This window comes from Lygodium microphyllum, chromosome 12, assembly GCF_053477565.2.
Source record: "Lygodium microphyllum isolate KBCC chromosome 12, Lygodium_microphyllum_v1.1.10, whole genome shotgun sequence".
NCBI classification, from domain to species: Eukaryota; Viridiplantae; Streptophyta; class Polypodiopsida; order Schizaeales; family Lygodiaceae; genus Lygodium; species Lygodium microphyllum.
The window spans coordinates 50,135,303-50,207,391 of NC_141146.1; the positions used below are offsets into that span (position 1 = coordinate 50,135,303).

The window sequence follows — 72,089 nt, forward strand, 5'->3', positions numbered from 1 at the left end:
GAATGAAGGAGGTCATGTGGTACAAGCGGCCACTAAAGGAGGTTGAGAAGGGGGGGACAGAGCAATGGGAATAATATTACATATAGGCGAAATACATTTGTGGGGTGGGGAGTGTGAAGGGAGAGGGGCAATGAGGGTGCTTGTCTCCTCTCTTACTTCATAGTAGTGACACCCCACATGTGGTTGTACACATATGCAAGGCACTGATAATTGGATGAAGCTGATTCAATGTTGCTATCTTGGAGTGGTCTGATTATAGGCATTTGTATATAAGTTGACTAGCATAAAAGTTACAACTAAATGACCAATATGCCATGAAAGCTCCACATATGATCGGAGTATATCTATCCTTTTAGTACTATCTAATTTAGCAAGTTTTCATTCAAATTCGATGCATTGCATCAAACCATTAAACAAATATGGTAAATTTTCAACTTTTTGTATTGTTCACAATGTCTAATTAAAATTATGAGAATAGTGAATCTATGTCTTTTGGTTTTGGTGCAATGCATTAAATAAAAAAGAATTGTATATAAAATGTAGCTTTTTAAATGATGCAATGTATCAATCTCACAATAAAATGTGCATAAATTTTAAGTTTTAACTTTACTTTTTTAGCACATCATCATGGGTTATTGGAACTTTCTTTGGTTAAAGGACTTGTATATAATATCAAAAATTAGAATTACATTCCAACTTTGATGCATTCTATCCATCATCAAAAGTAAATCGTGTCTAGGACAAACAATTATACATAAATTTGTGGCCATTAGGAAAAAAACAAGTAAAAATGTTTTGCTAGATCATTAATAGGTGCCTTGCCTATTTTGATTGAAGAAAATGCATTTGCATAGTTCAAAAAGCAATTCATTGTTTCTCATAAGAAGCTACGAGAGCACTCAAAAAATGCGGTGTTACACTTTTAATTTATAGAGATGGCTCAAAAAATGCAATTATGGAACAAAAAGTAGTACATGTAGACCATAATTGTCATTTAGATGTAGACTTGGAACCTAGAAATGGAAGCATATAATGTAGAGCCTAGTCCTGCATACAACCACATTGGTTGATCCAACATTATTTTGATAAAATGTTATATCTTCATTGTAGCAAACCCCTTTTGTATTGTAATCCTCAATTCCCCAAGGAGATTCTATACCTACTTGCTACTTATATATGCTTGCTTAAAGAATCATTTCCTAGATTTCACGCTTCAATAATTTTAATAATATTACATTTTTTAACTCTATTTTAAAGAACCATGGTTAGGGTTGGTTAAAGCTTTTCCAAACTTTGTTATTCTCACATATGATATTATCATTCCAACTTCATGAGAAACACCAACAAGAAAACTCATTATGTGTTACATCATTGAATTCTTAAGAAAGGGCTTTGCTAGAATAGAATATTTTCTGAAAGATTCTAAAGTCTCTAACAAAATAATTCAAGCAAGAATTATACATTATGATATTCTTGAAAGCATTTTTAGTCTTCACTATAATTAATTATGAGTTACTAAGATGCAATCCATAAATCTACATGTTTTTAGCATATAGGCTTTTAGAGATGTTCAATCATATGCTTATGACAATATAAATGGCTAAAGTTATAGGTTGCTTTTAAAAAGTACAATGTAAAAAAATATCAATCTTTTAAAAGAAACAATGAAGTAAATGTTTTTAAATAAAAATTGTGGTAGTTTTTGACATTTCTCTAAAAATTTGGTATTTTCCAATGACTTTTAGGGCAATCTTATTATGAGAAACATGCAATTTATCCAAAAAGTCTACAATGGTGTTTCACCTAAATATTATTTACACTCGATAATTCTTCAAAAATATTAATTTACCTAATATTTTCCAATAATCTATCCATTAGAGTAGTAAACATATTAGTTCCCTTCCATTTATCTACCAAGTGCAAAGTGATGAGTGTCAAACACACTGCTTTGCTTACCTGTAAACAAGTCACGATTATGTGGCAACTAGATAATGAAAATCCACAAATATATCAATATAAAATCATCTTACTTTCATAAAGTCTATTGCATAATCCCATTGTGTAAGTTGATCCCAATCATATTCTTAGCCTTACAAATTTACAAAAACCCCACAAAATGACAAGTAAAGTCAAATTTCCATAACATCATGGTATAATTCTAAGTTGCATACTAGAAATAAAAATGAGAAAAACTCAATTATTTTGTATGTCATGTAGCTAGAACAAATCATTTTCTCATAGCTTTTGGATAATGAAAAATTAACTCATAATGACCACTTTCTATGACACAAGCATCTAAGTATAGAATTAGTGTTAATTCAAGACTACTAGAAAATTGGAGGACGTAATTTATGAATTCTTTTGTATTTGATTGAAGTTAAATGTATCTAATTGAAGTTAATTTGTATGTTTATCCATTAAAGTTAATTGAAACATTACAAAATGTAATTGATCTCTTAAAATTGAATTATTAGTTCCAATATCTATGATTGAATGTTTTGTATTTAACAAAAATATGGATATATACATTATCAAGACCATACAATAGTTGGCTATAATGGCTTACATAACTTTAGATAGAAAATGGCTAATTACCTTGAATAAATAATTCTATCACTTGATTAACTAAAAACTTTTTGTGGCACCATTTAAATATCATTGTATTCATAATGAGTATCTTTCCTACTTCTTTGTACCAAAAATGACTAAATCCTTGAAAAGACATCCAACTCAAAATCACATATCTTATTATGGACTCTCTTGATTATGCCTTCCTTTATAGGCTCTTGACAATGGCTTCCTTGATCCCCCAAGTTGTTACCTCCTAATCATTATACTTATTCTTCATGCTTACTTTGTTGTGCACACACACAAACACTTTGTGTGTGTGTGTGTGTGTGTGTGTGTGTGTGTGTGTTCATGCTATCATTATGTTGCACGTCCACTTTTGAAAAACCTTTGAGGAAGGCTGTAAGTCAGATGTCAGTGTTGTCCAAGTTAGCATCATTAGCAGTATGGTTAGGAGTGTCATATATAGTAACTTGTGAATTTTTTCTTAGTTTTTCTTACTTTTCGTGAATTAAGAAAATAATGAAAGGAGATAGAAATCTCCCAATGCTATAGCAAGGGACATGAGGAGATTGCAATTCATGGTTCTTTTGAAATAAAAGATGACACTAGCTAAAGAGAAGGAGTGAGGTGACACTCTTCAGAGGAGGTGATATTTAGTGAGATCTTAAGGGGACTATCTTAATCATGGGAGAGCTGTCATTTTATGTAAGCATAGCATACAATATCATGGAGAAGATCCCAACATAGCACGTGACTTAAGGGAGCAAGACACTAAGCACGATTGTGAATGGGCCATATAATATTTGGAATTGATTGTGTTTAAAGTTGGAGGACTTGATGAGTAGAGTAATGATTATGATCAACGACTGGCTTGCAACATGTGAAGAGTATGACAGCTTCATGATTGCAATGGCTTTTCAGGAGATCACTGACCATAATGCATGCTTGAGGAGTACACCTACTAGTTTTACTGATTAGAGATGTCATGATTGTGAGACGATGATGGCCTAAGTTGTGATGAGTGTGATCATCTATGGCCTGCACTTGCAGTAAAGGCAATATAGCTGCAAGGCAAACTTCATCCCTTGGTATTTGTCTTGTTTGGGAGCTGGCTTGGAATCTAGAGACCACAATGATTTAAGCATTCTTTAGTGAGAGAAAGGATGTGATACCTCTAATATGTTCATCATCTATTGATCGTGGAGTGAGTAGCATCAGGCTAAGGGCTAGTTTAAATAGGGTGGCATTGCAATAACTTGATCTATAGGTTGGCTTTGATCTTGAGCTAAGATCATGATTGGCACTCTTAATCCTTATATCTATGGTAGCCAAATTAAGGATCTTTATCACAACAAGTGCCATAAGACATGCATCATCAACTTCAATGCTACTCAGGAGAAACTACAAGATGCCAAGGATTTACATACCATAGTCACATTGCAAAGTGTTCTCAATCGAATCGATGGCAACATGTTAAGAAAATTGAGAAGAAAATGAGGCTAGCATCATCTCAAGCATCCTTTCTATAGCATACATTCTTATGGCTAAAACTCCTTCAAAAACATATAACTCAAATAAATCAACTCAAAGCTCTTATGCAGGTTTAAAAGCTTTGTTTTGATAGGTCAAGGCATTGAAGAACACCTTGCATTCATTGTCTTGATGCTTGCTGATTGCAAGAGTGGTATTATGCTGATGTAGTTGATGTTGGTGATTCGATTAAAGAGTTGGAGTTGACTGCATGGCAAAAGATATAATTCAATATGTTGAACTAATTGTAGCGTTTAACTTATTGATGTTCACAATGTTGTCATGATGTCAACTCAAATGCGAAGTTTTCCATGAGTATTCTTTTGTTGCTAAACCTTTGATGACTTCTATCTAATGCCACATCATGGAATCAAGGTTACAAAGCGTATGCATATGCTCTAACTTGATGGAGCCTTATGGATGTCAAGCTTTGTCTAGTGGGTATCTCTGTTGGGCATCTCTTGAGCTTTCATAATACACAAGGACTCTTACTTGGTGTCAATTTCATTCCTTCTTCCATCTTGCTTTGCTTTGTCTTTTTATCCCTTTATGGATATTGTGACTTGCCATGATACTCCTTCAATATCTTTGGTAAACCTGATGTGAAAAGCCATATCAAAATTGCACGATGGGAAATTCTTTGGGATCTACATGATTGCATGAGTCAACTTTTGTAGGCTTCAAACATGTATATATAGCAAGAATAGCAATAGTAGCAAAAGGAATTGCAGCAACAATAGCTACATCAGCAAAACAAATAATGCAATATATACAATTGCATGCTAATGCACAATATGAGAATGCATCAATTAAAGCTTTTGAAGCTATAGTTAATAGAAAAAAATTGTTTAATGGGAGGAATATCTCTAGTTATTTGAAATGCTATGAGACACAAATATATTTTCTTTAGGGTCCCTACATGGTTGATGAGTCAATATTTTGTTTGTTTTATGATTTCTTCATTTGAAAATGCACATAAATGAGCTCTATGGATAGGATGCTTCATGATGAGATGGATGCATTTCACAACCTTTTATTTTTCCATGTGAACCTCCTCTTAGAATCATGCAAGGTGTACATAGCTTTTGGGTCCGTACCTCTATTCTCTTCGTCTCCTCCTTCACTACTCCCCCATCCATCTCCACTCTACCACCCTTCTTCCCCACTTCATCACACACACCAACTCCCTCTCCCTCACCCCCATCCATCTTCCAACTTCATCACCCTCCTTATCCCTCACTTCATCATGTCCTCACCCTCTCCTACTCTTGCCCTCATCCTCTCTTATTCTCCAACCCTCCATTATCCCCTTCCTTTCCATTCCACTATCCCAAACCCCTCTGCACCATTATCCTCTCCACCCTTCTTCCTCTTTCTCTTCCTATATCATTACCACTATTATCCTCTCCACCATTCTTCCTCTTTCTCTTCCTACATCGTCACCACCATTATCCCTCCACTTATGTGTGCATGTCTCCCCCACCATTTTGGGTTTGGATGCATTACTTGTAACCCTAAATATTAGCATTTTTAATCATTTACTTCATATTGTACCATACCTTCTCCTCTTTGCCTCTTTTACATCATCATCTCTCTACTCGTGTATAAAAGTACCCTAGTCCACTTCCAATTTGGCTAGGTGGTGCCCCTTTCTTGCATCCTCCCTTAATGTGTGAAGACTGATCCCATTTCTGTAGAGGCCACAAAAGCTCATTCTCTCCCTCATTACTTGGTGCCCCCACTGAGGACATTCTACAAGAAACCTTTAGTTTCTCTTTAAGAGGTGAGGTTATATTTGATTTCTAAGTTCTTTGTCAAAAATAGAAAATGATGGTACAAGGAATCAACCGTTTAGAGAGAGCACGCCATTTTGTGCCTTCTTGTTTTCAATCAATTTACATTATATTTAGTTAAGAAATCCATTTTCAATAGCATATAGCTCTCATTTTTGGGCCACAAATACTCGTTGAGATTAATGCCTCAGTGGAGCCATTTATCCTTTCCATCATCAACTATCAAATTTTGTTTGATGTCATTATCTTCATCTTACAATAGACCACATTGTTGAGATGTAATATTTATGTAACTTCTTCATTCTTTCTACTTTGAAAAATAATAATCTTGTAATCATGTCATTTCCAAGTTTTTTTGGTCACCCAAGGGAGAGTGCTATTGATTTCATGGATAGCTTGGATGATGAGACTACAAAGCTTTGTGGCCTACCATTGGTTCTTTTAAAAAAAGCAAGGGCTTGGTATCGTGGCGTAGGTGATGAAACTAATGCCACATGGAAGGCCCTCAAGAATGTATTTTTTGTCCAATATGGTGGAGGTGATGCTCCTAAAGATTTGTGGAGACAACTCTCAGAGTTATGCCAACGTTCTCTTGAAGATTATGCTAATTATGAATCTAAGTTTGTGAGCATCTGGGAATGATGGTTTGCTACCCTACCCAATAAAGAGAGAGCTCCTAATTTTCTTAAGAAAGAAAGATTTGCAACATGTCTCAGTGTGCCTTAGCAGGGGCATTGGGGATACTACAATATTTGAGGGGGACCTCCAACTTAGGGATTCATTATCCAATAGGTACATGTACTTCTGATCTTGTTCTTGCAGGTTGGAGTGATTCATATTGGGCTAGCAATGTGGATCATAGGCAGTCTAGTAGAGGTCATTGTTTTACCTTGGGTGCTGGTGCTATCTGTTGGAGTAGCAAGAAGTAGCCCACAGTAGCCATATCATCAACTGAGAGGTAGAGTATCAGGTTGCGACTTCTACCACGTGAGCCTCTGTGGCTTTGATAGTTGTTGGAGGAGCTTGGCTACCCTCTTGCGGTGTGACAATGAGAGTTGCATTGCCTTGGCATAGAATCCTGTATTCCATGCCCGGATGAAGCACATCAAGATCCAATATCACTTCATCAAGTAGAAACTTCTGGATGTGACCATTGATGTGGAGTACTATAACACTGAAGACAATCTTGCAGATTTGTTTACGAAGGCACTTCCCCATGCTTTGCTTCTTCGACATTCCAGATCCCTACATTTGTTGCCTTGTCCAGGATCTGAGAGGGGGTGTTAGCAGTCAGCTCCCTGCCACGTCAGCAACGCCATGTAGCAGCAGTCGGCGGGCCGCGGCTCAAGTGTGAAAGGTGGAACTTGCAATCACAACCCATACCTTCCCAATCCATGATTGTTTAACCACCACAACCACCTATTATTCCCATGAATTCTTGCATGGGGATCATAATCCAAAACTATTGGAAAGGGTAACTAGTCAACTAGAGAATCTTTCAATTAATTTGGTGTAGGGTATTAGGGTTCCACAACAATAGCCTCCAGTAGTAGTTGGTGGTGGAAACAGTCGAGCTCCAAGGAGACTAGCAATGAAATATTTTTGCTACAATTGTGGTAAAGAGGAGCATGGTTTATATTTTTTCCCTTATCTAAGAAGAACCATAGGAGATGCACGACCTAGACCATGCCAATAACAAGTTACACCTCCTAGAGAAAGGCTTTCCTCTCCCACTCCCGTTCCACCCCTTTTACAAACCTCAATAGAACCACAAACTCTAAGACCTCTAGCAACACCCCAACCACCAACTATAATCCCCCCTTGCCAGAAGATAGTACCGTGAACATGATTGGTTTGGATAAAATAGAATAAGGGAGAGGAAAAATGGTAGATATAGATACTCTGCCAATCAAGAAAGCTCGGGTTGATGAATCTTATCTAAGAAGAACCATAGGAGATGCACGACCTAGACCATGCTAATAACAAGTTACACCTCCTAGAGAAAGGCCTTCCTCTCCCTTATCTAAGAAGAACCATAGGAGATGCACGACCTAGAACATGCCAATAACAAGTTACACCTCCTAGAGAAAGGCCTTCCTCTCCCACTCCCGTTCCACCCCTTTTACAAACCTCAATAGAACCACAAACTCTAAGGCCTCTAGCAACACCCCAACCACCAGCTATAATCCCCCCTTGCCAGAAGATAGTACCGTGAACATGATTGGTTTGGAGAAAATAGAATAAGGGAGAGGGAAATGGTAGATATAGATACTATGCCAATCAAGAAAGCTCGGGTTGATGAATCTTAGAATCTACAACATGGCAAGATCGGAAATGGAGATGTGGAAGATACTTTAAAGGAGAGCAAGAAGAGGAAGAAGAGATCAGATCAACCTTGACACAAGATGGGGATCAAAGTTTATCCATTGGGAGAGAAAGTTGAGCCCTATAGTCTAATCGAGGATGAGAGTTCACAAGGACCAAGACTCACATGGCCACAACTATTGCATCTATCAACACAAGTGCGAGGACAATGGGTATGTATAGTAAGTACAAGAAGAGCAATGAAAAAGGTGGGCTTAATTAAAGCCCAAGGTATTGAGGATGTGCTACCAATAGTAGAGGCTTATATCAAAGGACAAAAAGTATCCAAGGTATATGTTGATGGGGGTTGCACAAATGTGTGTAATGAGTGATAACCTAATGCATCATTCGGATCTAGAGGTAAGTGGACCCTTTGCTTTTAAAGGAAAAATGGCAAAAAATATTTGAGTTAATTATGTTGGTGTTATAAAAGGTGTGAAGATTATAATATGTAGTATTCAAGCGGAAGTGGATATGTATGTGTTCCCATCTAAAGGGGAGGGCTATCCAATTATACTAGGAAGACCTTGGCTCATTGCTATGAAAGCAAGACAAGATTGGGCGTTTGGTACACTTGTGTTGTGACTACAAGGAAGAGCTGGAAGAGAAGGACAAGCCATTGTGTATAATCTTAGGGAAGGGAGACAAGAGAGTATAGAGTTGGAGATGTTAGAAGATGAGTGGAGCTCAGAGGAATGTGCCTCACCCAATGAAGAGACATTTGAAGAAGATGATAGCAGTTTTTTAGAAGTTATGGGAGTTTTCCTAAAGAAACTTGCTGATGGAGCCAAGTCAAGCACCTGGGAGGGACCAAGTGAAGAGGAGTTAGAAAAGATATTGACTAAGGATCTCAGTACAAAGGAGAATGAGGATTATATGGTAATGTTGAGAAAGCATGTCACTTTGTTTATCTCTAATTATGATCACGTTACAAGAGTAACTATTGTGGAGCACCACATTAACTTGAAGCAAAACAATAGACAAGTAGTACAAATGTTGCAACACTTAGGGATCATACAATAAAATGCTCTTCAATGGAAGTAAACAAAACTCTTAAAGGCATGTTTTATGTGGATGATTGTGGATGGGTTTTGTTGAGAGATAAGCATGTGAACCCTATGTCTGCAAGGGTGGATAAAAGTAACCAGGTGTGAATGAATTGGAGGGCAGGGGGAAACCTTAACCCTAGCCATCAAAGAGGCAATAGCGAGAAATTCTTTGACCTGGTGCAACCTGTTGAATGCACAATGTTGAGAACCTTCATGGGGTGTTGATGGCCCCCCTAGTAAGCTATCCTCCCACAAGCGGGCTCCTCAAATCTCTACCACAAAAAGAGATCTCTGTGAAACCCTAGTTGTGGGTTTTCTAATAGCCGTAGCCAGAAGCTTCAAGCTTTCTTCTTTCAATATTAATCACCCTAGTTGACACTAATAGTGATTCTAGTCACTGATTTAAGTCTAGTGGAGTCTCTTACAGGTCTGGAAGCTCCATCTTAGGTTCAAAGACACTTCGCGAATATTATTAAGCTCGTAAGAAAGCAGACTTGTAAACATATACTATGGGATGAGTGCTTGTAAGTACTAATGCTACATCTCATAGTCACGATCTTGTTTCGAATTAGTATGTGGAAGATGTTTTATCCTAAATCTCAATCTTGAGGAGATTAGTCTCTATCTTAAGCATATTTATTAAGTGTCTAATTGTCATTGTAAGGCTATGTGTAGGTTATAAACACATAGACCATTGTTCTCAGCCCTCATCTCATTTTGTAACATATCACATTTAAGCTTGTTACTTATTAATAATCTCTTTTTCTTCCACATGTCTTGGCCATTGTGTAAAGGACTAGAAACTACAATTGCCTAGAGCAATCGGTAAGACCTTCCTATCATGGCCATGGCCTATGCCAATGTTAGACCTCAAATCCATGGTATTAGTGAAGTACAAAATGATGGAACGAGGCTACTGGCCCTTGATCAAAGGGACTAAGGTTATTGATCCATCAAACCAACTTGATGTAGAAGATTATGAAAGAGCCCAAGACATAATCATGCTTCATCAAGATGAATCCTTGATTCATCATATTGACCAACTTTCCACTACCAAAGAGAAATGGGATGTGCTTCAAAAGATTTATTGTGCTAAAGGAAGAAACTCTAAAATTTTCCTCAAGATAGATTTTTTAAGCCTAGAGTATAAACAAGGAGAAGACCTAGGTAAGTTCATTTCTCACATGAAGGGGCTCATGGCACAATTATCCTCAATTCAAGCTCCAATTCATGATGAAGATGTCATTGCAATTCTCTTGAAAGTTGTAAAGAATGTATTCCCAACCCTTGTAACTACTCTTACAAATATCCCTAATCCAACCATAGAAAGCACTATCCAATCTTGTTTAGATGAGGAGAACAAAAATAAAAAAGAAGGCAACACCAGTCGTGCATCTACTTCAATAGCCCATGAGCAACTTTTGGTTCATATTATCTCCACTAAATATCCTTTTTGCAATAAGAATGGATATCTTGTTAGATACTCTTGGAAAAAATATCCTAACAAAATGAAATGCAACAAATGTAAGAAGACACGACATATTACTAGTAAATGTCCTACCATCCTTGAAGTACAATAAAATTGGAGCCTAACTTTGTCTCTAAAAAACTTGATGATTGATTTTTTTAAATCTATAAATCCTCTACTTATAAGCACTCTTGTAGCTTGATTCATAAAGGCATCCCGTTTTGTTTGGGGGGGGGGAGGGGGGCATTAATATATCTTATAGTCCAATGCTACTTTGGCATTAAGGGGGCATATTAAGAGATAAGCATGTGAACCCTATGTATGCAAGGGTGGATAAGGGTAGCTGGGTGTAAATGAACTAGAGAGCAGAGGGAAACCCTAACCCTAGCTATCAAAGGCTATTTAAAAAACCTAGAGGTCACTCTTAGTGTAGAGGAGAGTGTACCAATTGTACTTGTGAACAACTCATTAAGCAAGATCTTATTGTACTTAAGCTCTCTCTCTCTTCCTCTTGTGCACATTCTCTCTTATTCTCACTTTGATATTGCAACAGTTTCATCGATTGTGGTAATACATAAGAAAAATGGAAAATTGAGGGTTTGTGTGGACTACAAATCACTTAATGCAACAACAAAGAGGATTCGTTTTCCTCTTCCATTTCAAGATGAGATTCTCGACAAGATAGCTGATCATGAAAGATACACCATTTGTGATAGATACTCATGCTATTTTCAAATTCGAATTGCTAAAGAATATCAAAGAAAGGGAACACTCATTACTCCTTGGGAATTTCTTGCATATAGGGTCATGCCCTTCATTCTAACCAATGCCCCTTCTACCTTTTAGTGTTTCGTGAACTTTGTCTTCCATCTTTTTTTTGGTAAGTCAATCAGGGTGTTTATTGATAACCTTTATATCTACAGTTCTCATGATCTCCACTTGGCTAGAGTGGATGAAGGGATAAGTAGACTAGCACAAATGGATGAGTAACTAAATATTGATAAATGTCACATTGGGGAAAGAAAGGTGGTATTGCTAGGCCATGCGATATCACAAAATGAAATTGAAGCTGACTCAAAGAAGGTTCGTGCTCTCTTGACACTGTGGACTCCTACCTCAATTAAGGAGCTAACTTCTTTCATCTAGAAGGCCAGGTATCGGAGTTGATGTATTCATCTATTAGGACAATTGGTCTTGCCCATGCAATGACTTGCTAATGCATAAATCTTGCTTTCAATGAAGAGAGTGAACAAAAATTTCCATTATCCTACCACCATGTTGGGACCAAGATTTTTATGCGAGTCCTAGTGTGGGATTAGAGTCTCTAGGAGTAGTACTATTACAAAAGGATCCAAGGATCTCACGAAGTTCCACTCCTATCTTTTACCAAGGCACTTTGTTGTTATCACTGTAGAGGGAATCTTTCCCTATGTCCTATAATACATGGATGTTTCATCTAGGATTTCTAAGTGGGTGATCCAGTTGCAAGAATTTATCTTTATAATAATGGTGGAAGATTCAACCCGAGCATGCCTTACAAATGTGTCAACTCAAAGATACCATGAGAAAAATGTAAAAACCAACAACAAGCTCATGTTACAATCACAAATGGAGCTAGCCAAGGTACTAGATAAAGACTTTGCACTCTACTTTGATGAAGCATATAAGAGGAAGGAAAAAAAAGCAATAGTAGGTATAGTGGTCTTTAACTCTATGGGAGAGAATGTAATGGGAAGAGGTGAGATCAAACAATGAGGTATAGTATCCAGCTCTTTCTAAGGGACTAGAATAGTGTCTAGATAATGGAATTCATAGATTGAATGTTTTTGGTGATTCCATGCTATTGATCAAATAGATTCAAGGAACTTGGACTTGTAAGAGTGAAAAATTGGCCACTAGATTAAGGGAGGTGAGAAGTCTTATGAAGAACTTTAAAGATATAAAAGTATGCTTTGTTCCAAGAGACAAGAATTTGATTGCACATACCTTGGCTACTAGTAAAAAAAATGGAAGATTAGATGGTGGGAGTTATAAAGCTACAAGATCCTAAGTTCTAAGGTAGTAAACATCTACATGATATTATTTGTTTTTTATAGACAAGAGAGTATCCAAATAACTTAACTCAAGAAGGAGCAACGAAGATAGCTAACTTGAAATCCAGTTAGGTATTGACTCATCAACAATCAGCTCTATTGTTAAGGAAAAGATCAAGTTCTTCGCAAGGTCCCATCTTGCAATGAATTTAGTAACATTTTGGAAGCTTGCTATGATGGAGTATGTGGTGGCCATTTTACCCATAACATCGCTAGTAGAAAAATACTCTAAGTAGGGTATATTTGGCCAAGTCTACGTCGGGATGTGCAATTTTGGTGCAAGGCTTGTAACACGTGTCAAAGAATAGGGCCAAGGAAGCTCACTCATCATGAATCTCAAACCTTATTAAATCATAGGGGCCATTTGAAAAGTGAGAGATTGATGCAACTGGCCCTCTTTAATGTACTAATGCTCAAAAGGAATACATCATAGTGGGAGTGGACTACATGACTAGATGGACTGAAGCTATTACCACAAGTAGAATTAATGCCAAAGAAGTGAAAATTTTTATTTTTGAATACATTTGTTACATATTGAAACTCCACTAGAAATTATCTCAAATAGGGGACCAGACTTTCATGGAGACCTTGTAAAGGATCTCATGGGGAGGTTGGGCATCAAACATATACATTCTACTCCTTATTATCCCCAATCCAATGGGTTGGTAGAGAAGGTTAATGGAATGATTTGTTAAATCATCACTAAATAGGTTTATGATAAGCCTAAGACTTGGAATAAACATTTGAATGCAGTCTTATAGGCCTGCCGCACCACCTTGTTCAAGACATCTTTGGGATTCACTCCATTTCATTTGGTCTAGAGCCAAGCGACACTCTTGCTCATTGAGATAGAGCTAGCTAGATTGCGATGGGTGTGTTGGTGAGAAACAATCTTAGACATAAGAAAAAGATCGTATAACATATTCTAGAACTTGAAAGATTGCAATTAGATAAGGAAAAGGCAATCCAATATTATGTTATCCAAGAAGCAAAAATAAAAAATAAGTTTAATGACAAGCTCTCAAATAAGGAGATTATGAAAGGGTATCTGGTACTTAGATATGATAATAGGTTTGACAATAGGAAGGATGGTAAGTTTGAAGCCAAATGGGAATGATCTTTTATTGTACTAAAGAGGTACTCTAATGGCAACTATCAATTATAGGACATCTTGAGCAAGATTTATAAAACCCGAGTGAATGGTTGGAGGTTGAAACCATATCATTGTAGGGTCTTGCACCATGGTGTGCCTTCTCGGAAAGAAGACCCTATGAACCTATCAATATCAATATAAACATGAAGTCAAAGCTAGAGGCATGAATATCTCTAGCTTGAGGGGAGGGCTAAATATAATAAGTGTATTTCATAATCTTTTATTTTTCCATGTGAACTCCTCTTAGAATCAACAAGGTGTACATAGCTTTTGGGTGTGTAGTTAAGCCTTATATAGAAACCAAAGTTTATGAAGACTTGCATATTTCTACCAAATAAGAGTGATCCACTTTTCTCTTAAGAAATTTCTTTCGAGAAGTAATCCTCTTTGGAAATATTAATCTACAATAATTCTAGCACTAGGCTTGGATGGATTCGGAAGTAAGCCACATGACATTAAAAAAATCTTGAAGTGGTATAAGAGTCTCCTTACATTTAAGAAAATGGTGCCAAGCATACAAGAAAGTCAACATGAGAAAAATGGGATATAAAGACACATTCTATAAAAATTCAAAATTATCAATTACTTGAGAATGAAAGGAGGAGGTGGAACCAAGCTTGGATACACATATCTTTGAGTATTTTAAGAAACACTCCAATAACTCTCTCATGTGGTGCATATATCCATTTCTGTTTTTCTTATCTCTTATATTTTTCTCATTTTATACATCTCACATTTCCTAGCCTATTAACTATGATATTTTTCATTTTAATATTTAAAGCTTTATAAAGGGTGAATGAATGAAAAAAGATTTGACCAAAAGAAAAAAAGATAATAATATATCGGTACACGAAAGGATTCGTAACAAAGACCACATCTATAATGATGGAAATTTGAGACTCTTCTCAATTATTATGCAAAGACTTTTTCTCCATGAATCTCTCTTCAAAGCAAGCTTTATCTCCTTTTGGAGAATGGAACATATTGTAAGAACTATCTATCCCATATTATAAAGCATCACATTATATCAGTAATGCACATACACAACTCTCCCTCACATTTTTCAATCTTTGTAGTTTACTTTTCTTTTTCTTATTATTTTAGAAAGCTTGAATCTAAAGATTTATACGCATAAGATAGAAAAATATATTATGCACTATCTTACATCATCTAGCGTATCATTCAATTTGGAGCTCTAATCAATCAAGATTATACTTGATTGATTAGATTTAGTAAATAATATAATCTACTCAAATGCTTATAAAAGGAGACTCCTATTAGCGATTAGGGGAGACACACATACTCCACTCTACCATTATTCTCACCACCTCTATTCTCTTGCTCTCCGCTACTTTTCTATCTCTCTCACCCATCATCATTCTTCTTCACTTCATCATACACACCATCTACCTCTCTCTCACCCCCCATATATCTTCTGTTGAGATGGCAAGCTCAACACATACGGACATTGATGATGGACCGCCTGGCTAGATGAGTCCGCACGTCTACACTTAGCACGTTGTATCTTATCTATACTTTGTGTACATTTTACACTGTGTGGAAGAATAAAAAGAAACCAGCAAGAAAACGTTTTGGCCTCCATCTCTCTTATTGTTTTCTTGAGTGAGCTTCCTCTTGTGTATACAGTGTGTGTTTGGCGCAGCAGCTCAAGCAAGTCCCCCCACCACGCGATTCTTGACATGGTATCAGAGCCGCACCATTGAGAGAGGTTAATTTTGAAGGGTAAAGTGAAGGAGAACAAGCAAGGTTCGAGCAAGCAAGCAACGAGTAAAAAGCTCTCCCATTTTTCCACTCTCTCTCTCTTGGATAGTGCCAGTGGAGGCACTGGAAGCAGGGTCGAGTAAAAATCTCAGATTTTTGTGAGATTTGGTATGCGAGCAGATCACTATATATTCTGCAGATAAGCCTACAGTTATTTTGGGCGTCTGAGGCGGTTTCAGGCCCCGTTTTAGAGCCACAAGGTTGCGGACAGCAATTTCAGGGTACACTGTGATTTCGACTATATTGACCGAAAGTGGATGCACAGGTTACATATTGCGAATCTGTAATTTTTGAGGTGTTTGCAAGAAGCAAACATAAGGTTTATCTGCAAACAGGTTGTAGATTACATGTACTATTGAGCAATCAGTGAAAAAAGTTGCTTGGTGTATTGTTGTGCACGTGTTGTGAAAGATTACAGAAGATTAGCTTGATGTGTTGTATCCTTGTTTGTGATAATGGTAGAGAACAGTGGAAATCCCATTATTGAGAAGCTCGACAAGAACTACACTTCATGAAGTTTCGTGTGACGAACTTCCTCATTGGAAAGGGCCTTTATGAGTTTGTTTCAGGTGAAGAAAAGGAGCCAGAGCTGGGTATCCCTCCGACTCCAGATGAGTTAAAAGCATAGAAAGAGTGGAATGCGAAAGACAAAAAGGTGATGTACTGGTTATCTACAGTCATTGATAATACTATACTGGGGCATATTAAGAATGCAAAAACTTCACATGTAGCTTGGATAATTTTTGAGAGCATGTTTTCAGTAAATACAAAGGCACGAAAGATTCAACTCAAGCAAGAGTTGAATGCCTTGAAGAAAGGAAAAATGTCTGTCAATGAGTATGTATTGAAGGTGAGAAGCATTGCAGATGCTTTAGCAGCGATTGATGCAATTCCCGATGATAATGATTTGATTTCATCTACTCTGAGTGGCCTTAACAATGAGAAGGCATGGAAATCATTTGTTACTTCAGTATATGTATGGAAGTCATTTCCAGATTCTGATGAGCTGATCTCTCATAATTACTGAAGAGATCAATATGCAGTGTGACTCGTCTGAAAGAAATGGTAAACATGTCCAAGCATTTTACTCCAGTTCAAGAAGGGAACGTGGTAGATCCTCTTCAAGAGGCCATGGTATGAAACGTGCTGGCGATAACCAGCAAAATAGGTTCAATCAACAGTTTGGTAAAATGCAGGTTTCTAGAGGTAGAGGAAACTTTAGAGACAAGGGGAGCTCTAGAGGAAGAGATGGATGGCAGAATAGAGGTTTTGAAAATTCTGCTATTGTTTGTCATTATTGTGGCAAAACATGTCATATTGCAGTTCATTGCTATGCAAAGAATGATGATATTCGCAGTGGTAAATTGCAACAAGGAAACTATGCATCGTCTTCACGACAGAATGAAGACAACAATGAGCATCTGTTTGTTATGCAACATATGATGAATGCAGTTATAGGAAAGGAGACACATGATGATGTATGGTATATCGATTCAAGTGAATCTAATCATATGACCTATCATATTGAATGGCTTGGAGATGCAAGACTTACAAAACCCAGGTTTATGTGCAGAGGGGTGATGATTCATGCCACCCAATTTCACACATTGGAAAGGTTCCCTTGTCCTTGTGTATGATGGCCAGACAAAGAGTCTGACAGATGTATTACATGTGCCATCAATTACAAAGAATCTAGTATCTGTTGGTCAAATGGTAGAGTAGGAGTTGCAGGTTCGATTCAATGCAAAAGGTTGTTTTGTAGAAGACTTTAATAATAAGTGCAAGTTGGTCGCAAAAGGAAGTAGAGTTGGTCGAATATTCATCACTTTAAATGTTGGAATTCTTGCAATGGATGCTGCTATATATGCTAAAGGAAAATGAGTAGTTGCAGATATTGAAATATGGCATAAACATATTGGACATGCAAATGTGCAAAGGCTGAAATTAATGAAATCCAGAGGATTGGTTATAGGGTTGCCTTCTTTTAGAGTTGCATAAATGCATAAAGTCTGTGAAGCATGTCAGTTGTTTGGTAAGCAGGCAAGACAACCCTTCTCGCATGATAGAGAAGTGAGTAGAAAAATACTTGATGTAGTGCATACAAACATTTGGGGGCCTACACAGAATGTATCTCTTGGTGGCAGCAAAAACTGTCACATTTATTGATGATTGTTCAAGGAAGTTATGGGTATACTTCATGAAGGAAAAGAGTGATGTGTTTGAGCACTTCAAATCTTTTAATGCAGCTGTTGAAACAAAAATATGCTTAAAAGTAAAGTACTTTAGATTTGATGGAGGGGGAGAGTACCTCTCTAATGAGTTTGCTGGCTTCTTGAGGACTCATGAAATAAAGAGGCAATTTACTTGTAGGTATACCCCACAGCAAAATGGTGTTGCAGAAAGAAAAAACAAGCATATTGCAGAAGTTGCACGGGCATTAATGCCTGAAAAGAATATGCCCCAATATTTTTTGTCTGAGGCTGTCCATACTGTTGTTTACATTATGAACAGAACTCCCATAGCTGCAGTTTACATTTCCAAGAAGACTAGAGAGGGTGAGCCTATAACATTGCCTTCTTAAACAAGGCCTAATTAAAGTAATTCATGCCAGCATAAAGAGTTTTGGATTATTTGTATGCAGTCCAAAGAGAATAGGATTGATTCATTTTAGTCTATAGAGTTGGGTGTTGTTTATTTGCAGCAAAGTTAGGTTTACTAGGGAAAAAGAATAAAGCCAAGACTTGGACCAAGTACAAAACTATTGATAAGAAAGTGAAACTAGTTGTAAGGACGTTACCTTTGCTAGTGATGAGTAGATGAAGAGGGTTGCAAAGTAGCAAAATTTGAGGGATCTTGTGAATATTGGTCATAAGTGTTCAGTAGAGATATTGGGTGTGTGAATCCAAAGATTATGGTATTGCTTATAATATTCACTATTCCTCACATATCTTGGAATCTTTGTCCTATTCTAGTGCCTAGAACTTATCTACCAGTATTAATTAAGCAATTGAAGGATTAGAATGGGGATACTTGAGCCATCTTTTGCACCTTATTTGAATCAGTGGTTCATAGAGCCTTAAAAAAATGTGTCTCTTAGGTTTATACATGATTTGCAACTAGTGAACAGAGTGACTATCAAGAATGTAGGTATAGGACAAGTTGTGTGCAAGTTTCTTGAGGTATTTGAATGGCAAGCTATTTGTTCTCCTAGTGATCTTTATTTAGGGTATGATCAGTTTCAACTTTCCTTGGGAAGTAGAGATTTGAGCGCTATGAAAACTTTGTTGGGTCTTGTCTCAAGATGTGTACTTTGCCATAAGGGACTACAAATTCATTGGCATATATAATGAATGCTATGAATATGGTCATAATGATTATATTTCTTAGCTTACAATGCCATTCCTAGAGGATGTGTCTATTAATGACTGTGTAGAATAAGATTCTATTGATTATATTCCTTAGCTTACAATGCCATTCCTAGATGATGTGCATATTAAGGGCTATGTATAAAAAGAGAAGGATGAGACATTGGATGTTCATGATTGTAAACACTTTGTTGCAGATCAAATTATGAATTGTAAGAATATCTTGACTAGGCTGGAAGAGGTGAACTTAACTTTATCAGGCTAAAATCCGTATTTGGGGTGAAGGAAGTACTTATTGTTGGACATATATGTGGCTACTATGGCCAAAGGACTTTAGATATGTTAATAGTATTTTGAGAAGGCTATTGAAGCACAACTTCATATACTTTTTTTGTGGATATTTATTTTTCGGAGTCTCATTATATTATATTGATAGTTGTGTATTATGGACATCATCATATTATCATAGATACATTATTTTGTGAGAGTCGAACCGTACACATTGTATTTATCACATGCACTTGTACTTTGTTGCACCCAAGTGTTGTGTGGGTTGTGCATATGTATTTGTGATTAGATTAGCATAGACTTGGTCTATTTAGGCTAAGGTTCAAGCATGCAATAAGGATTGGCTGGCCTAGAATCCACCAAGGGGGTAGGATGCCTAAGAGAGAATGCAAACCCTAATTCATAGTCGTGAAAATCCTAAAACAGAAAGCGGGGTGCAAACCCTAACCCCAAAACGGTGCACTTTCCTAGAGAGGTGACCTAGCCTTAAACCTAATTTGTGTTTATATAAGGGTGGGAGGTCTATGTTGTATTTATCCTTTTGGATCATCCATGATGCAGAAGCTCTATCAATGCAACTATCAAAACTTTCTATTATCTTATTCTATTCTATCATCTTGCCTCCATTGTTGAGGGTGAATGAGGGAGAGTGAGTGAGTGAGTGAGAGGTGTGTTGAGTGAGGGATTGAGGAAAGGTGAAGCTCTTGTCCTCTTGCTTTTCTCTTCTTCTCTTCTAGCTTCTCAACTTGTTGGTGTGCTTGGTAGTGGATGTGAAGGAGCAACGGTATTGGATCATGTTGATCATAGTTGTGGAACCATCTTCAAGCCTTTAAGCTTTTGGGCTACAATGTGGAGAGGTAAGTTGGTAAGTTCACTACACCTTAAGTCTAGTCTTGTGTTTTTGCTTTCTTGGTTTGGAGAGAAGGATGCTTGGTTAGTTAGAGCGGAGTGTTGAGAGACAAGGTGAGAGATTGTTTGCCGAAGTGAGTTGCAACTTCTAAAACAATAGAAGTCCGTCCAAAGTCACAATTGTTGTGCATTTGGCTCAAAATTTTGGTTCCATTTCCATGACAAGGACAATGCAACCATCGAGGTTTTCGCACTTCTAGCATGTGGCAAAATAGAAGGCTTGTGCATGGGCATGGATCCAATTGATGGGGTGCCAATCATTCATGTTTATGGCTAGTATTCTGAAATCCATTTGGCTAGGTTAGAAAGGCTGAATCAGAAGGAACCAGCTTGTTGAATTAAGATTGAAGTAATAGAAATTATTAGGATTGGAACAAAATACAAAATCACAAAAAAAATGCAAAACTCGAAACTCAAACTTTTCTTACTTAAACAAACCATATGACATTTTTGTGGATTGAAGACATTGTGATTATCATGCTTGTTGGATTGTGTGTGAAAGTAATGCAAAAATGCAAAACACAAAACACAAAACATAAAACTCAAACTTTTCTTGCTTTATTAAACTATGTGACATTTTTGTGGATTGAAGATACATCGTGCTTGTCATGCTTGTTGGTGTTGAGATGGCAAGCTCAACACGTGTAGGCCTTGATGATGGACCGCCTGGCTAGATGGGTCGACACATCTACACTTAGCACGTCGATGGTCATTATGATATTCACATGGCCACTGACTTATCACTTATTATATTTAGTTTGTTACACTTACCTACAGATGACATAGATATAGTGCCAGTCAACTAGTGTAATCAATTATACACTGTTTAACTTAGTAGGCCACTTTTTTTAATGTCGTATCTTATCTATACTTTGTGCACATTGTATTGTGTGTAAAAGAAGGAGAAGAAACAAGCAAAAAAATGTTTTGGCCTCCATCTCTCTTTTTGTGTTCTTGAGTGAACTTCCTCTTGTGTATACAGAGTGTGCTTGGCGCAACAGCTCAAGCAAGTCCCCCCACCACGTGATTCTTGATAGTTCGGTTATGTGTGTATTGAAGTGAAAGCAACACAAAAATGAAAAATTTAAAATGCAAAACTCAAGACTCAAGACTCAAATCTTTTTACTTGACCAATTCGTGTATTAATGTTGTAGATGCAACTTTCTTATTATGGATGATTGACAATGTGAGCATTGAAGAAAGAAGAGTAAGCAAAACTCAAAAAACTCAAAACACACAATACAAGAATCAAATACACATCCATTGTTTCATTATCTGGTTAGTTATTGCTTGTTGTCATTTGATAGTTAGGATCCTCACACCTACATTTAGAGTTCCTTTTTGCACTAAAAGATCATCATCATCATAGTTCATACTCACAACATGATGTGCACTACCCACCTAGGACTTGTACATGCACCACTAGGCTAGCACTTGCACCACCTCACCCACTTGCACCACCTAGGTTACATTGCACTTGCACTACCTATTTGGACCACCTAGATCACTTTGTACTTGCACCACCTAGGTCACATTACACTTGTACCATCTACTTATACCACCCACCAACCTACGACTTGCACCACCCAGAAAACTAAAACTTGCACCATCCACCTAGGACTTGCACTTGCACCACCTCACCCACTTACACCACCTAGGTCGCATTGCACTTGCACCACCCACAAACCTATGACTTGAACCACTCACTTGCACCACCTAGGTCACTTTGCACTTCCACCACTTACACCACCTAGGCTTTCACATACACCGCCTACCTAGGTTTGTACCACTTGTACTACCCTTAAGACTTGCACCACCTGCCTACACTGAGAAACCTTCCTATCCATCTATCCATTGACAATATGATTGAGCTAGCAACTCAAGAGCCTAGGCCACAACTAGCAAACCTGATGGGGATAGACACATTCACAAAGATTGACCTAAGAGGCATTTAGTGTGGCATCACTCATATGTATCATGATTGTCCAACCCACAAGGTGCCCAGGAGTACCCTCACATGGTCTACAAAGCCTAGCATCCAAAAGCCAAAATACCTCCTACATATCTTAAGGTCAAACTAATTGCCAAGCAAGAGCTCATGTCATTGATCCTCTCATCGACAATAGTTTTGATTACAACATTTTGACTTATGATATATGGACTATGATTGGTCAACCTGAACTAGTCCTAACAAATACACTCATCAAACCTTATGGAGAATCACCTTTTTTCCTTCTAAGACGATGCACGATTTGTTAGACTAAATAGATTGAGAGCCTTCCCATTGTTTTTTATATGCTTCCAACTGGTAGAGAGGTTCTACTTGGAAGAACTTTCAAGCATGTGACCAAATGTATTATGGACTATGAAGCACACCGAATACACTTGAGCTTACGAACTGTCCAAACTGTCACTACTTTTAGCAAAAGGAACCTTGTCTCTTCTCGAAAAAGGGGCAACAGCCTGTCTTTAAGTCAGATTAAAAACCTAGTAAGAACAGCCCAGAGAGTTCTAAAGGATCTATTCAAGGCATATGTAGCCAAGAGAGAACCACTTAGTTTGAATCCTCTTGGCAGCAAAGTAAAGCCCAAGGTGGCTAGGACCATTGCAATAGCTTCTCAAGTTATTGGAAAGAGAAATTCATCTAGAAGGAATAGGAGACCTAGGGCATATAATTGGAAGCATCACTAGAGAGCTAGCACAGAGCCGTGATGGGTCCCCAAAGCGTTGCTACGTGCTTAAGGGTTTTATGCAAAAATTATTAGTTTTGATTGCCAAAAGTGCCTACAAATCCACCTCCACTGACCATAGTCCGAGGTCCATGAAAATCCAAGAGAAAGAGAGAGAGACCCAAATGCAAATGTAGGTCAATGACCAAGATTTCATGTGGAGATACAAACTAACAAGCTAGTGGTTGAACATCTAGTTCTTAAGACATCTGTATCCACAATTTGAGAAATACAATAGTCTGAAGTAGTTGCTAATCCACAAGAGGATCTGCCAATGATTAACCAATCACTGGGTCAAAAAGAGGACACAAAGCAGTCACTACTTGGTGTTGCTACTCATGCTAAAATAGAAAGTCCAAGGAAGCTAACTATAGATCCCTCCAGTGTTGACAAGCAACAACCCACGAAAGTTGATAGTCCTTCAAAACGACCATCATCTCCCAACAACCAAGAACCTTTGTCACACAAGCCAAATTAAAACATCCAATAGCAACATCCTAGTATAGTTACTCACTACACTAAAATAGATTTGCAAGGGATAGTTAAGAAAACATTACAAGATCAACAACCTCCCTTTGAGAGTGTTGTCAAGAATAGATCTTGAAATTTGAAGATCAAGACTATCTCCCATGAGTCTAAGGATCCTAGCTTTCCTTCATCTTTGACTGGCACGATTGATCAACCCAATGTCTTAGAAGTTACTACTTCCAATTTTGAGGAGGAACCCATGCAATCCCAACCCTTGGCTACAACCAAACTTGTCATTTCAAGTAAGGAACAAGCCTCTAGTACTTTAGTCTCACAATAGAATACTAACTCTAGCCCAAAGAGCACAATGAATCCCATGATTCACAAAATGTTCTTCTCATCCAGAAGCTCAAGTACATTTAAAGCTAGTTAAGAGATCCCGAACATTTGGCCCATGTACTATTGTTGTGAGATTGTTATCTTCCTCATGTTCTTCCCTATGTTTGTCCATTGCAAGGTAAATGATTGGCATGGAGGCTTTAGAAAATAGGGAGCAACAAAAGGATAATCCAAAGTAATGAGTTCTAGGAAACTACATGAAACACTATTGACTTCACTCACTCGTGCACATATTCAGCCAACTGTGGAATTCAAACTGTTGAGGATAAGACACTCTTAAAAAGGCCTTTGACATGCTTAGAGCAATCACAAATTTGTTGGTGTTATCCAATAGTCATGGGAGAAGTCATGAAGAAAATGGCCAAGACAAAGTAAGAGAAGCATCGCTTGATTTCTGTGTTCCACCCAGACTAGTGCATGGCAAGCAAGGAATACATTATACCATTAGTAATGAAAGACAAAGGTCAAAGTGGCTTTGAAAGGAAATGGTATTCTAGTCGAGGTTTACTTGCAAGTTATGATAGCTGTCTAATGACTATTGATGAGTAGAGAAAGGCATTTTGGACTTCCATGCATGATCCAACATATATAATACCTACATCTCTGAGAGTGCTTGCGACTGTCTGTGGTGTCAACATTTCTAAACTTATTGAAATAGATCCCTTATGTGACACACTCCTTTTAGAGAAAGATCTGCACATTGCAAGTCGATTAGGACAGAGCAACATGATGATTGATATCACTATATATATTTTCTACCCTACACATGACCCACAACTTCTTGATAGAGCCATGCTTTATTATAATACAATCCCAATTTCTTTGATTGGTTATCCCAAGTCTAAATGACACAATACACCATATTTACTTTGCTTCTAATACCACACACAATGACTATTTATACCATGATGTGAAGCAAAGTGATGTATATAAAACTTCTAATAACATTGACATAGTGGCTAAAAGTAGTGTGCTTGAAATTCCAAACCCTAAGGTTGCAGCTACTAGAATCCCTACTACCCCACACTACCAGTTTAACCAAGTTCAGTCAATTGAATCCCAAGATGCTCTAGAGGATGCTGCTCAAACTCACCTCTAGATCAACCCTACTAAACTTGCCCCTCCTTCTAGTCTCTAGCCTTTGCTTGGTTGTCAACCATTCAAATCAGGGCTATTCATTTGGCCAAGGAATTCAATTCCTCTAAAGCAAAATGGCTACTCCAATTTAATATCATATTCACTACTTATGCCAAGCTAGTTGCAATGATCAATTTTGGCCTTGCTGATGATGAGACGCCACAAGTTGCTTCTAAATGGCATCCCTCTTGAGAAGACAGTGAGTACCTCTACCACCAAAGCCTCTTGGTTCAAGATGAATATGCTAAAACCCTTCCTTAAAAGCAATTGCAATCATGCTGACTTATTTTCTCTTATGCTTCTTTGACCAAACTCCAAAACCGATCAGCACTTTGATGAACTTTAGCAAATTTGCAATTCCTCAAGTCCATTCTTACAAAAATGGTTTTCTCATTGGCTTGAGATTGCTTGTGATGGAAGTCAACTTATGACGATGATTAGCAACGTTGTATAGTTAGTACACTTTAATATTCTCCAACCTACTACGAGACTACTTTCTTACAGTCTATCATCTTGGCTCGATATCTAGACTTGCCACAAAAGTTGAAATACAACTGCTTGATAAGATTCTGACTAAAGAGGAGTTACACATTGCCAATCACTTTGCAAGAACATTTTTTCTTGATAATCTGATTACTTACATTTGTGGACTAGCTACAAAACCAACTGACTTGGATGCTTTTGTTGAGTTAGAGTATAATCCAAATTTCTATGACTAGTGGATCCCAAAAACTACAAAGTACTGACCCCTGCATATAACTAACCTTTTTTTCCTTGTATATATTTTTCTTTTGTTGCATTAACAAGAGCCAAAGGCCCTCTGACTTCTAAAACAACAATTAATCTTCTATGAGAGCAAGATCAAGGTATGAAATCACAACTTTTGCTCATGGTGTAGTGGTGAAATGCAAAAAAAAGGGGTTTTTAATAATTATTTATATATTTTGGCTTTGCATTCACTACATGGTATTCTCAAGATTTCACCAAGTGAATGCAAACAAATAGTAGGTGACACAACAATGCAATGCACATCATGTTTCAAGCCAACATCCTCGATAGTAGAATCTTTCTTTGAAGCTTCCAAGATATAGCAACATCATGGACACTAAATCATCTGAGAGACTCTTACAAAGATAAAGACATCTAAGTGCCATTAATATTGACATTCGAATTTCTTTATCTATCACATCCCATGACTACAACATACAATGGTCATCTACTTCTTGAGGGGAAGTCATGCTTGCTGCATCAATACTACAAGTCTTCATCACCTAGTATCAGTTCTTCTTTACCAACTTTATATCACCAATGAGACAAGCCACTTTCAAGGTTCAAGGCTCTATCTTCCATTCCCATGTGTACACTCTAGTGCATAACTCCATTCATTGAGTCAAATCTACTATTCTCAATCAGTCTTTCAATCTCTCATACTTCCACTTTGATTTTATAAGGTCACTAGCTCACTTATCTAACATTCTATTATTCTAGAAGGGTAGTAGAGAAAAAAAAGGACACAAAAAGAGAAACACAAGAAGAAAAACAAGGAAAGGAAAATGATACATGCACTACACTGCACCTAGGGGTCCTCAAGTTGGATGCATCCAACGGCTTTAGTTAGCTAGCTTTGTCTCTAACCCCCTAGCCCCTTTTCCATTTTCCCCCACATTTACGTAGGGCACATTAAGGTCAAGAAATACCTACAGAGCCTCGGCTTGCACTTTTTCCATTCCACTTCATTTATCCTAGAGCTACTTACTTTGCTTCAAAGCAAGAAGGCAAAGTTACTTCACGTAAAAATGGACTAGTTTTATCCACTCCCCCTTGTATTGGTTCTACAGAGAACCGTGTGCTTCAAGAGCTTATTCAATTGGACTCCACTTTTTGTCCATCTCTCCAATGGTATCTCTCCGATAACTTTATTTTCCCTCAGCAACAATGAGACTTTCTCCCACCTTCACTAGTGTAAGATTCCTTTGTTAGATCTTGTCAAGAGAAGAACCCATGGAGTAGTCTTCTAACTATGTATTAGACTATATATGCAAGTGCACTCGCATTACATCTGCACCATAACCTATTCACCATTTTGGGTCCTCAAGTGTGGGACAATACTTTAGGCTTGCTTGAAATTTGATCCATCTTCCAATTCCACCTACATGTGCACATGTCACCATACACGCAAGTAGACACATCCCTTAGGAAAACTCCTAATTGGCTCATAAGGCTTTCATAGACAAATCATTTAAAGGGCTGAATACCCATTAACATCAGTGGCCTCTCCATCCTCATCCTTCCATGCTTCATTTCTCTTCTTCTACTATGCCATCATTGATTCTTCATGCAGACATAATCTCCCCTCAATTACCATATCTTTTTTAACTTCATCTATAGCATCCTCTTCTTCAGTACTAGTTCCTTACATCAACGGTCATATCACTCTCATCATCCACAATTCTTCATTAGAAGCCTTTATTTATTCATCCATGAGGACTACTTCTTCATTGACTATTCTGAGCATTTCCCATTTACCTTTGATGTGAGTGCCATGGGACTGGCACTCGCCACCTAGGGAGAAAATAATGTTAATTGTATTTTGAGAAGGCTACTGAAGCATAAGTGCAGATACTATTTTTTTGGTGAATATTTATTTTTTGGGATCCTCATTATATTATTTTGGACACGTGTATTATAGACATCATTAGATTATCATGGATGTATTAAGTGCAACAAAGGTTATTTTATTGGTGCTTTCGGTGTGGTTGAGATTGATTGTTTGCTTGTATTGGGGATAATCACTAGTTTCTCCACACCTAACATTGATGTGCTTCAACGGATAGCATATATAAAGTCCATGAATCCAAAATTCAAGAATATTGCAAGGAAAGAAAATCAAGTTGTTGGCATACTATTTAGAGCCAAATTTGAGGACAAGGATATACTTATTGCAGATAGGTCAAGACTTGAGTACACTAACTAAGAAAGATGAATGATTGGATATAGAGTTCAAGAAGATTAGAGGGAAGGCATATGGATGTTTCTTGAGGGATGGGATGCTATGGAAGCATCCTAAAAAGAGAGGTGGGGTACCTTTGAGAGTAGTTTGTGATAGGACTACACAATTGCAAGTTATAAAAGAGTTCCATGAGAGCCTATGAGTTGGATACAAAGATGTGTGGGCTACATATGAGAAGATCAAAGAATGTTATTGGTGGAAGGGATATACAAGGATGTATCTCACTTTGTTGAGACATGCAGGGATTGCTAGTTATATTCTTCAATGCACCATAGAGATGAGCTTCATTCGACTTGCCTACTATATTTTCATTAGAAGTGGATGATTGATTTGGTTATTAGGCCAATTGGTCTTTGATAGATGAGGTACATTATTCTAGCAAGGAAAGATCTGACCAATCAAGTTGATGGTAGAGCATTGAGAACAAGACTATCAGTGTCATGTGCAAGTTTTTACTTGGGGAGATTTTTTGTAGGTATGGATGTATTGGAAAGATCACTACAGATGGAGGTGAGTCAGATACAGATGAGGCCAGGGAATTTTTCTTTAGGCATGATATTAAGCTCGCCTTGACTTATGCATACAATCTAGAAGATAATGGGAAAAGTGAAAGGGGTCATCCACCGATAGTGAAGGCTTTAGCCAAAGCTTGCAGTGGGAAGATCGGATTGGCCAAGGATGTTGCCTTATGCTTTATGGGTAGACCATACTAGACATAGTATTACCATTGAATTTATACACATACAGTTGATGTATGGGTAAAAGCCAATGATGCTCGTAGAGACTTGTACACTTACTTAGAGTGCTTTGCCTTTGCATGACGATACGCCTAGGGAGGAGCTCTTAGCTCTTTGCATTTGACATCTTAAACGAAGAGTGGAGGATGTATAGAGAGCATGTGCAAAAACTTAGGGAAGCTCGGCTATACAATAAGGACCTATTTGATAGCGGATGATATGGAAGATAAAGCAAAAACTTTAAATCTAGAGGAAGAGGAGTTTGAGCTCACCGTGGAGCTTGGAGGAGATGGAGATGGATATATGTGGCCAATTTGAGGGATGTGTAGGTTTAGAGGGGGTGGATGTTGTGACATTGCACATCCACTCATGAAAAACCTTGGAAAAAGGTTGTAAATTAGACATCATTGTTGTAGACTAAGTCTGTCATTAGTAGTATGTTTTGGAGTGTCATGTGCGGTAGCTTGTTTTGTAAATTTTCTTCATTCCTGTATGTTAGGAAAATAATGGAAGGAGATGGGAACCTCCTGTTGAGATATCGAGCTCCACTCGTGATACGCCAGGGTGACCGTTATGTATTTATGTCACCGACTTGTCAGTTGCAGACGCGGTTGATACACCGCCCATGAATAATAGCTACATGATAGCTATCCTTATCTACTCTAGTTCGTGGCTCAGTTAGTATGCCACCTTAGTTAGTTGAGTTTGGTTTGAGACCCATATAGAGGGTTCTTCTATTTCTTTGTACTTGAGCTCTTTTGGCTTACACAACTAAGAAGAGGAAAACTGTTTTCAGACTCCACCCTTATGTGTCTTCCCCCATTGTGCAAGCAAAAAAGCTTCAAGCGAGACTCCTTCCTTCTCTCCCACAATCTTGACATGGTATCAGAGCCTTGTTCGTGGTAAGGAGCTTAAGAAAGCAAGCCAAGCTCGCGGTGTTCTGGTAAGAGGAGCAGTGTTGCTTTCATTTTCTGTTTTGGGAGCAGATCTCTGCAGGTAGCACAGCCGGAAAGTGCAGGAGTGCATTGTCTCAGGTTGAGACGCCCTTCGCGGTGAGGCAAAAGGGCAGTATATGTTTTCTGCACGCACTCAGGAAAAGGCCCAGTTTTATACAGGGCAGCCACTGTTCTACAGGTCGGTGAAAAGTTACTGTAAAAATTGCATTGTATGCTTGTTCGCAGAGACATTGGGAGTTACAGAATCATCCATGTTGCCTATTGATGCAAAATTGTCACTAGGAAGTGACTATGTGGTCAAATATCACTTTCGCCAGTTTTGCAGATTTTTCCGTGTGAGGGTGAAGCTGTGGTTTTTGCAGTGACAGAATTTTTTCCAATCTTCTGTAATGGCATCTGATTCTCTTTCACAGATTGTCACTGAAAAGCTTGACAAGAACAACTTCCAAGCATGGAAGTTTAGAATGACAAATTTCCTTATGGGAAAAGGATATTGGGAATTTGTTGCAGGAAATGAAGAAGAACCAGTTCTTCCTGATGTTCCCAATCAACAGCAAATGCAGGCATTCAAAACATGGCATGAGAGAGCCAGGAAAGTTATGTATTGGCTGTCTATCAGTATTTCAGACTCTATGATTGTGCATATTCAGGATGCAAGTACGCCAAAGGAGACATGGGATACTTTGTCAAAAATGTATAGCACAAATACGCAAGCCAGGAAAATGCAGCTCAAGCAAGAGTTACATAATGTGCAAAGAGAAAGTATGAGCAAGAACGACTACCACATGAAGGTGAAGAAGATTGCAGATGCACTTGCTTCCATTGGGTCGCCAGTGGAAGATGATGATTTAGTTTCCGTGACCTTGAATGGTCTAGGAAAGGATTATGCACAGTTCCGAACATCCATTTCCGTCCGTAAAAGATTTCCTGCTTTGAGGAGTTGATTGCTCTTCTAATTTCTGAGGAGCAGAGAAATGGTGGTGCATCTTCTTTAGGAGGAACTTCAAAAGAAGCTGTCTTCTACTCAAATACTGGAAGAGGTAGAGGCAGAGGTAGAGAATGCCGATTTGGAGGCCGTGGCAGAAATCAGAATATGCAGCAAACTCAAGAAAACCAGTCCTATGGAGGAGGACGTGGTAACTCTAGAGGCAGGGGGAGCCAAAGAGGTCGTGGTGGATGGCAAAGAGGCCAAAATGCAAACAGTAATGTTGAATGCTACTACTGTGGTAAAATGGGTCATATGGCTAAAGACTGCTATAAAAAGCAGAATGACATCATGAATGGAAAACTGCAACAAGGGAATTATGCATCTTCTAGTAGACAGAGTGATGACAGAAATGAGCACTTGTTTATGGTGCAGCACATGAGCAATTCTGTGACAAGTGCAGAAGAAAGCAATGATGTATGGTATGTTGACTCAGGTGCATCAAACCACATGACAGGTCATGCAGAATGGATGGAGGATGCAAGGAAAACGGAAAAACCAGGATTTGTGGAGACTGGTGATGATACTGCACATCCTATTGTGCAGATTGGAAAAATTCCCTTGTCTATGCAGGATGGGAAAAAGAAATACATGTCCGATGTATTTCATGTCCCGAATATCACCAAGAATCTGGTTTCTGTTGGTCAAATGGTTGAACAGGGCTTGCAGGTCAGATTTAATCCTCATGGATGCTTTGTTGAGGATATGAAAAATAAAGGTCGCTTGATAGCAAAAGGAAAGAAGAAGGGCAGAATGTTTACATTGGATGCAGACATGTCTGAATTGAGTGCAGCAATGTTTGCACATGGGACCGGTGTAGTTGCAGATATTGATATCTGGCATAAACACATTGGTCATGTTAATGTACAGCGACTTAAATCAATGCAGGCCCAAAATATTGTTGCAGGTTTGCCGAAATTCAAGGTTGTAGAAATGCATAAGGTATGTGAAGCATGTCAATTTGAAAAACAGGCAAGAAAACCATTTCCTAGACATGTTCAAGAGAGTAAGAAGCCATTGGAATTAATCCACTCTGATGTGTGGACAACTAAAGCTGCATCTCTTGGAGACTGTCATTATTTTGTCAGTTTTATTGATGACTATAGCAGAAAAGTTTGGGTGTATTTTATGAAAAAGAAAAGTGAAGTTTTTGGGCATTTCAAATCCCATAAGGCTGCACGATCCATAGATGTCCCATCTGAGGGATCCACCATAGGCCGGGGAATAGGAACAGAAACAAGCTCCCAAAGATCGAAGGAGTCCAAGATACACTCCACCTTGCAGGACCATAGAGAAAAGTTGGAGCCATCCAACCGGTCCTCTTTGGGTAGCTGAGGAAGTACGGGTACCTGTACAGGGGGTACCAAAGGCTGCATCTTCGGCCCACTGGAAGGGGATCGCCGAGATACATGAATAGAAGGGGGACAGGAACGAGGAAGAGACTCCATAGGACGATCCTCGCGATAGAAATCACGCCTCCGTTCAGATGAATGTCGAGACAAAAGCTCATCATCTGAGTCATCAAAACCTGTAAACTGATGAGAAGACATCTTCCAATCTGCAAAATACCAAAACACAACAAGGGAAGGTTGCTGGTGCCGAAACACAAACACCAGAAGCTCCTGAGCTGGCCGCCTTGCACAGAACGCAAGAATGATGTCAAACGCAAATGCTGATGATGCAATCACCACAGAAAAACAGCCGCGTGCCTGAAAACGAAGCCTGGAAAGAAGTCGCCAGCAGGAAAAGAGCCGCCGGACGATGGAACAACAGCCAGAACAGCAAGGCGCAGGCTGGAAGGGTGTCGCCCAGCTGGAGGAGGGCCGCCCAGGCTGTAAACGCAGGCAGGAAGAGGTGGGTGATGACGTGGCAGCCACTGGAGAAGGCGCCAACAGCAAACAGAAATATATGGACACCAAAAAACAGGCCGCCTTGATCAAGGAGATGGTGCAGAAGGTGACGCCTCAACTGTTGGAGACGTCTTGACCAGCAAACGCAAAGTTGTGGGTGTTCTCCCGCGTAAAACTCACCTCCGTGTACTCTCAGTTTGGCGATGATAGGTGTGGTCTCTCTCCAGTCGATGAAGACCTCCGTGCTCTCAGTTTGGCTCTGATACCATGTGAGAGTGCGCTGCGAAAGAGGAAATACGACACGGAGGGAGAGAGAGAGAGAAAGCAGAAAATAAGGAAGAGAAATCTGCACTGACTGAAATGAATGCTGAATACACTGAAATGGACTGATCAGTCCCTGCACGCAGCCCGAAGCATCAGTGAGGACACCAGATCAGGCTGATGATGATGGCAGCACTACCATGGGGGAGGAGTGTCGAAATCTGCAAGAAGACAAGTGACCAAGTGGGAAGGGGGGCTGCCAATAAATAGGCAACGGACAAACCCTAACCCTAACCCTAAAATGGGCGCAAACCCTAAAAGTGCCCTAAAATGGGCGCCCCACAACAGTGACCAAAAAATGGCCGGGCAGCCAGTGGCTGCCCACTAAAAGAGGCCAAAAAGAAATGCACAACCTAGGATAGCCAGTCAAGAGTGACTAGCCTCCCCCATCATAACACATGACAGACATGTCAGAGCTCCTAATGTCCTCGTCTGACTCAGACTGAGGCTCACAGGCAGGAGATGACAAGGCATGACAAACATGACTGCTAACACCCCCTCTCAAATCCTGGATGTGGCTGAAGGCCGAAGAAGAAACGGATTTGGGGATGGCAAGAGGAATGCCAATGTCGATGAAGTCCGTCGATGTAGACTGCTGCTGAAGGAGCTCCTCACGATCCTGGAAAGCCCCCTCTAAAACACTAGGGGCCAGGGAATCCACAGCCGCATCACCGAGATCGTCCCCCTCTGAAAGGGATGGGAGGTAAGAGGAAACCACCGGAGGAGAGGGTGGGGGATGGGAAGGAACCTGTGGAATAGAAGGTGCACAAGCGGGAATGGGTATAGCAATAGACTGCCTCGGAGGACCCTGCATCAAAGAAGGGGAATGGAGCCTATAAAGCCCGCTCTCCTGCCAACTTGTAGATAAGACAGCTCCTGTAGAAGAATCCTCAATAACAACGGCATACTCGGTGAAGATCACTCGTGTGCCAAGCCTCGTAAGGCCATAAACTGAGAGGAGGGAAAGGCCCAAGTCCGGAACATGTAGGGCCTGTGAAAGGAAGCTCGTAGGTCGGTCTGTAAACATAGGCAATGTGCCAACACCACTAATAGGCACCGATAAAATGTCACCAACAGTGACTGAACCCTCTGATGGACGGAGATCCTGTAACAAATCACCTCGGGGAGTCATATGACTCGAAGCGCCACTGTCCACTAACCAAGGCTGTGCAGAAGACACTGCAGCCACGGAAGAAGGATCCTCCTCCAAAGCATGGATATGAAGGAACACTGACTCATGGGTAACAGCTGGTGTAGAGGTAGAAGAAGGCTCTGATGTAGATCCACCCTTCGCTCCCGGACGAAGGTGAGGGTACTTCTTCCAACATTTCTCCTCGGGATGTGTCCATTTTTCACAGTGTGGGTACTTCGGTCTCTCTATCAGCAGAAGACGTTTGCCCACCAGATATCTCTTGAAAAGAAGTTGCGGATGCTCGCTATTGATGATAGTCCTTCCATAAAGGACCACATCAACAGATTACAAGATATAAGGGATGAGCTTGCATCCCTCGGTCGTATGATATCGTCTGAGGATATGGCGATGATTCTGTTGACTCAGCTGCCATCGCCTCTGTTTGATGTCTTCTACACCAGCCTTCTTACATCGAGGACCCGTGAGAAGCTTCTATGGGAGGAGCTATCCCCGCTTGTCTTGAAGCATGACGAGCGACTCAGAGAGGTCAGTGCTAGTGGATCCGACTCCACTAGAGCCTTTGTTGTAGGTTCGGGAGGACAGACGAAGAAGAAGACGAAGTCAAAGGCTAAGAAGAAGGACAGTTCTTCAGGCTCTGACTCCTCGTCTGACTCAAACTGAAGCTCACAGGTAGGAGATGACAAGGCATGACAAACATGACTGCTAACAACCCCTCTCAAATCCTGGATGTGGCTGAAGGCCGAAGAGGAAATAGATCCTGGGGTGGCAAGAGGAATCCCAATGTCGATGAAGTCCGTCGAAGTAGACTGCCGCTGAAGGAGCTCCTCACGATCCTGGAAAGCCCCCTCTAAAACACTAGGAGCCAGGTAATCCACAGCCGCATCACCGAGATCGTCCCCCTCTGAAAGCGATGGGGGGTACGAGGGAACCACCGGAGGAGAAGGTGGGGGATGAGAAGGAACCTGTGGAATAGAAGGTGCACAAGCGAGAACGGGTGTAGCAATAGACTGCCGCGGAGGACCCTGCATCAAAGAAGGGGAATGGAGCCTATAAAGCCCGCTCTCCTGCCAACCTGTAGACAAGACAGCTCCTGTAGAAGAATCCTCAATAACAACGGCATGCTCGGTGAAGATCACTCGTGTGCCAAGCCTCGTAAGGCCATAAACTGAGAGGAGGGAAAGGCCCAAGTCCGGAACATGTAGGGCCTGTGAAAGGAAGCTCGTAGATCGGTCTGTAAACAAAGGCAATATGCCAACACCACTAATAGGCACCGATAAAATGTCACCAACAGTGACTGAACCCTCTGATGGACGGAGATCCTGTAACAAATCACCTCGGGGAGTCATATGACTCGAAGCACCACTGTCCACTAACCAAGGCTGCGCAGAAGACACTGCAGCCACGGAAGAAGGATCCTCCTCCAAAGCATGGATATGAAGGAACACTGACTCATGGGTAACAGCTGGTGTAGAGGTAGAAGAAGGCTCTGATGTAGATCCACCCTTCGCTCCCGGACGAAGGTGAGGGTACTTCTTCCAACATTTCTCCTCGGGATGTCCCTTTCCCACAGTGTGGGCACTTCGGTCTCTCTGAATCTGAGTCAGAGCCTGAAGAACTGTCCTTCTTCTTAGCCTTTGACTTCGTCTTCTTCTTCGTCTGTCCTCCCGAACCTACAACAAAGGCTCTAGTGGAGTCGGATCCACTAGCACTGACCTCTCTAAGTCGCTCGTCATGCTCCAAGACAAGCGGGGATAGCTCCTCCCATAGAAGCTTCTCACGGGTCCTCGATATAAGAAGGCTGGTGTAGAAGACATCAAACAGAGGCGATGGCAGCTGAGTCAACAGAATCATCGCCATATCCTCAGACGATATCATACGACCGAGGGATGCAAGCTCATCCCTTATATCTTGTAATCTGTTGATGTGGTCCTTCATGGAAGGACTATCATCAATAGCGAGCATCCGCAACTTCTTTTCAAGAGATATCCGGTGGGCAAACGTCTTCTGCTGATAGAGAGACGCTAGCTTCTGCCACACGTCCGCTGCAGTCTTCAACCTGTGAACATGGACAAGGACAGAATCCTGCAGACTCAGAAAGAGGAAAGATCGGGCTCTAGAATGGAGCCGATCCCATAAGGCTGCGCGATCCATAGATGTCCCATCTGCGGGATCCACCATAGGCCGGGGAGTAGGAACAGAAACAAGCTCCCAAAGATCGAAGGAGTCCAAGATACACTACACCTTGCAGGACCATAGAGAAAAGTTGGAGCCATCCAACCGGTCCTCTTTGGGTAGCTGAGGAAGTACGGGTACCTGTACAAGGGGTACCAAAGGTTGCATCTTCGGCCCACTGGAAGGGGCTCACCGAGATACATGAATAGAAGGGGGACGGGAACGAGGAATAGACTCCGTAGGACGATCCTCGCGATAGAAATCACGCCTCCGTTCAGATGAGTGTTGAGACAAAAGCTCGTCATCTGAATCATCAAAACCTGTAGACTGATGATAAGACATCTTCCAATCTGCAAAATACCAAACACCAAAGAAAACTGTGCCGATGCCGAAGAATGACCACCAAAAGGATCACCAACCACCAGAAGAACCACCAAACTCCAGGAAATCAGGTCGCCAAGCACCAGAAGGTGAAAACGCAGCTGTGTAGGGCAGAAAATCCAGAGGGAAAGTTGCCAGGCACCAAAACGCAGCCCAGAAGAGAAGCGCCAGCTGGAGAGAAGCCGCCAGGAGGGAAAACGACCACCTTGGATGCAAAACGCAGCCTGTAGTGGAGTCGCCCAGCTGAAAAGAAGGCCGCCCAGCTGAAAACGCAAGGAAACAGGGGCTGGTTGATGACGTGGCAGCCTCTGGAAGGGGCTAATGCAGCAAACGCAAATATTCAGACCACCTATGCAGCAAACGCAAATATTCAGACCACCTGGAGGGGCCGCCTGGCTGTTGGAGAGAAGGGGGGCAGCAACAGATGATAGGTGTGGTCTCTCTCCAGTCAATGAAGACCTCCGTGCTCTCAGTTTGACGATGATACCATGTGAGAGTGCGCTGCGGAAGAGGAAATACGAACACGGAGGGAGAGAGAGAGAGAAAGCAGAAAATAAGGAAGAGAAATCTGCACTGACTGAAATGAATGCTGAATACACTGAAATGGACTGATCAGTCCCTGCACGCAGCCCGAAGCATCAGTGAGGACACCAGATCAGGCTGATGATGATGGCAGCACCACCACGGGGGAGAAGGAGTGTCGGAATCTGCAAGAAGACAAGTGACCAAGTGGGGAGGGGGGCTGCCAATATATAGGCAACGGACAAACCCTAACCCTAACCCTAAAATGGGCGCAAACCCTAAAAGTGCCCTAAAATGGGCGCCCCACAACAGTGACCAAAAAGGTGGCCGGGCAGCCAGTGGCTGCCCACTAAAAGAGGCCAAAAAGAAATACACAACCTAGGATAGCCAGTCAAGAGTGACTAGCCTCCCCCATCATAACACATGACAGACATGTCAGAGCTCCTAATGTCCTCGTCTGACTCAGACTGAGGCTCACAGGCAGGAGATGACAAGGCATGACAAACATGACTGCTAACACCCCCTCTCAAATCCTGGATGTGGCTGAAGGCCGAAGAGGAAATAGATCCTGGGGTGGCAAGAGGAATGCCAATGTCGATGAAGTCCGTCGAAGTAGACTGCCGCTGAAGGAGCTCCTCACGATCCTGGGAATCCCCCTCTAAAACACTAGGGGCTAGGGAATCCACAGCCGCATCACCGAGATCGTCCCCCTCTGAAAGGGATGGAGGGTACGAGGGAACCACCGGAGGAGAAGGTGGGGGATGGGAAGGAACCTGTGGAATAGAAGGTGCACAAGCGGGAACGGGTGTAGCAATAGACTGCCTCGGAGGACCCTGCATGAAAGAAGGGGAATGGAGCCTGTAAAGCCCGCTCTCCTACCAACCTGTAGATAAGACAGCTCCTGTAGAAGAATCCTCAATAACAACGGCATGCTCGGTGAAGATCACTCGTGTGCCAAGCCTCGTAAGGCCATAAACTGAGAGGAGGGGAAGGCCCAAGTCCGAAACATGTAGGGCCTATGAAAGGAAGCTCGTAGGTCGGTCTGTAAACAAAGGCAATGTGCCAACACCACTAATAGGCACCGATAAAATGTCACCAACAGTGACTGAACCCTCTGATGGACGGAGATCCTGTAACAAATCACCTCGGGGAGTCATATGACTCGAAGCACCACTGTCCACTAACCAAGGCTGCGCAAAAGACACTGCAGCCATGGAAGAAGGATCCTCCTCCAAAGCATGGATATGAAGGAACACTGACTCATGGGTAACAGCTGGTGTAGAGGTAGAAGAAGGCTCCCATGTAGATCCACCCTTCGCTCCCGGACGAGGTGAGGGTACTTCTTCCAACATTTCTCCTCTGGATGTGTCCCTTTCCCACAGTGTGGGCACTTCGGTCTCTCTGAATCTGAGTTAGAGCCTGAAGAACTGTCCTTCTTCTTAGCCTTTGACTTCTTCTTCTTCTTCTGTCCTCCCGAACCTGCAACAAAGGCTCTAGTGGAGTCGGATCCACTAGCACTGACCTCTCTGAGTTGCTCGTCATGCTCCAAGACAAGCGGGGATAGCTCCTCCCATAGAAGCTTCTCACGGGTCCTCGATGTAAGTAGGCTGGTGTAGAAGACATCAAACCGAGGCGATGGCAACTGAGTCAAGAGAATCATGGCCATATCTTCAGAAGATATCGTCCGACCGAGGGATGCAAGCTCATCCCTCATATCCTGTAATCTGTTGATGTGGTCCTTCATGGAAGGACTATCATCAATAGCGAGCATCCGCAACTTCTTTTAAAGAGATATCCGGTGGGCAAACGTCTTCTGTTGATAGAGAGACGCGAGCTTTCTCCACACGTCCGCTGCAGTTTTCAACCTGTGAACATGAACAAGGACAGAATCCTGCAAACTCAGAAAGAGGAAAGATCGGGCTCTAGAATTGAGCTGATCCCATAAGGCTGCGCGATCCATAGATGTCCCATCTGCGGTATCCACCATAGGCCGGGGAATAGGAACAGAAATAAGCTCCCAAAGGTCGAAGGAGTCCAAAATACACTCCACCTTGCAGGACCATAGAGAAAAGTTGGAGCCATCCAACCGGTCCTCTTTGGGCAGCTGAGGAAGTACGGGTACCTGTACAGGGGGGTACCAAAGGCTGCATCGTCGGCCCACTGGAAGGGGATCGCCGAGATACATGAATAGAAGGGGGACGAGAACGAGGAATAGACTCCGTATGACGATCCTCGCGATAGAAATCACGCCTCCGTTCAGATGAATGTCGAGACAAAAGCTCATCATCTGAGTCATCAAAGCCTGTAAACTGATGAGAAGACATCTTCCAATCTGCAAAATACCAAACACCAAAGAAAACTGTGCCGATGCCGAAGAATGACCACCAGAAGGGTCACCAACCACTAGAAGAATCACCAAACTCCAGGAAATCAGGTCGCCTAGCACCAGAAGGTGAAAACGCAGCTGTGTAGGGCACAAAATCTGGAGGGAAAGTTGCCAGGCACCAAAATGCAGCCAAGAAGAGAAGCGCCAGCTGGAGATGAGCCGCCAAGAGGGAGAACGACCACCTTGGATGCAAAACGCAGCCTGTAGGGGAGTCGCCCAGCTGAAGAGAAGGCCGCCCAGCTGAAAACGCAAGGAGACAGGGCTGGTTGATGACGTGGCAGCCTCTGGAAGGGGCTGATGCAGCAAACGCAAATATTCAGACCACCTATGCAAACGCAAATATTCAGACCACCTGGAGGGGCCGCCTGGCTGTTGGAGAGAAGGGGGGCAGCAACAGATGATAGGTGTGGTCTCTCTCCAGTCGATGAAGACCTCCGTGCTCTCAGTTTGGCGATGATACCATGTGAGAGTGCGCAACGGAAGAGGGGGCTTTCCAGGATCGTGAGGAGCTCCTTCAGCGGCAATCTACATCGACGGACTTCATCGACCTTGGCATTCCGCTTGCCACCCCAGGATCCGTTTCTCCCTTGGCCTTCAGCCACATCCAGGATCTGAGAGGGGGTGTTAGCAGTCATGTTTGTCATGCCTTGTCATCTCCTGCCTGTGAGCCTCAGTCTGAGTCAGACGAGGACATTAGGAGCTCTGACATGTTTGTCATGTGTTATGATGGGGAAGGCTAGTCACTCTTGACTGGCTGTCTTAGGTTGTGTATTTCTTTTTGGCCTCTTTTAGTGGGCAGCCACTGGCTGCCCGTCCACTTTTTTGGTCACTGTTGTGGGGCGCCCATTTTAGGGCACTTTTAGGGTTTGCGCCCATTTTAGGGTTAGGGTTAGGGTTTGTCCGTTGCCTATATATTGGCAGCCCCCCTCCCCACTTGGTCAGTTGTCTTCTTGCAGATTCCGACACTCCTTCTCCCCCGTGGTGGTGCTGCCATCGTCATCAGCCTGATCTGGTGCCCTCACTTGACGCTGTGGGCTGCGTGCAGGGACTGATCAGTCCATTTCAGTGTATTCAGCATTCATTTCAGTCAGTGCAGATTTCTCTTCCTTATTTTCTGCTTTCTCTCTCTCTCTCCCTCCGTGTTCGTATTTCCTCTTCCGTTGCGCACTCTCACAGGAGCATTCAAATGTATAAGCTACATAGGAGCTTATGTGGTTTGAAAGAGGCTCCCATGGAATGGTATCATAATTTCAATGTGTTTATGTAGTCTCAAAGGGACACTAGAAGTAAGACGGATTGCTTCCTGTATACTAGCAAGGCTAGGAATGGCAACCTTATGAACATGATCCTTTATGTGGATGACATGCTCATTACTAACAAATCCATTATGGATGTGAATGATATGTTGATTACTAACAAATCCATTATGGATGTGGATGCTTTAAAAAAAAGGTTGCACAAAGCATTTGATATGAAGGACTTGGAAAACATTGGTCACATTCTTGGCATGTGTATTATGTAAGATCAAGACAAAAATATACTCTATTTGTTTCAGAAGGAATATATTGGGAAGGCATTGGAGCATGTGAACATGGAGAGGGTGAAGGCTAGTAGTGTTTCATTGTCTCCATATTTGAAACTTAGCCAAGAGGACAGACCCAAGTCAGATGAATAGAAGGCAGAAATGTCCAAGGTACCTTATGCATCCATAGTTGGTATCTTCATGTACACTATCGTTACTATATGTCTAAACATTACCTAGATATAATAGGAGTTGTTAGTAGGTATATGGGAAACACTAGCAATCAACAAGCATCCATAGAGGCAATAAAGAGTATCATTACATACTTGAACAATAATAGATCTATATGCATATCCTTCAAAAGGAAGGATGCATCTGTTCTTGGATATGTAGATACTAATTTGAAACTATACGTCTAAACATTACCTAGATATAATAGGAGTTGTTAGTAGGTATATGGGAAACACTAGCAATCAACAAGCATCCATAGAGGCAATAAAGAGTATCATTACATACTTAAACAATAATAGATCTATATGCATATCCTTCAAAAGGAAGGATGCATCTGTTCTTGGATATGTAGATACTAATTTTGCAAGGAGTGTAGACTCTAGGAGGACTACTATAGGTTACATCTTCACTTTCACAGGTGGTACAGTCTCTTAGGTCTCTTGATTGCAACGAAGTACAACTTTACCTACCACCACAATGACACTCAAAAGAGTATATTACAACCAACCAAGGTTTGCAAAGAAGCTATATGGCTTACTCATCTAGTGGGAGACTTAGGTATTGTAAGATATGTACCTACATTGCACTATGATAGCCAAAGTCAATTGACATGGAATCTTATCTTTTATGCAAAAGATAAAAGCATTTTGGATAATGTATCACTTTATGAAAGAGGTGGTTGTGCATAAATATTGTCAAGACCCATACAAATGATAACCCCTATAGATTTTATCGTGAAAAGTTTATATTTTGAGTACATTGCACTCTATGCAGATTACTAATGAGCATTCAATAGTATCTTCACTTTCTTCTTATACTCCCACAAAGGTCAATGGCCAATAGACAAGCAAGCACTCCCTATATAAGTACCAATTGTACAGTAATATATATAAGTGAAGATAACAAAGAATAAAGATACCATTCATTATATCCACTAAACTCGCTTGTGTTTTCTCTCAAACCTCTTGCACTCCATAGCTTCCACCTCAAATTCCACCATTGCTTTCCTCTCATCTAGAAAGGGCAATATGGGCTTCACCTAATGCTTACATAACCATATGATTTTAAAGGATTTATAGTGTACATATAGATAAAAGGCATTTATGGATTGATGTGATTAAAGTGTACTATCCAATGTATGTGAGAGTAGTTCTTGTTTGGGGTAAAGGTGCATATGCCTAATGCCCACATTTACTCAATGTATACTATATCCACACATCTGTACACTGCAAGTAGTGGGTACCCATCACTATCACTTTATTCTTTATTCTTTCAATGGCTATTAAATAAGGAAAGGCCGGTCACATATTGTCACTGTTGGAGTTCCCACATACGATATCTCTCTCTCTTGCTCTCTTGCTCCATCCGCCATAGCTCTTGCCTTGCTCTTGGTTCCACTTGTGTGCTTATTCTCATGCTCTACCTTTCAACTAGTATTAGAGCCTAGACTCGAGGAGCTTCTTCTTTATTTGCTTCAACTCAGATTCAAAGCTTCAACTCAAGGTTTCATGGCAACCATGGCTTCTTCACCCCAAAATATGCATTGCTCATTTCTCTTCTTTCGGCTTGCTCCCTCTTGTCAAGGCTTGGTCTAGGAGTTGAAGGGACTTCAATAATAATTACTTGAGGATCTGAAGTGAGTAGTGGGACTAGCAAAGTGACAAGCATAGGCAATATGATTTGCGCCCACTCTACTATCATGTTTCCCTAATCCATTGCATCCTTTGTACAACTCATGGAGCTCATTGTACTTGGCAAATACCTTGGTAATCATTTGGGCATTGTGTGGCTTTTTTCTAAGCATCATTAGAAGTGTTCTTGGTTAGCCATTTCTTCACTGTGTTGCATAAATCTATTGTATATCTTGTAGACAGCAAATAGCGAGTCCCATTATGCATATTTAGTACTTCAATGATACTATTTTGGTGCTTGGATATTATGGTAAAGTTTTGGAATACTATTTGGATTATTTAGAGCTTGATTCTCTCAATTTTGAAGAGATTCATTGTTGGCATAACATTTTGGATAGCAAGCATACAATAGTGAGATCTATGCTTTAAATGCCCATTGTGCTTACATGACATTTCAAGTATACTATATATCTATGATTATGCCTAACATTAATGTATGAGCCTGGATATGGTTACAACATGCTTTGGCACTTGGATTTGAGCTACATTTGATGTGATTTGGCTTTAGTTATTTTCTTTTGAGCTTTCATGCTTACTCATTTATGGGTATCAAAGCTTCAATGGACACTTATGCTCCCAAATGTATTTGTGATATTCTTGAGCTTCTCGAATTGCAATTTGTGGATACCTCTAGCCCAATTTGTTACTATCCTTTTCCTTGCCCTTTAGGATCAGTTTTGGGACTATTTTACTACATTTACAGTAGCCCATACTCTTGTCATTTGTAGACACAATGCAACCCAAAAATGTCACGTGCTTGTGGGTGTCCCCCGTAAGGATTAGGAGTTGCACTGGTCAGTGTGAGCTCTAGTTGGCCTAGTAGGGTCCATGCTTCATAGGTCAAGATATTAAAATCAGCTCCTTCATTGATGAGAGCATCGACACAGTGCTCTCTTTTTGCGGTGAGTTTGACCCTAGGATCTAATTTGAAGGACCTATCACGGTGTGTGTTTTCTCTCCAACCTACTTGGGGGAGGTGCAGAGGGGGCCTCTGTGGAGGTCCGGGGGGGGCAGTCCCCCGACCCGCATGGCCATTACGGTAAACACCATGTACGATTTCAAGGACTGTTCTAGCCAAGTTTTGAACTACTTGCTCTAGATTTCAGCCTAGTGATAGATCTATGATGTGCTTTCAGCTCTATATAGTCTCTATGTCGATTTCAGAATCTACAAGTTAAAAATTTTGAAAAAATCCAAATTCGGCCCAACAGGTTCGAATTGTAGGGCGAAATGTCTGATTCGGCCCGTTCGAATGGCCAAGGGCCAAATGTAATTGGTCCGAATGTCAAATTTGGCCAGCCCAAATGTGGTTGTCCGAGGGCTGAATGGCTGAACAGCTGAGGGCCGAGTCAGGTGGGCTGAGGTCTGAATGGTGAGTTCGGACAGGCCGAATGTCAGCTTGTCCGAGTGGGGTTGGGCCGAGGGCCGAATTTTCACGTGCCCGAGTAAGATGAGCTGAATGGTTGATTCAAGGGGTCGAGTCCTAAGCGTTCGAATGGTGGTGGGCCGAATGGCCGAACACAAGAGGGCCGAGGGCCTATTCTGGGACTTGGCCAAGAAGACAAGTGTAACAAGTTAGATCCCAAGTTTGTCAAATGCATCTTTCTTAGATATGGGGATGTAGGTAAGATAGACTATCATCTTTGGGATCCACAAGCTCAAAAGATTATCCATAACCACGATGTGATTTTCCATGAGGAGAAGATACATAAGCAACCTTAAAAAGTAGTTGAGGTATGTAAGGTGGTCTTTCAAGAGGAGCTTTCTATTATTATATAGCCATCCCCAATGAGATAGCCTATTATAGTAGTGGATGATGTAGTGGCCCGTGATCCACTCATTGTACAAGATCATATTGTTAGATAGAGAGAACATGCTATATAGGCCCAACTTTGAGATGCTCTGTTAGAGCTTCATGTCCTCTTGATCGCTATGAGCCCTTTATGGATTATGTCATGGTGATGTCATGGTGACTAACTCTGTTGAGCCACTTACCGATAAGGAAGCTATGCACAGAGGTGATTCTAATTCTTGGAAGAGGGCCTGTGATGGTAGTTTTATTATCTTAGTGCTTTATGTTGATGATGTGCTTATAGCTAGGAGTGTTCATTATGAGCTAGATGCTCTAAAAACTTAGCTTAAGAAGAGCTTTGAGATGAAGGACATGGGGCATGCCTCACACATACTTGGTATGCACAATCGTTTTAAGGGAATTCTATACTTGTTTCAAAAGAAGTATATGCACAGAGTACTTCAGTGGTTTCACATTTAGGACAGTAAGCCTATTGGCTATCCTTTACCTTCTCATGTGAAGGTTAGTCATGCAAATTATTCATATTCACATGGTGAGAGGGCCAAGACGGCCAAGGTTTCATATGCATCCATAGTGAGCAATTTGATGTATGCCATGATAGCCACTCAACTTGACATAGCATTTATAGTGGGAGTTGTGACATGTTATATCCCTACACTTGGCAGGTGGCATTGGAATATCATTAAGGGTATCATGAGATACCTAAAAGACACAGTAGATATGTGCATTTGCTATGGCAGCTAGGATACAAGAGTTGTGGATTATATTGACTCTAATTATGCAAGACATGCAGACAATAGGATGTCCACCTTTCAATATATCTTTGCCTATATTACAGGTGCTATCTCTTGGATGTCTAGGGTACAAAAATGCATGGCCTTGTCTAGTATCAAGGCTGAGTACATTGCAACCATTGAGACTTACAAGCAAGCCCTATGGTTAGGCCGTTTGGTTGTACATCTTGGTATGCCTATGATCCCTACACAATACTCTGATTTGATAAGTACCATTCAATTGGCATGTATCCGATCTTCCATGTAAATACAAAGCACATTCATGTCCACTATCACTTCATCAAGGGGGTGGTAGAGGACAAGTCCATTGATCTTGTCAAGATGCCTACAAATACAAATCTTATAAATATGCTCATTAAAAGTCTCCTAGTGGAATGATATGTCTTCCTTAGGAGGTTGATGGACATAGGATAAGATGACATCTTTTCTCATCCTATTGTACCCTATATACATGTACTTTTTTTTTTCTTCTACTCCTCACTAAGATACACGCATTTTTAAGTAGGAGATTGTTGGGCAATTAAGGTGTATGTGTCTAAACACCTACATTTACTCATTGTATACTATACCCGCACACCTGTACATTGCAAGTGGCGGGCATCCATCATTGTCACTTTATTCTTTATCCTTTCAATGACTATTGAATAAAGGCAGGTCGATTGTGCATTGTGACTATTGAAGTTCCCACAATGGTGTCTCTCTCTTACTCTCTGGCTCCATCCACCATAGCTCTTGCCTTGCTCTTGCTTCCGTTTTTTTGCTTCCATTCGGGCTCTACCTTTTAGTCCTAATACGCTATAGATAATAGGCATCTACGGATATGGTGTGATTAAAGTATGCTATTGCATATATGAGAGTAGTTATTGCTGTTCTAAGTAGCTAATATATAAAGCTATTGGGTTCTAGTGTCATAGTCTTTGGCCTTTAAAGAGTAGTATCCTCGAATCTTATAAAAGCTATCAAGGCATATAAGAAGCATAGTCCTTCATTTAACAATGATGTATATAGCATTAAATCATCTTATATTTATTCACTTACTCAATGGAATTCTTAGCATGGAATTTTCAACTATATTTCAATGTTGAGCCATAGGATCAAATGGCTAATCTTAGGCATATCCTTGAATCTTATAAAAGCTATCAAGGCATATAAGAAGCATAGTCCTTCATCTAACAATGATGTATATAGCATTAAATCGTCTTAGATTTATTCACTTACGCAATGGAATGCTTAGCATGGAATTTTCAACTATATTTCAATGTTGAGCCATAGGATCAAATGCCTAATCTTAGGCATATACACAGATACGAAGCATCTGCTTGATTGTTAAATGTGACTTCAAAAGATTGTGGACAATGGAGCTACACATCACATAACTCCTATAGAGGACATCTTCCGTACCCGAGCCCCTGCGGCCACGTGGGTCCACATAGGAAACAACTTCTCGGTTAAGATCCAGGCTCAAGGTTGCATCAGTTTTGCCACTTACAAGGGTCCACATCTGGCTTCATTGGATAATGTATACTATGTCCCTTAGCTTGGGGTGAACCGATTATCTGTTAGCAACTTTGCTAATTGGGGCAAGTAGTTTTTTTTTACAACAACCATAGTCGAGATCCTTGACTCTCATACTAAATTAGTGATTGCTCGCAGTGAAGCACTATCTAATGGCCTATACCACATGACCCAATTTTTTACCGAGCCGACAGTCGAGGGTTCCATGTTCCATAGCTTCCAAGCATTAGCCACATCTCGAGAGCCTACGAACAATGAGCGTCTTTGGTATTTCTACCTAGGGCATCTTGGCTATGACTCTTTTCATGAGTTGTCTTGCCGTGAGATGGTTAAGGGCCTTCCTCACCTAAAGCTAGCTCGAGATGTCTATAGAGCATGTCAGCTTGGGAAGCAGCACCGTACCCCATTTCCTTAGCAGTCTACACATAGAGTTGAGACGCCTCTTACATTGATTCATGTTGATCTTCATGGGCCCACATCCACTAGCGCATTATACTTCTTTTTTATAGTGGATGATCATTCGAGATACATGTGGGTATACTTCCCCAAGCATAAGTTCAATGCTTTCATATATTTCTCTGCTTGGGTGCTACAGGTTCATAACCAAACAAGTAGTCATATTGGTTGCATGAGGAGTGATAGTGGTGGTGAGTTCATCTCCCACAAGTTTTTCGAGTTTCTATAACAACATGGCATCTCTCGTTACGTCACTTCTACCAACTCTGCCTCTCAGAATGGAGTTATAGAGCATCGAAACCGAACAGTCATGACAATGGCACACTCTATGTTATTTGCAACAGAGCTCCCTAAGCGCCTTTGGGTTGAGACTGCTAACACTACGGTGTACATTCTCAACTAGTGCCCGACGACGGCTCTTCCTCAAAAGACCCTATACGAGACATTCTTAGACTCTTGGCATGTCATCCCCCACATTAGAGTCTTTGGATATTGTACATACACATAGACGCCTGATGATAAAATAGGAAAACTTCTATGGTTAATTCATACTAGACCAGACTTAGCTTACTCAATCAGCATTCTCAATTAGTATTTCACAGCACCCAGGATGTCACATTGGATTGCATGTCTTCATGTGTTGCGTTATTTATGTTGTACTTATTTTAATGGCCTCACTTATGGTTTTGCTTTATGTTTGCACACTGATTTTGATTGGCCAAGAGATCCTGACACCCAAAATTTCCATGGCAGCTACCTCTTCACCTTAAGCACGGCTTTGATTTCTTGGTCCAACCGTAAGCAAGAGACAATGGTTGCTTCCACGACCGAGACTGAGTATAGGGCTCTCTTCGATGGCACCACCGAGGCCATCTGTCTAAGGAGCTTACTCACGGCACTTCACTTCCCTTGTGGCTCTCCCACTGTTGTCTACTACAACCAAAGTGCCATTACCCTTGTGGACAATCCGATCATGTCAGAGTCTACTTTCACGTTCCCAAAGAGCACGTTGAGCTATACACTAACCGCCTAGAGTTTGTATCTTCATCGACAATTTTGCAGACATTTTGACCAAAGCGGTCAACTGGCCAGTTCTATAGTATCTTTTATCTAAGATCGGCTTGGGTACACTCTCCCCTACTTCTTCAGATTGACAGGGAGAGGGTGCTTCCCTCTTGCTTTTCCTTCCAGTCTAAGAAGAGGCAACTACTTCTCTTAATAGTGACAGTGATAATACTTATTAGTTTTTAGACATTCATTCATTCATTTATTATTTTGTATTATACTAATTAACATTTATAACTTCATCTGCACTATCAGGATGATATGATTGTAAAAGGACACTTCGGCAAGTAAACAATTCCCTTGCAAGAGCACTATCTAAGTGGCACCATTACATTGCATTTTATGTGAGCATGACATCTTACATCGCTCTTTGCGTTACCCCATACATTGAAATTCTGTTCATGTAAACATGCATCTATGCACATTTATCCCTTTTCGATAGTCGACTTTGGATCCATCATTTCGTGGCATTACACATGGCTGTTTCCAAGGCAATTCTCCCTAGCTTACTTGCTTGCTTTGCTTGTCTTGCTTGCTTCACATCTTTGCTATATTTGTGTCACCCATACCTTAGCCTTTTTTTTTCACCGACACCCAATAATGGTAGGGATAGTATGCTTGTTTTGTCAAGGTCTTGAGGTCTAACCATCCCTTATCACTCTCCCGTTTGGAGCCCTCACTTAATGTTGAATCTATCAAAACTACAAAGCCCTCCAAAAAAAAAACAAATCCATAGCTAATTCTATCCACCTTTGCAAGACTTGGTAGGCCACTGAGCAGCCAACGTGCACCCTTTGTCCGATGCCTTGGCCTCTCTAGGGTGATAACTTGGGCTCCCTTGGTAAGATAACCATCGCCTTTGTAATCTTAGTAGGCCGGTGGGCAACCGACAAGCACCCTTTGCCCAATGCTCTGGCTGCTTTAGGGTGGGATGCCTTGGGGTAAAAGATTTGTATTTTTTTAAGGGCTTAGCTAGTCTACTTCTCGTGGCACCAATGTTGGGCCTAATAGGGGGTGTTGAGCTAAAAATGCATTAGCTTCACTTAAACAATCCCAAATATGCTTAATTAAGGAAGAAATCTTATTTGTTTAAAAAGAAATATGTTCCTAAAGAGTGTCTGTATCCCATAAGCACAAACCCACTTGGGAGGGTCCAAACTTTCTATAAATAGGTATATTGCCCTCCATTCAACCCTAATCTCGTTTTTGCAAATTTCATGTATTTCAACTCGCTGCCCACACCCCGGGCGCGGAGGACATTGCAATCCAAGCTAGCCATTGCTGTCCACAGCAATTTGGCACTTGTTTCCGACCTACCACACACTGTTCGAAGCTAACTTCAGCATGCTGACTGCTACTGCTGGATTTTCCTACATTTTTAGTTTTTTCTCTCTTCACCTACGTTTTTAGTCTTTCTCTCTCCTACACTGCCATCTACACCATATCTATATTTCCTTGGTTGCATTTGCTAGTGTTCGACATCCGAAGGCTACCTTGCTGTGATTCAGAATCCGTTCGAAGTACAACACTCTCCAGCTCATTACTCCTGCCCTAATCCTTGAGATACAGGAGTTGGAAGTAGAATATTCATCCACTACATAGTGTGTTTGCTGCATGAGCATTGTATATTCAATAGTCATATCATTTCATTCATTTTATGTATTCATTGTCTTTGAGTTACCCTAACCCTAACTGTGTTCCTTCTATCAATCTATGCTTTGTCATACGGTGTTATTTGTGCTTCTGTGTTAGGATATTTCTTCACACCACCCGAAGGGCCCAAGCATTTCCAAGCATCTTCTACATGTCTCCCTAACCATTAAAGAAGCCTTCACATGTCTCTCACCAAGAAGAAACAAGCCACGATGGCAAAGAAATTAATCATTCCAAGTTCAATGGCAAGCAAGAGAGGAGACTTGTCTACACTTGGGCGAAGGAGATGGATAGTGCCCTTGCCTCAATGTGGCAAATAGAGGGATTTAAGATTCTTCGTGTTCAAAAGAGCATTCAAAATGGAGCAGCTCTATGGTAGGAGTCGTATCCTAAATCACATAAAATGAGCACTTAGGCCGAGATGTATTCAGCCATTCTTCAACACTTTACTCAAATGAACTAGAAATTACAGCAACAAAAGGAGTGGGAGTCTAGGCAAAGACAAGAGGAGGATGTGGACACTTTTTTCACTAGCTTCACCAAATTCTGATTGATTTATCCCTTTCCCCTTACTGAAGATGAGATAGTTTCTAAATTTGTGGACAACTTGCACACCACCATTTCAACTGATGTGGAGGCACAACTTCACTTCAGCTAGTACAAGTTCCTTCACTTTCCATTTCGCCCTATTGTGCAAGAGTGTATCTGCACATTTCGTTCCTCTTCAATTGTTGTGCTCCATTTTTCAGCAAGGATTCTAGCAGATCTACCAAAATTAGGGCTTTTCTTAGAGCAGATTGCACTATTATGATATAAAGGACCACATAAGAGTAAAAAGAAAACCAGTTGATGAAATAAAAGCATGTGGACCCATACCTCAAACAATGAAGGAGCCTTATAAAATGCCAGCCAAAAGCAATCAGTATTGAAATCAGGGCTTCCAATGGTTCTGGTCTTATCCATCGCCAAGATTGAAGATCCTGAAGAAGTTCCCAAATGAAGCCTTGACACCTGTATAGTTAAGGAGAGACAGCTTGAGATGGTGAAGATTGGTAAAATTAGATAAACAGACTAAACTTGTAGTTTAAACTGCAAACACTAAGCTGAATTTGACACAAGTTCTTGTGTTTGTTTGCTCCTCTCAGAGCACTGATAGAGAAAAACAACAGGTGTGCAGTCTTGGCAACAACAAAAGAATGGAAGAAGAATTGACTAGCAAGAAATTACCAGAATGAAGCACCAAAAGCAGATATAGAGCCATTTAGCAATCTCCAGGAAACAACATTACCAATTGACACTGTTTACTGCACATGGTCCAGATTACTAAGTAAAGCTTGTGAAGGCTGGCACTGTTTCATTCTTTCAGTGAATTCACTTTGCTACTAACAGAGAAAATCTCTGCCAGTCAGCACTTCAAATAAAAATCATGTATCCTGCTACAGAAAAGGCCAGCAATTAAAACAACTGGCTTGCAACTTGATGTGTATCTTAAATCAGCTTCCCAAGATACTGCTGTGTTAGTTCAATTTCTAAGCCCAGACCCGAAACCATTCCATATGATCAACCCAGCTTTCTCTACTTGATTGTAGTCGTAGCTTTTCATTCACAAAGAATGTGCCACCCTCTACTCCTTATTCACTCCACAGCTGGCACACACTCAATTGGATGTCTTTGCTACCAGATTGTGTGGTGATTTGAGTAGTGGTTGTAGTGATGTTCTCTTTCAACCACCACAGCAACTGAAGGTGAAAGTTGTTGGCAGTTAACTCATATATAATTGACAAAGTAAAGCTTATCCATTTACTTGCAGTGACCAGCTCCCTGAGGCTGCAAAATCATGGCAAAAACCTCTTCCTTTAACTCGCACCATTAAACTGTTAAGCTTAGCATAGATGCATGCATTTTGCGAGTGTGTTTTGTCACCTGTGACAAATTCATACAACTCCTTGTCAAGTTCTATACGGGCTCCACCCGGTTTGTTCCATGCATTGGCAGAAAATTTGAGTTCTTGAACCCTTTCTGCATCTTTCCACATGCCTGCAGCAAAATATGTATTTAGCATTAAAACATAGCTAGAAGAATGCTTGTAGTCTCCTGCAACTATGCAATCAAAACAGTGATGTCCAACATCAACATTCCCATGAAGTTTGCAATGGCTAAGCAGGCACATCCACAGCTCCATATGAGGGTCAGATGGCATTGTTTGAAGCAAGTCTTCTGCTGCCTTTAGAAACCCAGCACGACCAAAGATGTCTATCATACAGCTGTAGTGGTCAAATTCAGGTGCAATATGGTGATCATCTCTCATTGACATAAATATATTACAACCTTCGTGTACCAGCCCTACCTGACTGCATGCAACAAGAAGGCTCAGAATTGTAAGTGTATTTGGTTTCAAACCTTTCTCTTGCATGTCCACATAAAGATGTATTGCTGCCTTAAAATCACTCTTCTGTGCATACCCTGCTATCATGGTATTCCAAGTTACCAAGTCAGCCACTGGAATTTCCAGGAGCACTTTCAGCGCATCTTCAAAGTGTCCACATTTGGCATACAATTCTACAAGGGCATTCTGGAGAAAGACATTTGGGCTATATAAGCTTCTAATAATGAGTCCATGTATTAGCCTACCCTGATCAAGGGCTGCCAAGCTTGAACATGATCTCAAGAGACAGTTGAATGTCACTGGATTTGGTTCCACTCCTGGGTCCAGTTGCATCCCCTCAAAAATTGAAAGAGCTTCTTCACCCTGCTCGTTCTGGGTGTACCCAGCAATAATGGTGCTCCATGTCACAACATTTCGGTTTGGCAATCTGTCAAATATTCCTCGAGCATCTTTGAGACTTACACACTTACAGTACATGTCAATCACAGCATTCCCAACTTTCACATGTGTCTCAAGTGCAGATTCAATGATGTAAGAATGGAAGAGCATGCTCTGGTCTAGATCTCCTACCTCTGAGCATGCCTTGATCACACTCACCAAAGTAACATTGTCTGGTTCTATTCCTTCATCTTGCATTTTGAGAAAAACCTGAATGGCATCAGATCCCTGACCTGAATATGCATAACCTGAGATCAATGCACTCCAAGTCACTAGATTTTTCTCAGGCAAACTGTCAAACACCTTTTGTGCATCCAAAAGGTTCTCACATTTGGAATACATGTCTATGAGTGAACTCCCAATGAAAAAGTTGGAAGCATACTTAATTTTGGTGATATGGGAATGAATTAGTCTTCCTTGTGCCAAATTATCTGTGTTAGCACATGCTTTGAGGATGGTGACAAACACGTGTCCATCAGGGTTCACATTAGACAATAGCATCAGGTTGTATAAATTAATGGCCTGCTTATCTTGGCCAAACTTAGAATGTGCTGAGATGATTGCAGCCCATGCATAAATGTTTGGATTAGGCAGTTTGACGAACACTTGGTTTGCATCTCGCAAGCTCTCACAGGATGCGTACATCCGAATGAGAAAGCTCCCTAAGGATATATAAGACGTACCCCCAGCTTCCATAATAAGGCAATGCAGTTCCCTGCAAAGCTCCGGACAGCCGAAGCCTGTGCATCGCCTCAGAAGGCATCGAAACGTGTCATCAGAGATGCAGAAACCTCTCTGATTCAAAACATGCACGACCTCCCGAAGCTGGCCCTCCTCAAAAAGTCTCTTAGATGCACCCAAGACCTTATTAGAAGCAAGTACCATCACTGTCTTTGTTCCGCATTATGGTGACCTTAATCCCTAGAAGATTTTGCAAATCCTGGTTACAAAAACCCTAATCCTCTTCAGGCAAGTGCTGACCGCTGCACAGAAGAGCACCGATGGAAGCAACCATGCAGGAATACAAACACTTCATGATTCATCGCGCCTAGCTCCACTTCTAAAGCATTAAAAAAAAACGAATGTGCAGGTAAAATCAAGGTTTAACACACCCGCGCAAGACCCGCACCCATGTGGGTGTGAGAGTCTCTCACCCCGAGGCTCGAGCACAAGACCGGATCTCCTGCTCGTCGAGAACCACCTCGATTAGAGACACATGTCGACCTGAATTGTGCCCAACTTTGCCTGCATTCAATCGGAGCTATGGGCACATGCCCTGGGACTTTTGGAGCCATCCAAAGGCAAACGTGGAGGAATCTGATTGGATGTGATCCCTACCGAACCTTCCCTAGACAACACATAGGGAAGACATTCATCGGGCTCCAAAAGGTGCTTCCATCATAGGGATCCAACAGGGAAGCCATGCCAAACCCTGCTGCCACATCAGTTTCCTATCGAAACCTGAGGCTCATGTGCACGCGCACATGTGTGTCACATGGTCTTAAAATTCAATCGGAGCTATGGGCACACGCCCTGATAAAATTCTGGGACTTTTGGAGCCATCCAAAGGCAAACGTGGAGGAAACGGATTGGATGTGATCCCTACTGAACCTTCCCTAGAGAGCACATAGGAAAAACATAAGTCGAGCTCCAAAAGGTGCTTTTGGCAGGGATCCAATAGGGAAGCCATGTCGAACTTGCTACCACATCAGCTTCCTATTGAAACCTGAGGCTCATCTGCATGTGCACATGTGTGTGTCACATGATCTTAAAATGCACACACACTCGTTATTTTTCATAAACAACACAATGCATATGTGGGAGACAATAAGTGACATATCGAAATATCCTATTTGATAACATAGATACAAAAACTAGGAAAAACAAATGACCAATTCATCATTCAATCTTTAAACAACATTCTTTTGCAAGCTTTACCATCAATGGCAACATGTGTCTTCATCAACAAAGATATCCATGATTTGGTCATTGGTTTTGATGCATACCACGTCTATCTCTCCATCCATCTCTCTCTCTCTCTCTCAAAATGATAGTGCTCTTCGACCATGCCTTTCTCTCTCCATCCATGACTTTCTCTTTGATAAAATGATAGTGCACTTCAATGTGTTTTGTTCTTGCATGATAAACTAGGTTCTTTTGCAAGCATAATGCTATTGATGTTATCACAATACATGATAACTCCACCATCTATCTCAATCCCCATATCACATAGAAGTAGTCTCATCCATGTCTAGTCACACACTGCAAATGCTCACTACAAGGATATGAGGGTATAGCAACGGCCATTTGCAATGAGAAATAGTGGCGTCGCATTTAACAATGGTACTCAAACCAAAAAAACGCGGGCCGAAACCCAAGCACATTATTTTGCGCACATTCACGAAAGAGAGAGTGAAAGAGAGAGCGAGAGGGAGAGTGAACATCTTGCATTTGAGAGGGAGAGAAAGAGAGAAAGAGGGAGAAAGAAGGCTTCTCACCGCCGTCGCTGCTGTTCGCGAATAAGAGGAGGAGGTGTATGGAGGGCGAAGAGGAGCCGTTGTCGTGAAGAGAAGCCGCCAAACCCTTCTTCGAGCCTTTAAGGTGAGTGCATTGTCAATTCTTGCTTTGCTTTTGTGTTTTCTCTCTCTCTCTTTTACTTGTTTTTTTGTATAATTCGTGTGTATTGAGAGAGGGAGAGGAAATGAGAGAGAGAAAGAGAGGGAGAGGGAAACATTAAACTTAATAGGGAAAGAGATAAAGAGAGGGAGAGGGGAGAGGGAGGGAGAGGAAATGAGAGAGGGAAATATTCAACATAATAGAGAAAGAGAGAGGGAGAGGAAGAGAGAAAAAACATTAAACATAATAGGGAAAGAGAGAAAGGAAGGGAGAGAAAATGAGAGAGGGAGAGGAAGGAAAAAACATTAAACATAATAGGGAAAGAGAGAAAGAGAGGGAGAGGGTGAGGAAGGGAGAAGAAATGAGGGAGGGAGAGGAAATGAGAGAGGGAAAGTAGAGAGAAAAAGAAATGAGAGAGGGGGAGGATAGAGAAAAAAGAGAGAAAAAACATTAAACATAATAGGGAAAGAGAGAAAGAGAGGTAGAGAAAATGAGAGAGGAAGAGAGAAAAGGAAATGAGAGAGGGAGAGGAGAGAGAAAAAAACATTAAATATAATAGAAAAAGAGAGAAAAAGAAATGAGAGAGGGAGAGGATGAGGGAGGGAGAGGAAATGAGAGAGGGAGAGGAAGAGAGAAAAGGAAATGAGAGAGGGAGAGAAGAGAGAAAAAGAGAGAAAAAACATTAAACCTAATAGGAAAAGAGAGAAAGAGGGTGAGGATGAGGGAGAGAGAGGAAATGAGAGAGGGAGAGAAAGAGAGAAAAGGAAATGAGAGAGGGAGAGGAGAGAGAAAAAGAGAAAAAAAACATTAAACCTAATAGGGAAAGAGAGAAAGAGAGGGTGAGGGTGAGGGAGAGAGAGAAAGAGAGAAAAGTAAATGAGAGAGGGAGAGAAAAGAGAAAAAACATTAAACATAATAGGGAAAGAGAGAAAGAGAGGGAAAGGAAATGAGAGAGGGAGAGAAAGACAGAAAAGGAAATGAGAGAGAGAGAGAGGAGAGAGAAAGAGAGAGAACATCAAACCTGATAAGGAAAGAGAGAAAAAGAGGGTGAGGGTGAGGGAGGGAGAGGAAGAGAGAAAATGAAATTAATTGTTGTTGTTTGTTGTTATTGTAGTAGTAATAGTAGTTTTTTTTTTCTTTTCTTGTTTATTGTTGTTTAGTTTTTTTTTGTAGTAGTAGGAGTAGTAGTAGTAGTAGTTTTTTCTTCTTTTCTTCTTTATTGTTGTAGTAGTAGTTTTTGTAATTTTCTTCTTCTTCTTCTTCTTATTTTCTTGTTTATTATAGTGGTAGTGGTAGTCATAGTCATGGTTGTGATCATGGTCGTTGTTTTTTCTTCTTTTCTTGTTTATTATATCGGTAGTGGTAGTGGTAGTCGTGGTCGTCGTGGTCGTCGTCGTAGTGGTAGTTGTGGTCGTGGTCGTGGTCATGGTCGTGATCGTGGTCGTGGTCGTAGTTGTAGTCGTCGTAGTCGTAGTCGTAGTCGTAGTCGTAGTCGTGATCGTGGTCGTAGTCGTGGTCGTGGTAGTCGTAGTGGTAGTTGTAGTCGTGGTTGTGGTCGTCGTCTTTGTTTTTTCTTCTTTTCTTGTTTATTATACTAGTAGTGGTAGTGGTAGTGGTAGTGGTCGTCGTGGTCGTGGTCGTGGTCGTGGTCATCATCGTTGTTGTCGTCGTGATTGTTATTGTTAAAGAAAATGAGAGAGATGAAGGAAGAGAAAAAATAAGAAGGAACGAGAGAGAGGGAATAAATATACATCATAATAAAGAAAGAGAAAAAGAGAGAGAGATGGAAGGAGAGGAGATAATGAATGGATAAAAAACAAAGAGAGAGTGGTGGCGAGGTCCAGTGAGACGAGAAACACTCCAACATATATACGTTAATTTGTGGGTGGGTGGGTGGATCAGACTTTACATACGTTAATTTTTGCTAAGTTACAAGAGAAGAAATCCCTTCTTAAACAATTTAAGAAAGAAAAAAAAACGATAACAAAAACAAATTGTTTGTCGTAACGTAGACAAAATGGAAAACAATGAAGGTCTTGTTGTTCAAGATCGCGAGGCATATCTTAATCAATGTCCCATGTCCTTACTCTCAATGCAAGCTGGCAATTAGACGAAAATGTCGATTGTCTATAGAACACGCACGACGCTTCGGCGAGTTTCAATCTGAGATCATTGATCAGGCGATCTTGGATTTTCAGCAAACAGTAAAAAAAGTTAATATCAATCATGCATTGTACTCGCAAGCTAATTGAATACCATATACAAGAAGATTGGGTGTGGCTGGCAAATTTTCTATCCAAGGAGGTGACGTCTCATCCTAAGGAGGAGTGCACCCTTTATGGCCAATTAGAAGAGTTTGTGGGCGTATGATGGATGGAGTGCCTGAGCCAATCCACCACTTGGAAGGTACTACCCAATCTATACCGTCAATACCAAAGGAGACAGGTAGCCTTCTAGACCTACCTACAATCTTGGAGCCTGAGATGGAGGCAATGATCGATGCATTAATTCCCATGGATGCCGAGACTTCTGATCCACTTAGAGAGGAAGCATCCATATCATTATATGATGAGTGCCAAGTATCTCGCCTGAAAACATTGCTTGCACTCCTAAGTGTGCAAGCAAAATACGGGTGGAGCTGTGCGAGTGTGACCGAGTTGTTCAGGTACCTTGTACGTACGCTGAGTTGATTTTTTTCGGCACTATCAAGGTGTTTTATAATTTTTTTCGTGTTATTGAAATATCATATATTACCACCTGCAAATACCATGCTTGAGTCTTGTGATGATGCATGACATGTTTTACGAAAGCTTGGCATGGACTACAACAACATCCATGCATGTATCAATGATTGCATACTGTTTCGAGAAGAATACAAGACTATGGAGACATGTCCAAAGTGTGGTGCTCACAAGTATCGACAGGACTTGCAAGGGTAAACCATCCCTCAAAAAGATCTTAGATACATTTCGCTTATCCCCCACATAAACTACATGTTTCATATGTTCGGCATGGCGAGCTTGACAACGTGGCATGCGCAGAATAGGTCCATAGATGGAGTTCAACGAATATTAGCGGATTCACATGCATGGAGCCACATTGACTCTATCTTCCCAGGCTTTGCCCGAGAGCCAAGGAATCTTCGGCTCGGTCTTGCAATGGATGGCATGAACCCATTCAGTATGTGCTCAACTTCTTACAGTGTGTGGCCTATAGTCCTTGTCAACTACAATATCCCTCCATGGCTTTCTACGAAGAAAGGACATCTCATCCTTAGCTTACTTGTCCCCGGCCGCTACAAAGTCAAAAATATGGACGTGTATCTTCGTCCATTAGTCGATGAGCTTAAGATTTTGTGGGAGGAGGGGGTCACTATGCAAGATATGAGCAAGTGCGATGGTCAACGGTCTGCCAATATGCGAGTCATTCTCATATGGACGATACATGACTTTCCGGGATTCGGAGAGTGCTTAGGTAAATAGGCTTCCGTTCTCGTTGGTAATATCTATCATAGCTCGTTTAAGTTTGTATTCACTGGGTAGAGGTATTGGAACACGTCTGGTTATCTTAGGTTATTATGCATGTCCATTGTGCGGGTCATAATTAGACTCCCGAAGGTCATGAACCATGAAGAAGATGGTATATCAAGGACACACCGCTTTCTTGCCAGAGGGTCATGAACTCAGGGAAGGTTTTCTTGGACGATCTCCAACACGTATGAATGCCGCAAGCTGGTACGAGCTGAAAATGGTCCAGGCGGAGTCACATCCATACGAAATGTGACGGTTCTCAGTTTTCTACGAGTTGCCATATTGGACCCACTTACATATCAACCACTTGTTGGATCTCATGCGTGGTATGTTATACCTTCAACTCCTTGAAGTGCGAGAATATATGATCAAAGCGATGTTTCGAGCATAGATGAGGACAATATGCAAATAAAGGGGTCGATATTGCAAGGGGTGAAGGCCACTGAAAGCTTCGAGCATGTAGGATAGCCAACATCGAGTAACAATGATGGAAATACAGGAGTCTAAGAATTCTTTGAGAACGAGGTGGACTCATCCTTTTGTGGTGACATGTCTATTGACCTTCTAGTGTATGCGGAGTTGTGTCAGGAGATTGACATGCAACCATAGGATACTTCATACTTGGAGCATCCACTTACTCAATTCGTTGACTAATCGCTTATAAGAGTACATAAGATATGCATTTTAAGTGAGATCATTTTTTTAGGATTTATATTACCGTGCTTTGTATGATTTAAATTGATTATTCTAACATCATTTTTTGTCTGTGCAGGTGACCTTTTTGGATACTTAGATCATCAGGATGAGTCAAGGGATGAGGAGTTGCAGGATATCTTCACGCGCATGTCTCCAGATCAGATGGCGAGATTCAGAGACATGGTAGACCAAGAGCTGTCTCCTCGGACATCATCAGGCCGCTCTATTAGATCTATTTCAGCGGGATTAGATACTTCAGCTTCAAAGAGACGAGATTGATGCTCTAGACTTGGACTAGAGGGAGGGAGTGCTTCAGGGTCAGGGGGATACTGCAGAGATACGGAGGCAGTGAGCCCACGGTCGGCACGGGATATAGGTGCTACTTCTCACTCTTGTGGCGGTTCCAGGGAGCGTGGCTTAGGTGGTTGCTGTGGAGGCATGAACGTGATGTCTCCGTCTTGTCATTCTACTGGAGTTGCGTCAACTCCAAGATTTGTCACACCTGTGGGGATGTCTACTCCAGTTACTCCGACTTTTGCTTAGCCGTCTGCTACTGCAGGTGGCATCCCTACGGGTGCTACACAGATAAATACTACCCCGATCGGTACACCAGATGTACACGGGTCTCCTGGATATGCCCAGGAGCGTGGTTGCAGGTGGGAGAGGACCCATCTTAGGCATACCCCATAGGGATATACCTATCTTGTTGATGATAGGTCAAGAGCCACCATCATGAATGATGATGAGAGGAGGGTGATGGCTCGCATGAGAGAGTTGTGCCAACAAGTTTTTCAACACAATGTTTTAGATCATTGGAAAAACATACCGAAGGGGAGCAAGGACTATATAGTAGCATCCTTGCATGAGGAGTTTCCGATTCCAGCCAAAGCAAATAGATTTTCTACGAGCTGGATGATGGACTGCATGCGTACCTATATGTCACACAGACGATTGGATGCACTCAAGGCACTTAAGAGTGGGGCTCCAAAGCTCGAGTAGCTAAACACGGACGACTGGCGCCGACTGAGAGAGGAGGCTACAGATTCTCTAAGATGTTGGAGTCAGCAACGCGAGGCAGCGAGGACACAACTAGAGGCTGGAGTGGTCCATCATCTTGGGAGTGGCAGCCACAAGACATATCTGGAGGACTTTGTAAGTTTTTCTTTTGTTTTGCTTGCTTATTTTTTTGCAATATCCTTTGTACTGACAATCATGTTTCTAACAGTTATTATTTTGTTTTCTTTGCACCACTCCATTACAAATCGTGATCCGACCGGCCTTGGGACTCGATATGCAGAGAGGCACGGTCCTACTGCATTGATTGACCGATTGTATTGACGCGGCGGCCCTGTAAGTCACTCATCTTTCTTGTTCGTAGTTACCATGTTTAATTAGAATACATTATTGTATGGTGGACTGATGTGTGGTTGTTTCTTTTTTTACAGAGTCCATTTGATGCTCCTTTGCGGTGGGACGAGCTTTCGGATGGCGAGGAAATATAACTCGCCCTTGGATCCCTCGAGCTCACACACCCTTCTTTTTTGGTCTTCTGATCTGTGTAGACATTTTCTATGTAGTAGTGATATCTTGCCATGATTGTACCAGTCGCTTTCATTATGCGATCATGTATTTATTTCATGTATCAGTGTTATGATTTAATTACATTTTGTCTTTATTTACACGAGTATAGTACACAATGCAGAAACTATATTCTATGGCCCAAATAAAGCACATAGTGCTCAATTTTTTTCCCTTGTTACCGTTGCTATTAGTGTCGCAAAATTACCTGCACACATCGTTATTGGCGTCGTTATTAGCATCCCAAAGCATCGTTATCAGCGTCATTATTTGCGTTGATATCAATGTTGCATTTACCGATGCAAATAGCGATGTTATCATGCGACACTGATACCAACACAAATAGCGACGCTGATAACGACGCTAATACCGACTGTTTTATGGTGTCACTAATAACGACACTTTTTGCGACGTCGGGGATAAATTTCTTTATTTACATTTTCGTCACTTTTAATATCGGTATAAGGCCTATATCTTGTAGTGATTATTTTGTATTTTCAATGTCTATTAAAGAAATTTATGAAGAATATGAAGAGAATGATGGATTCTGTTAAAGTTAAAGTTATGGAAGAATTGTTTTTATGAAGCTGCGTGAAGATTTCTTGTTCATGGTGTTGTTTTCTTTGTTGAGATCATATAAAAGATGAAAAAGATGGTTGTTGATGATACAAGATAGATTTTCGTACAATAGAAACCCTATTTCCTTGGTGTTCCTTTTGGGGCTGCGTATTTTTTTGTGCACAGCCAAGGAACACTACCATCAATAAACATCAAAAGAGGTTGAAAATGAAGAAAATGGCATTGCCAAGAGGAGAAGAAGTTAATGGATGCTTGCAAAGTTCCTTCAACAATTGAAGAATTAAAGATTCTCATTGCTAAAGCCATTTTTTACAATAAGTTCATTCCACAATGGCAGAATTAGTATTCTTCACAACATACACTATTGAAACCATCAGAAGCTAGCACTATTATGATGTTAGCACCACAATGATTCTCAGAAGAATGAGTTTTGATACCTTCAGAACGTAATACCTTCCTCTCTGTAGTGGTTTGAAAGCTAAGTTTAGAGACGTAGAAAAGCAGGAAGTAGAAGAAATGTTGGCCAGAGAGCCCTCTAGAGACTGAAGCCCCCTCTAATTCTGTTCTATTGAGTACAAACCAACTAGGTGGAGCCAAGTCCCTGATGAATGACACAATCAAGAGGCAAGCACTAGAACACGTCCAAAGGCGTCCAGAGACATGTGAGAAGAGAGAAGGCAAAAATCAAGGTCAAGAACAAGCTTGCAGCAGAAGCCTCCTTTGACACCCTAAAAGCACTCTTTACAGAAGTCCCCATGGTGACTCAAGGTCTCCTTCCTAGTCAAATCCATCGTGGAAATATTGATAACAGGCTAGCAAATGTAGTCACATTGCCTATTTTTAAGGGAGAGTACAATGAAGACACTAATCTTCATGTAACAGAGTTTATGGTAGCATGTGTGGCTAACAATGCTAGAACCCCCGAGCACTAGTTAGTAATATTCCCTGCCACTTTCAAAGGCGCGGCATTTCAATGGTATGAGAGATAAGCAACATAAACTTTTGGCACATGGGACGACTTGAAGTTGGCCTTCCTCACTAAATTCAGGCTCGAAGGTTTTGAAAAGCGGATGCAAGAGGAGTTCACAAACCTAAGGCAATCCTATGGTGAATGAGGAGAAGCTTATGTCTTGCGAATGGAATCCATACTGAAGAGATGGACCAACCATCACGTGGATAAATGCATCCAAAAGGGGGGTTTTCTTAGAGACTTACAACCAGAAGTTCGCAAGTTCATGGAATTGAGAAGACCAGTCAATTTGCAAGTTGAAGTGGAAGGTATAAGACTATATATGAAGTTGAAGCAAGGTTGTCAATGACCTCACGAAGAGGAGTCTTACTTCCTCCCATGTCAAGAATGGTATACCCACCAAATGCAGTTCCAGGGATAGTTCCCTACCCCTACCCCCAGATGCAAACAATGTCATAGTACAATGCACCTAATCCATAATGGCTGTAGATGATAGTGCCTCAAATGATGGTTCAACCACAACAACAATGGCCTCAAACAGTTCCCCCAATGGCGACTCAACAATAGTGGAATCCTACCCATTGAAATCGACAACCCCAAGTCTCAACACGAGCTTTGAATCAGAATCAGAACAGAGGACCCTTTGGATCAACCCAACTAGTGTATGTAGTGATTACATAAGCTTCTTAAAACCCTACTATAAGTACTCTAGGAGGTGAAAATCTGAATGACTACCTATCCAATTCAGTCACAAGAATTAAGAAAGAGCTTATGAATGTGATTACAGAATAACTACAGATGCTGAAGGTGAATACCACCAATATATCCACTCCTACAAGGGTGGGAGAGATGCGATGCCATCTAATACATGGTATGGAAAGTGCCATCAAGCGGGACATTTAGCCACTGAATGTATCTGGAAACCAACCATTCCTGGAGCTTTCTATTCATACTATTTGAGGAAGAACCATGTAGAGGACATCTGCTCTTTGAAAGAGATACACAAAAGAAGAAAGAAAGATGAAGATGCAAGATTCAACTTACTGGAATCCAAAATGACAACGCAAGACACTAAACCAAAGCCTATGAAATTCGGTCCTAATTTTGGTCCAATGAGGTTTCTCTCTTAGAGTTATAGAGGATGACAATCTGGTGGTGGCTTGAGATTAGAGGTGGAGTGTTACAAATGTGGAGAAATGGGTCATATCTCACAAAACTATCCAAACCCTAGAAGATGTGTAGACTACAAGCCCTTATGCAATCGATGCAAAGGAGAAGACCACACTACAAAAGATTGTCCAAGTCCAGCTCCTGTGAAAGTTAGTCCTGACACCCAACAGAAGACCCAAGAACCTGCTTCCAATTTGGTGGAATTGAAAGTGGCCGTAATAACACGTGCAAAGAAAGGAGAACCCATAGTTCCAAAAGAGAACGTTCCTTCGACCAAGACCATGAAGTTCAACCTTCCCAAGGAGAAATAAAACAGTGCAGTATAGAACAATGTAGTACATAGTACTACAGAGCCATAGAGACACACAAAGACAGTTGTAGAGAGAGGACTAGAGGTCCAAGAGATAGAGTATGCTGAAGTATCTCCTCAGGGAGAAGAAGAAAAGATGTTGCCACTCAAAAGGAAAATGGAAGGTAAAAGTGGGTGTTGCCCCATTTCCCAGTCGATTAGAAAAGCATGTGGATCCTATCAAAGAATACGATTTGATCAAAGACCTAGACACCTTTAAACCTAACTTAATATTTCGATAGTTACTGATGTTGTCTCCTGGCTGTTGAAAGAAATCCAAAAGCATATTGACAAGAAGAAGAGGCCTAAGAATTGCTCCCTCCGTGGCCACTAAGTCCAACAGAGCCTCAGAACCCGTGAAGAAAATGGATGTAGCTAACGCCTTCCTAGATTCGAGAACCCCAAAGATTGGCATGTGGATTGAAGGATGTTTTATTGCAGATGCATTATTGATGGAGGCTCATGAGTGAATATAATGACGGATGTGACACTGAAGGATCTAGGCTTGCAAGGAATGCAGCTTACACAGTGGCTTATCAGATTGGTAGACCAAAGCAAAATCAAACCGTTGGGCCTTCTCCTGTATGTGAAGACAACCCTTGCAGGAAGAGATTATTAGCTAACATATCTAGTGGTCAAACCAAATTTCTATGGGACCTCATGCCCTTTGTTGTTGGGAAGACCTTGGCTTTTTAAAGCAAGAGCAAGGACCGGTTCAGAGGAATCCTAACCCTAGGTAGAGGACCCAACAAGTTAGTACTAAAGTTGTACAGATCACAAAAAGGTAATGGGTCCACCTCCATTGAAGTCATAACAGACTCCTCAAATGAGGTAACAGATGGTAGATTAGGAGATGAAAAAGATGTTAATTACATATTTTCCAAGAAAACAGAGGCACAATCCTTGACAATGGGAACTATAAGCCAACTTCCAAAGGAAGCAAAGTCTTTGTCAATGGGTGAATACCTCCTACCTTAAATCGAATTGACTTCTGAAATTACCTTTGATAGCAAGATAGAAGCATGGATGTACTATTCTCCCTGTTACATAACAATCATAGAGACAAAGACATATATAGAAGTAGAAGCAGAAGGAGAGGACATAACAGAGAACTTGTTCTTCTCTTACAAAGCTTCTATAGAGGTAGAAGTAGAATCTGAAGAGGATGAAAGTGATAATGCAGAAGAAGATTATGAAAGTGAGTTAGAAGAGTCTATCATACTCACAGAAGGTAGAGATGAGGAAGAGGTTCTTGAAGCCTCAGAAGCAGAAGATCCATTTCTATTCGACAAAATGATTATGGTATCCTTTGGACTGATTAATGAGTCACGTCATAAGCAAAGCCTCTATAAGAAATGGATTAAGAAGAATAGGCTTTCCTTCAGTAGTGGCTCTTGTCACCCAAAGTTATCCTTCCCAAGAGAAGAAGATGATGATGCACCTTGCCAACAACCCCCAGTTTAGCAGCTCAAATAGAACACAGAAGGTTCCTCTTATGTGACATTCTTGGATGCATCCACAGAAGATGAGTCCTCGAGCCAAGAAGTAACTTATCCCCAACCCAAACCCGAAACTGCAATGATAACCTTTCAGCTTCCCAAAGAGTGAGCTAAGCCTCCATTAAAAGAGGATATCAGTTTCAGTGAATTATCAGAAGAGAAGACCACTCCTTTGAAGAAGTCGGATCTCTACTTAGAAGTGTTGAGATGGCAAGCTCAACACGTGCGGACATTGATGATGGACTGCCTAGCTAGATGGGTCCGCACATCTACACTTACCATGTTGGTGGTCATTATGATACTCACATGGCCACTGGCTTATCACTTATTATATTTAGTTTGTTGCACCTACCTACAACTGGCAAAGACATAGCACCAATTGATTAGTATAGTCTGCTATACACTATTTGACTTAGTAAGCCACTTTCCTTTATGTTGTATCTTATCTATACTTTGTGTACATTGTATAGTGTATGGAAGAAGAAGAAGAAATTAGCAAGAAAACGTTTTGGCCTCCATCTCTCTTCTTGTGTTCTTGAGTGAACTTCCTCTTGTGTATACAGTGTGTATTTGGCGCAACAACTCAAGTAAGTCCCCCCACTCTACAATTCTTAACATGCTATCAGAGCCGTGCCACTAAGAGAGGCCGATTTTGAAGGTTGAAGTGAAGGAGAAGAAGCAAGGTTCGAGCAAGCAAACAACGGGTAAGAAGCTCTCCCATTCGTCCACTCTCTCTCTTGGATAGTACTTATGGAGGCATTGGAAGCAGGGTAGAGCGAAAATCTCAGATTGCTGTGAGATTTGGTGTGCAAGCATAGCATTGTATATTTTACAAACAAGCCATTTAGGACTTGCCCGTAGTTATTTTGGGCATTTGAGACCATTTCAGGCCCCGTTTTAGGGCCACAGGGTTATGCATAACAGTTTCAGGGTACACTGTGATTTTGGCTATATTGACCGAAAGTGGGTGCACAGGTTACAAATTTCGAATCTGTAATTTTTAAGGTGTTTGTAGAAAGCAAACATAAGGTTTATCAGCAAATAGGTTGCAGATTACATGCACTATTGAGCAATTAGTGAAAAATGTTACTTGGTGTATTGCTGTGCACGTGTTGTGAAAGATTGCAGAAGACTAGCTAGGCTAATCACTGGTGAGCAAATCCTTCACATCGACTCTCGAATGGTGGGATCTAAGAGGCCAAAGCTTCAACAACATGCTTCATGAAAGTTTGTAGTGGAAATTTGTAGTTAATGCATAAATGACTACTCCTATTTTCTACAACTTTCAATCGGTTCAAAACATTAGGGTGGATGTGTGCATTAGTAAAAAGATACATTTTCAGCAAAGGTTGGTCTTCTATTTTGGAGTTGAGAGGTTGAGAGAGATCTTGTTGTCCCCTGATCCTATAATATTCCCTATTTTGGATTATAACATCTCCTTTAATGTGCACATATTCATTCTACTCTAAGTGTATTCCATGAACCATACGAATTTGTACGGACCTATCTGTCCTCTTGCTAGGCAAACCATGCACATAATAGTTAGCACGAAGCTCAGGTTCCAAAATATCATAAGGGGCCTATTGGACCCTCGTCATCTTACTAAAATTAATGTATCTATGAATCCGTTTATTCTACCCTTAATAAGATATAACTTGGGCCTAGACGTGTTTATCTTTGTTATGTATTGAGCTAGATCAACATCTTCCTATCATGGCTTTTCCAAGCTTTTTTGAGCACAAAGGGGAGAAAGCTCTAGACTTTTTGGATGACTTAGAAATGGCATTTCTAGTCACAGGCCGGGATGATGAAGCAACCAAAGTACAGGCCTTCTCTTTAGTTCTAAAGAGTGATGCTCGAGTGTGGTATCAAACTCTCCCGGAGGCTACAAACGGTAACTGGGAGGATCTCAAGACCGCATTCTTGCACGAGTACCAAGATACAGAGCCTCCTGAAGATCTTTGGAGACAACTCCTAGATCTTCGCCAAACCTTACCAAGGGAGTACCAAGCGTATGAAGGCATGTTTATAAAATTGTGGGATAAATGGAAAGCCTCCTTAGCCAAGGAAGAGAGAGTACCTGATTGCCTTAAGAAAGATTGTTTTCTGGCTGGACTTTACGCTCTACTAAGGGAGAAGGTCAAAGGTAAGTTTCCCACATTCTATGAAGAATAAGTCACTTATGCTAGGGAGAAAGATAGGAAACTAAAGTATCAAGCCCAGTTGAAGGGGGGAGTTGAGCCCATGCACGTTTTACCAACCATACCAAGGCCTAGAGAAATAGCAGAGGCCCCACTCGAACCAAAGATGCCACAGTAAGAGCTCCTACAATGCATTACTAATCAACTTGAAAGCCTTTCGTTGAATTTAGTGCAAGGAGTACGGCCCCCTCCTCTAGCAAACGAAGGCAATCAGGGCCCATGAGACAAGAAAAAGAGTATGTTTGCTATAATTGTGGGGAGACAGGCCATGGTATATACGTTTGGCGCCCTCATCCCAAGCGTCTACCAGGAAATGGGTTCCAACCAAGGAGGGAACAACAAGTGACACCACCTAGAGGGAGGCTTATTCCACCGAATCCAGGGCCTCCACCCCTGGTTCAAGTTCTCTAGTATCCTCGACCACTTGCAGAGGTGCTGCCCTTGCCTGTCCAGCTGCCAGAGAATTGTGACGTCAAGATGATCAGTTTGGATGAGAGTGATGTCAAAGGGAAGGCCAAAGTAGCAGAGGTTGAAGCAATGCCAATGAAGAAAGCCCGTAGAATTGAGAGGATAGAGCCTACACCATCAGAGGAGGTTGAAAATATGGAAGAAGAGGCAGAGTTTTCAAAGGCTGCAAAGACACGCGGTAGTAAAAAGAGGAGGGTTCGCTCATGCCGATGCATTGAGCCAAATGATTTTTCCTTGGGTAAAGGTACTAGAGCTTATGATTTGCTTGCTGATGAGATGGATCAAGGGCCAAAAATTTCATGGCCACAATTACTGCATATATCTCCAACAGTGCGGCGACAATGGTCAAAGATGGTAAGCATTAGACCCATGAAGAATAGACATGTGAATACAATCAATGCTAGAAAGACGAAAGATATTGTGCCTCTAGTGGAAGCTAAAATCAATGGGCAGAGAGTATCAAAGACATATGTGGATGGAGGTGCAGAAATTTGTGTCATGACAGAAAAGTTGATGCATCGTTTGGGATTAGAGGTAAGTGAAAGGACTAATTTTGGGACCAAAATGGCTAACAATGTAGTAGTGAATTGTTTGGGAGTTATAAAGAAAGTTTTGTTTTTGTTAGTTTTGTTTTTTCTTTTTGGTATTATGGTTGCTTTCAATAAAATATGCTTGTTTTTTTAAATCTTTTTTGTTTTTGGTTTTGCTTGTATTTCATGATGTTCTCTTTTCATATTTTTTATTTTTATTTTTAGTTCTTTTAAAATTTAATTTCTTTTATTTTGGGTTTTTGTTTTACACTTTCTTTTATCTTAGTGCTTATGATGTATATACTTCTCTGAGGTCATAAACCCATAAGAGACATAGAAACCACCTCTATACATTTGTTTTTGACTATTGAAATTTTAGATAAGTAATGTAGATTAAGTTTTTTAATGATAATAAGGGTTTTTATTTCTAAGGTATAAGAGATAAGTAATTAAAAAAATTCCAAGAAATTTTTGAAATAAAAATCCTTTTAAATAATTAAAAAAAGGTAATTATCTTTTCATTAAATATTTAAAAGGAAATTAGACCAATTCAATTTATAGGATAAAGGGATTTAGACCGGTTCACGTAAAAGTTTTGAATGGTTCAAATTTTACGAAATCTCCTTAGGCTAAGACAAGGAGAGAAAGATCTATGTCAGGTTCACAGTTCTTTTTCTCCTGAAGACTAGGTAGGACTAGTCACAGAGCAGTGAGGCTACGACCGGTATCCGTTGAACGAGTCAACCATCTGAAAGTCGTGAGAACTCAGACTCGCGAGTCGCAATAAAGAGCCGATCGTCTTCCTCTGCCTCTGCCTCGCGTCTCATTATTTTGGTTTACCCAAAGCTGATCGGCAGGCAGACAAGTTTATACTTAAGTGGCTAGAATCCTGTAGGTTGCATACACAGTCGAGAGACTAATCATCACATTAAAATCCAGCATGGAGTCTAGTCTTGCAATACCCAAGGAAGTAATGCTGCCGGCGAGCAGGATAAAATCAGCACCTCAGCTGAAGAGCTTGCCGATTGGCAGGGATAGCAATGGAAGATCGCCTCTCGGCACTAGTTCATACATTAACAGAACCACTTATAGTGGCGGCACTCTGCAGAGCCCGAGTGGTACAATGAGGACACCGCGAGGACAAACACTAGTCATGATGATGAGCCCGCTCGGCAGTCGGTCACCGGCGGCGCGCTCGTCAAGCTTCAATATTCATCATGATCAGTTATTAGGGGAATCCACGACCAGATTATTGCCATCGATAACAGATCATGCAGATAAACTAAGTAGCAGTTCTGAGTCAGCCTTACAGGCTGGCGCAGCTGCCCCTGTGCCCGCCGCGGCAGCGGCGGTGTCACATCTGGAGAGATGCCTGGAAGCAGCTTCGATCACATCATCATCCGCATTCATATGTGATCAACATCCGGAGCGCAGTCATGGGATTGGAGGGTCAGTGCTAAGGGTCTTTAAGGCGGCCTCGGCTGACAGCCGCTTGTGGAGGGGTGCAGTGGCGTATGAGGGGAGCCCCACGGGGCGCGCCGTGTCAAAGGCGTTCCCGGCCTGCCGCCCCGTACGATGCGGCCACGTGGAGGCCGTGCTCTCAGCCGTCGAGTCGCGGACGGTGGATCGGGCCATGCTGCCTTTGGCCGAATCAGAGGACGACATCGGCAGCAGCTCATGCGGCACGCTCTACCATCGGATCTACGACCTCATCCTGCGCTACAGCGGCCTACACGTCGTCGCAGCTGTCCATGAATATGATGAAGCGGCTGCAGGAGCTGCTGACAGGAGTTGCGCCTCATCGCGCGCCTCCAGCCGTCGATTCTGGGTGGTGTCGAGGGACCCGCGCATACCCGCCACGTCGAGAGAGGACTCCACCTACAAGACGACCGTGGCTCTGGTGCTGTCGGACGGCCTGGGCAGTCTGTACAAGGCCCTGGCGGCCTTCGCCTTCCGAGGCGTCCACGTCACCCGACTAGATACGCGGCCCTGGCGCCAGCAACCCCTTCTCATCAAACCCCCTGCTTATTATACACAATCTCATCCCTCTCTGAATATTGCTTCTACAGCTTATAATCACACCGCCCAGAATAATCATACCCAATCTCATTATCATCATCCCGCCGCTCCTGATAATCATATCCAATCTTATTATCCTCATCCCGCCGATCCCGCTACTCATGATCTTAGTCATACACTAGCGCCTGCAGTTGCAATAGCATCATCACCATCATCATCCACGTATAGATACTTCCAGTACGTCGTCTTCATCGACTTCCAAGGCTCCACTGCAGACCTGGGCACCCAGAACGTGCTTGCGCAGTTGCAGCAGCACTGCTCCTTCCTTCGGATCCTGGGCAGCTACCCTACCTTCGACTTCCATTGCCGCTACCCAGCTTCCCCAGTTACTAGTCCACGGAATATTCCAGCTGCTCATGCTCAACACCCACAACTCAGCTGCTTGCCATCCCCTCGGCAACAACTCCTGATTGCCTAACCGGTACATAATACAAAGTTCAAACTAAGCGTTACTGCGAAGGGCAAAGGCGCCCTTTCTTTTTTCCAAAATGCGAAAATACCACTGAGGCTTGCCTCTCAGTCGAAGATGAGCTAGTTATTACAGTGAACAACTCCTGTGAGAATCCAGGTGCTTTTTTGTATTCTGTCTGCTCAATAAACTTTAATCGACATTGTGTTGTATATGAATCACCGATACATATCACGGAAATCAAATTTGTCTGGGGCATGTCGCATCTTATTTCATCGTT

General features: G+C 41.3%; 1 protein-coding gene across 8 annotated transcripts; it reads right to left on the bottom strand.

Annotated features, from left to right (window-relative positions):
- Nucleotides 1-1,721: 1,721 nt before the first annotated feature.
- Nucleotides 1,722-54,236, bottom strand: LOC148027752 (pentatricopeptide repeat-containing protein At2g33680-like). Of its 8 annotated transcripts, none has more exons than XM_087689458.1 (4): nt 51,539-54,236; nt 51,188-51,322; nt 2,031-2,089; nt 1,723-1,956 (listed from the first exon to the last, which is right to left on the bottom strand). In XM_087689458.1, the coding sequence occupies exon 1, from the start codon at nt 54,018-54,020 to the stop codon at nt 52,104-52,106; it is 1,917 nt and encodes a 638-aa protein (XP_087545584.1). In that variant the 5' UTR covers nt 54,021-54,236; the 3' UTR covers nt 1,723-1,956; nt 2,031-2,089; nt 51,188-51,322; nt 51,539-52,103. The 8 variants fall into 8 exon arrangements, with proteins under 8 accessions (XP_087545583.1, XP_087545584.1, XP_087545581.1 ...); XM_087689455.1 differs by lacking the exons at nt 1,723-1,956; nt 2,031-2,089 and adding exons at nt 2,623-4,308; nt 4,594-4,698; XM_087689460.1 differs by lacking the exons at nt 1,723-1,956; nt 2,031-2,089 and adding an exon at nt 49,743-51,077 and having other exon boundaries at nt 51,539-52,138; nt 52,235-54,236.
- Between the last annotated feature and the right edge of the window lie 17,853 nt (nt 54,237-72,089).

What these genes read in the sequence shown, in the direction of transcription:
- LOC148027752 (XM_087689457.1), bottom strand. Translation starts at nt 54,020, where the DNA reads ATGGTACTTGCTTCTAATAAGGTCTTGGGTGCATCTAAGAGACTTTTT.